The following is a 60,948-nucleotide window of genomic DNA, read 5'->3' on the forward strand; positions in this document are numbered from 1 at the left end:
GATGATTTGGGGTAGTATGGGGAATGCAGCATTAAATAGCCTTGACTCATTCAGGGAGAATGTTGGTCCTTTTCGTTGTTGTTCAATTTAGAACTCTTAATTTTATTTTTATGAGTACACTTAAAAAAATTAATAGGCTTTTTTTCTGAAGAGTTTTAGGTTTAAGAGATATTGAGCAGAAAGTACAGGGAGTTTCCATATACCCCCTCTTGATACCTTTTTTATTCTCTTTCAATACTGATCACTCAAGAAGAAAGTCTTAATTTGGTGCTATTCTATCTTTAACACCTCTCTAATAGTTGTTCATCCTGTTGGAAGAGAGAAAGAAAAGAGAGGAGGAGAGGGGAGGGGAGGGGAGAGTAAGCACTCAGCCTTTGAGTCTTTGACTGGCCACATACCAAATTTCATCATTGAATGATTTTGTTTCAATGTATTTGCTTATTAAGTTTTTTTTTTCTTCTGAGAACAATACTGGTCTTCTATTTAAGGTATGCTGACATTGACAGATGGATAAAAAATGGATAATAAAGAAGATGTGGTATGTAGTACACAATGGAATACTACTCAGCCATAAAAAGAAGGAAATATTGCCATTTGCAGCAACATGGATGGACCTAGAGATTATCATACTAAGTGAAGTAAATCAGACAGAGAAAGACAAATACCATATGATATCACTTACATGTGGAATCTAAAAAAATGATACGAACAAAGTTATTTACAAAATGGAAATAGACTCACAGACATAGAAAACAAACTTATGGTTACCAAAGGGGAAAGGGTGGGGGAGGGATAAATTAGGAGTTTGGGATTAAAATATACACACACACACACATATATATATACAGACATATAATAGATAACCAACAAGGACCTACTGTATAGCACAGGGAGCTATACTCAATATCTTGTAATAAATAACGTATAATGGAAGAGAATCTAAAAACGAATATATATGTGTGTGTGTGTGTGTATCTGAATCACTGTGCTGTATACCTGAAACTAATATAAATCAACTATTTTTCAATAATAATTTTAGAAAAAGGTGTGTTGATAAAAAGATTTGTTGCAAAATAAATGTATTCATATACAAGTAGTGAATAGGAGAAGTAAATGATAATTAAATTGGCAGGCAAGTGACAAAAGCTTGGAAAATTTAGGGCTAAGGAATCCTGGCTGAGGTTGCGTTCTTACCTGGTGACAAGTTCCCAGCCAGCCTTTTCAATATTGATGGAGGAGTTTTCTGGAGAAAAGCCCCATTGTTTTTAGGAGAATGAATAAGGCTCATCTGGGGGAGCAGTGGCTTTATAGAAATCCAGTACAGTCCGCCCTGCATATTCATGGGTTCTGCATCCACAGATAAAACCAGATACATATAGAAAATATTAAAAAAAAAATTCCAGAAAGTTCCGAACAGCAAAACTTGCATTTGCTGCATGAAAGCAACTATTTACACAGCATTTATGTTGTATTTACATCTATGTATATAATTTACATTGTTTTAGGTAATATAAGTAATCTATATAATGTATATAATTTACATTGTTTTAGGTAATGTAAGTAATCTAGACATGATCTAAAGTATCAGTAGAATGTCTGCAGGGTATATACAAAGTCCATGCCATTTTATATAAGGGACTTGAGCAGCCATGGATTTTGGTATCTGAGGGAGGTGTTGGAATTAATCCTCCATGGGTACCAAGGGGGCTGTTACTGATATCATAGGTTTGCTTGAGGATTAAATAAGATAGTGTGTGAAATTAATAAGCCTCATGACTGATCATAAGAGTTGCAAATTGTTTTTGTCATTCCTCTTTGGTTCTAATGCCTCACTGATGGTTTGTTTGTTTTTAGTGTTTCCTTGCTTTATTTAAAAACCATCATGGCAGGAACTTCCCTTGTGGTCCAGTGGTTAAGAATCTACCTTCCAATGCAAGAGACGCAGGTTTGATCCCTGGTCGGGGAACTAAGATCCCACATGCCATGGGATAACTGCATGCTTGCGCTCCACAACTAGAGAGCCCACACACCACAACTAGAGAGCCCACACACCACGACTAGAGAGAAGCCCACGCACTGCAACTAAGATCTGACGCAGCCAAATAAATAAATATTAAAAAAAAAAAAAAAACCATCACAGCAAACAAACAACAGGCTAATACCCTTTGGTTCTACAGTGACCGTGGGTTTCCACTGAAATGCAGTTTAAATTTAGCAAAGTCATTCTGGTGTCCATCAGGTTAAAATAGAATTTCAGTTATCTTACAAGCTTGCTTTAAGGCTTAATTTGCATTTATAAAAGAAGTTTTAAAGTTTCCCATGAATGTTTGTGAAGTGATAAGAATTCTAGTTAACAAGATATTGTTGCCCACTTGGCACTCCATGGTTTTGCTTAGCTTAATATTAAGAATCAATTCAAACCAAATTATTATCCAAGCAGGGACAATCCTAGGTTTTTCAGAGAGAAAAATGAGGATAAAAACATCAGCCTTCTCTGCCTCACAAGGTTATTTTTGGAAAGAAATGAAGTAATGCTGTGAACGGCTGCACAAAAACATTGCTGTGCCGTACAAAGTTTGATTATTACCCTCACTGTAGAGTTGGGCTTCACTCATGTTTGTAAAACAATCCTTTGATGGATTTTATCAGTGGTGCTCAAATGTGAGTGTGCGTCCAGTTGGTAGACTGGATTCCTCAGTCTACCAACAAGGTGGGAAGGCCTAGGCAAGATGCAGAGGAGTCAACATAAGTAACTCAGTGTCATTTCAAGGGTGCTGCTTCAAGGTGGGGATGTGCCTTCTGGGCTAAGAACAAGACTGCAGATTAGTGCTGGTCTCCATGGTCAATGAGGTTAGCTAAATGTGATGTATTTAGTATGTGTACACCTTCTTGCAACAGCTACTTAATTAAATACAAAGTAGAAAATAAAAAGAATAATCTGGGGCTTCCCTGGTGGCGCAGTGGTTGAGAGTCCGCCTGCCGATGCAGGGGACGTGGGTTCGTGCCCCGGTCTGGGAAGATCCCACATGCCGCGGAGCGGCCGGGCCCGTGAGCCGTGGCCGCTGAGCCTGCGCGTCTGGAGCCTGTGCTCCGCAACGGGAGAGGCCACAACAGTGAGAGGCCCGCGTACCGCAAAAAAAAAAAAAGAATAATCTGGGTTCCTCCCATGACCGCCCCCCAACCTCACCCACCTTTTGATTCAGGGTACCTAGAGGTGGGTGGGGGGTGTCTGAGAATGTGCATTTCTACCAAGTTCCCAGGTGATGCTCCTGGTCCCAGAACCTCACTTTGAGAACCCCTATACCTAGCCATCCCTGGCAAAGATGAAACCCTTACAGCAATGGCTTTCAGTCATGCCTCGCCAGAACCCACGGTGAGAAATATATTTTACATTGTGACCCCAGTATAAACATACATATAACTAAACGTGTTTCATGAAATAATACTCACCATTAATGCAGTAAATGTACTCCGATATGTTTTGTTTGGTTTTAAGAAAATGCCTACTACCTGTATTTTATGAACCATCATTGGGTCCTATCTCAGCTAGAAAACACTGTTAGTGCTTGATAAATAAATATGGCACTGGTAAAAATGCACAATGCGGCCATTAGGCAACGTGGCAGAAATTAAGTGATGTCCCATTCTCTATTCCTCTCAAAATAGAAAGGCCATTATCAAAGTATGGACCCTTCTTCTACATTTTTTCTTTTTTTTTTTTTTTTTTTTTTTTTGCGGTACGCGGGCCTCTCACTGTTGTGGCCTCTCCCGTTGCGGAGCACAGGCTCCTGACATGCAGGCTCAGCGGCCATGGCTCATAGGCCCAGCCGCTCCGCGGCATGTGGGATCTTCCCGGACCGGGGCACGAACCCGTGTCCCCTGCATCGGCAGGCGGACTCTCAACCACTGTGCCACCAGGGAAGCCCCTTTCTTCTACTCTTAAGCCAGAGAAATTATGTTGAGACCTTGGCTGCTGAAAGTGAGATGGAGAAGACTTTGTTTTCCAGGGAATTCTCTGGGACTCCGACACGTATCCTCTTTTACTGCTGACATGGAAGGCACGACTCAAATAACAATGAAGAAAATGAAACATCTTCTTGCTCCATCACGTACAGAGATGCTACAGAACGTAAAACGCTGGAGGCTGTCTGGGTGATTCCATCCATGGCACATCTGGGCATGGAATTCATCCTCCATCCTGCTTCTCTTCTCCAAAGACAATTTTGGGGGTGCCCTTTCCAGAGGCCAGTGACTTGCACAAGTTGACTGGTTACAGGTGGTCCTTGACTTTCGTTGCTCCAACGTGCACACATTCCACGTTCATGCACAGAACTCCATCTTTCCACTGCCACCAGCCATAGAATGATTTCCCAGCCATCTTTCCTACAGTAGCTGGTGCTCTGGGGATGGGTGGAGGCCTTAGCCAAGGTGATGGGAATGAGATAGGCTGGGACCTGGGACCTTTTACTGGAGTGCTTGCACCTGGATAAATCTCTCCTTGAGCAACAAAATACAAAGAAACTATAAATAACTGCACGCATGTGCAGTTGGGGTAATTATGAACAATAAGGTACAGAAAGGCCACAAACCAACTGCCATTTCTGAGGTGCGGAGAACAAAAGCAGGGCACTTCGCATCATGCCTGCACACAGCACCACCACGGAGGCAGGCAGACCGCCCAAGCTACCCCTCCTGCCCAACCCACCTTTCTGCCCCTACCCTCACTCCATTTAAGGAACCAGCTTCGTTTGCTACCCACTCCCAAGGGCACCTGTTTCTTATTTTTGCTCCCTCGTGCTGCAGCATGAGTCCCAGTAAAACCTTGCCTGAATTTCTCATCTGGCCTCATCAATTTCTATTGATTAAAGAGTCCAAGGACCCAGGTCGGTAACAGGAATATTCACTCTCCTGTACTAATGCCAGTGCTGGTCTAGGCCCAAGGGCCTCAGTCTGGCCCACAGCTCCCTGGCCACACTCTTTGACCTTCCAGCAGTCTGGCCCTTTAGAGCGGGCTAGCTCCAAGCTGAGATCCCTGGCATGGAAATCTCATCCGGCCCAGCCTCTGTCTAAGCCTTACTCACCTGGGCTCCATAGAATGCCATGTCTGGGGAATGCCGCAGAGTGACAGCTTCAGGCCCCACCAGGCTCTTGCTTTGGTGGAGAGAGGAACTCTTCTTCCTTTGTCCTGGTATATCTGGGCCCAAAGATTTAAAGTTTAGGAGCCATAAAACCTTCCATCCTCACCCCGGTGGTGAGGTCAGGCTAGTGGGAAACAGAAATGCCAGGCTTGATTTTGTTCAGGCAGACAAGCAGTGAGACCTGCCCGCAACCTCAAACAAGCCTTCAAGCCTTCATGAAGGCTCCCATCTGCCCCACTGAGGCGGGGTCTGGGCTGGAAAGTGGCGGCATTGTTACCAAAACAACTGGGTTAGCTGCCAAGAGACACAACCAAACGGAAGAGCAGGAGAAGGAAGGATTTCTTGCTCGCAGCAAGTCAGGAGAACACTGGGGATCTTTCCCAAAGCAGTGTCTCCCCAGCTGCAAAATTGGGAAAGTTTTAAGCTAAGGGTACATGCATATTTATGAAGGGGCTTGAGCTGAAGAGAATTCAACACAGAATTGGGGCAAAGGTTGACAGAGTCCAAGCTTTAGTTGAGTGAAGTCAGGAGGGTCAGCAGAGGTCACCATCCTCTTTCCTTAGGCCCCAACCAATCTGGGGTCTCAGCATAGTTACATCCTCCACCTGGGTAGGGGTCTTAATTCCTGCAGAACTCAAAGATCTGTATCAGATTGTGATGTATATCCCTTGAGGAGGAACTAGGACTCTATTTTATCTCTGAACTATTGTTTCTTGACTACTTTTCATTCCTTTGTTCCCTTAAGATCATTAATTACTGAGATCTAGTCAAGGGCAAGCATTATGGCCAGGCTTAGATCACAAAATGGTTTAGGCCTAAGATGGCTTCTCTTATGTCAAAAAGCTGTATCTGTATACTGTATCTCCCTACTGTATTGCACAGGGAACTAGATCCAATATCCTGGGACAAACCATAATGGAAAAGAACATGAAAAAGAATGTATATATACGTACAACGGAATCACTTTGCTTGTACAGCAGAAATTACACAACATTGTAAATGAGCTATACTTCAATAAAATAAATTTTTAAAAAGCTATATCTGGTTCTTTTCCTTTGGGGACGCCCTACTCTGCCTAAGGCATCACTAAAAATAATTAAGATTTTTTAGTAAAAAAGAAAAAAAAACTTTTTTGGAATCAAAACGATCTTCTAATCTCCAAGTCCCAGGCTTTTTAACCTTGTGACCTGTGATTTTCATAAAACACTTCCTCATTTTTAAGACATCAGGTCAACAGTCATTTCATGGGAAAGCACTCCCAGGTCACATCATGGTCAAGTAGGGATAACACGCGCTCACAAAACACTAGTGCTTCTCCCCTATAGCCACGTTACGGAGGCATCTTAAAAAATAAATTTTATATTTTGGAATAATTTTGGATTTACAGAAAAGCTGCAGAGAGAGTAAAGAGAGTTCCCATATACCTCGCACCCAGTCTCCTGATGTTAATAAATTATCATAGTATATGTCAAAACTAAGAAACCAACACTGGTATGTTACTGAGGACTAAACACCAGATTTTACTTGCACTTCACCATTTTTTCCCACTTATGCCCCTTTCTGCTCTAGGTTCCCATTCAGGGTTCCATATTGAATTTAGTTTCGTGTCTTCTGGATCTCCTCTGGTCTGTGCATTGGGCTGAATACCAGCAAATCAGAGATGAGAAAGAGAACATGCTCCCATCCTATGAGAGTGTTTCAGCTTAAACATCCTAAGGGTCAAGATAAGCAACTCAAGGTTAAAGAAAGGTCAAGAGAGCTGTACCCCTCCCTGCTCCCTACGGGAGTCCTCCTCTGCTTGTCCTTTCCTTAGTGAGGCAAACATTGATTAACTGATACTTGCATTTCAAGGGACTGAGATCAATTTATCATTCAGAAGGAGTACAACAGCCTTTTTATGACAGTTTGCTTTTAACCTTTTGCTAGTTTTTTTTTTTTTTTTTTTCCGGTACGCGGGCCTCTCACCGTTGTGGCCTCTCCCGCTGCGGAGCAGAGGCTCCGGACGCGCAGGCTCAGCGGCCATGGCTCACGGGCCCAGCCGCTCCACGGCATGTGGGCTCCTCCTGCACCCGGGCACGAACCCGTGTCCCCTGCATCGGCAGGCGGACTCTCAGCCACTGCGCCACCAGGGAAGCCCCCAACCTTTTGCTCTTGAGCTAACATTTAATTGTGAGATCAAGGAGCTTGAATACTCCAGGTGCACATTATTTCACATTTTAACATCTTTGAAATTGAGATGCCCCTGACAAGGAGTGGCATCTCACAATCACAGTGGACCAGGTGGCAGGTCTGACTTGGTTGTCACTGTCTGTGTGTGCACAGACTCAGCCGCAGCTATTCATGTGTGGTCACCTGGATCAATTTAGGAGCCTTGTTGATGCCCTATAGGTTGAGTTTAAAATGTCTTTTAAAAGAATACACTGTCAGTATTGAAATGAAAAGTTACTGTGGATGCAGAAAGGCCTGAACACACAGCAGGAGGATATACATTTGGGACCGGTAAAGGGACTAGTCATTGTTGGAGGCAAGACTGCAAATCCCTGTTTTCTCAGAATGCAGCAACCCAGTGCTTTACAGGACCCAGGAAAGGAAGTTGGATTACATTGTGTTACTGAGATATGTGTAAATGAGACATTTCACCACATGCCAGGGCAGTGCTCCTGAAGGGAGAAGAAATTCCTATCAATCCCCTAGAAGAGATGAAAGAAATTTCAAAGCACTGGATTCTTCTGGGAAAATTTGGGCAAGTCATTTTGAAACAGGATGGAAGGGGGCAGGGCACAACCTTTAAAAGAATGACATAGCCCGAGGAAAGACATAAACTGATTAGAACCAAATGGGTCCAAGATGGCAGACGAGTCGACTTCCACTAGACCTTCAGCCTCAGTATATGCACATTGTAACACATCAGCAAGCTAAATGACATACCCACAGGCGCCATGACAGTTCCAAGGCCAACCGTAAGGGTCAAAAAGTGGGCGGTGGCCCAATCCCCGGAAATCCCCGCCCCTTCCCCCAAATAGTTGGAATACTCCTCCCACTCATTAGCCTATGAAATTATCCACCCCTATAAAAACTGACAACCCCATACCCTGGTGCCACTCTCGCCTTCTGAGATGGCCCACACTCTGTCTGGGGAGTGTATTTCTCTCTAAATAAATCCACTTCTTACCTATCACTTTGTCTCTCACTGAATTATTTCTGCAATGAGACATCAAGAACCTGAAATTGATTAAGTTCTGAGGCCAGGTGTGCGATCTCAGTTAACATGGGTTTAAGTCCCAATCTGGGTTTTGGCTGGGTTTGAGTCCTGGCCCGTGGGTTCAATTCCCAATCTGAGTCGCACGGTTTCAATTTAACTAGATTGTGTCTTCTATTCTCTGTAAGAAGAGAGGGATAAAAGTAGTACCTCATTTGTAGGTACTGGTGTCCTGGATCTAAATCTTAAGCAGCTCACAAGAGCCTATTAGGCCCATCTTTTCCCAGCTCCATGTTTAGTGACATCATTTGGTAGCTTGAAATCTACCAAGTATTTACACCAACGAAATTGGCAATCACTACAAACTGGAACTTTTTTCTTCCCAGAGAGCCAATTAAACATTTATTAGTACATGGCTACTTACAGGATTGTTGCAAAGGTTAAACAGGGTGATGGATGCAAAAGGCTTGAAACTGAGCAGGATCCTGTGAGCCTCCTGGGCACAAAAGCCTTTCTGTGTTCCGTTTCTTGTTTGTAGGAAATAGCTTCATTCAGCCTCCATGACCTTCCCTGAGTTCCAAGGGGCAGGTTCAAATAGTTGCTAATCAGGGAAGGGAGGGGATGCGGAGACAAGGGAGGAGGAGTCAAGAAACAATAGTGCGAGGCTTCCCTGGTGCAGTGGTTGAGTCCGGCTGCCGATGCAGGGCATGCGGGTTCATGCCCCCGTCCGTGCAGATCCCACATGCTGCGGAGCGGTTGGGCCGGTGAGCCATGGCCGCTGAGCCTGCGCGTCTGTGCTCCGCAACGGGAGAGGCCACAACAGTGAGAGGCCCACGTACCGCAAAAAACAAAAACAAACAAACAAAAAAAAACAATAGTGTGGCCTTGGGACGAGTTCCCGGTTCCCGCTCAAGGGATATATATAACAATATCTATGAGCTGTTTTGCAGATACAATAAGTCCCTTACATACGAATGAGTTCCATTCCGAAAGTGTGTTCCTAAGTCCACTTTTGTTCATAGGTCCAACAAAGTTAGCCTTGGTACCCAACTAACACAACTGGCTTTAGAATACTGTACTGTAATAGGTTTATAATACTTTTCACACAAATAATACATAACAAACACAAAAATAAAGAAAACGTTTAATCTTACAGTACAGTACCTTGAAAATTAAAGTAGTACCAGCTACATCACCACTGCTTTTATGCTTGCTTCTGGACATCCTGGGCTTGAAATAAAGATACTGTACTACTGTACTCTATACAGTACTGTAAAGTACACAAAAACACAACCCCTTGTAGAGGAGGCACGCACGCGACAATGTCCGCCAGACACGTGAACTAACTTACGTGACTGCACACGCGAACTCACGTTTGCATCTTTGAAAGTTCACAACTTGAAGGTTCGTATGTAAGGGACTTACTGTACTGAAACCGCCACCAGGTGGAAGAGGTTTACTGTATGCTGCCCACAAGCATGCAGACCCCAGAGCAGCTGGAATCAGAAGGTTGATGCTACTGGCTCCCAGTCACCTCACCACCAACCAGTCAGAAGAATGTCCATGAGCTGATCGCGCCCTCCTCTTTGAACCATTTACTATAGAACTCCTCACTACCCCCTCCAGGTCAGGACACACAGTTTTGAGGGCATTAACCCACTGTGGCCCCCTTTGCCCAGCAAAGCAGTAAAGCAATTCTTTTCTACTTCATCCAAAACCGTCTCCAAGATTCCATTCAGTATCAGTGTACAGAGGCTGAATTTCGGCTACAGGCTTGGCATATTGCCTAGCATGTAATAAGTTTTTATATATGTAAGCATAGCTGTTTATATGTGCTTTTATCCAATGACACATTTCTAATATAAGGTGATGTACTGAAGAATTTGGTACTACAAACAATGACTCAATTGGGAAGAGGCCTCTATGTATTTGGAGTGCACCAGGCCAATAAGACAGTTATTTGTTTCTTCATTGCTGAGGTGGATCCCATCTTCCACAATCTCTGGAAAACTTTCTCACTGAGCTGGTATTCCTTAGCTGTGCAGGGCCTCTGCTGTGAAGGAGGCTGCCTAAGGAGTGTGCTCAGAGGAAGTGGAAAGGCCAAGTGAGAGAATGCAAATGCCACAATCTCTGATAGCACAAGAGTTCCAACAATTTTTGCAGTGAGATGGCAATATGGGATTCAACCTGTAAAGCATTAGGAGAGAGATCAATAGAACACTACAATGTTTGCTGGAAATAAAAACACAAACACGATCACGGTGGCCTTTTAAAACGTTGCAAGTATGTCTTGTCTTGGAGATCAGCTTACATTAGTTCTCGAATCTTTTCTTCCAGTTTTTTAGCATCAGTTCCACAAAGTTCAAAAATCTGTTCACAGATACACAAAGGTGAAATAGTTATTGGTTCAAACATGGCAAAGATGAAGCTTTGAGGAATTTTGTTCCTGGTTATAAACTTATCCTCTACTCATTTCCATCATCTGCAAGATACTTTAAACATACATTAAACACATTAAATTTCTGATGTTTTAATTATTTGGCACCTTTTCAAAATTGTTTATGCTAATATTTTGCCAGATTTATATAATTCTCCACGATGTTCCTCTAAATTAAGATCTAAAACATATCATGTTGTTGGAAATGAGGAAACCCAATCACTGACACTTCTCAGAGCGTTTATACACTGATCTTGAGAGCTTGTTAATTCATATACATGATCCCCTGAAATCAAATGGCTTGTGATTTCCCATGCCCTGACCTTAGCCCAGGTAATAGTAGTTTAATTAATTGATTCACAGAAGCACATTTTCTTTTCAAATGCTCACATCTCTGAATCAGGATGCATTTCACAGGGGATGGTATATTTTATTTGGAACACTTTTCAGTAGGAGATAAAATAAGGGTGCCTCTGTCAATGCACATCTTATGTTTGATGAAATATGGAAGTTAGAGACCCTTAACTATTCATGATCAGTTTAGTACCAGTTGTATGAGGTGGGTGGAGAGAAGGAAGAGTGTGGGTAAAATGAGGCTGAGATTGGGTGAAGACTTGAGTTTCCAGTGAGGGAGGTTTCAGCAGCCAGAAATGGTGTTAGGACATTGGGGGCAGGGGTTAGAAAAGTCTAGAACTCACTTCAGTGCTCAGTGTGCAGCAGAGAAGAAACTATGCCCACATCTAATGATTCTGCTTCCCCTTATAGCAGCATGGTGCCTGTGGGCATCATGGTTCATTCTGTTCCTTGAAAGTAAACCCCACTCTTGTGTGTCTGTCTTGATCCCGTTTCACTTACCGGCTCGCTCAGGGATCCACTTCTATAACAGCAAATTGCTCTTTTGATTCTTGAGAATAGGGTTACCTAAGTGGGTGGAGAATTTCATGATTTATCTGGGTTGTTTGGTTTGTAGCCATCTCCTCTATAAATAGTTCTCTTGGCCTTGGCCACCAGGGGAGGAAGGTGTCAGAAAGGATCTGCAAAAGGCTCTTTCTTAAGAGTCAGTGGCAGCGGGACGGTGCCTCTAGGGCATGAAGGGAGTTTCATACTCCTCTCAGGCTAGAGCAGGTACCAAGACAAGAAGTCCTGGCAATAACATAGGCAGGGCTTGGCCACCTGAATGACCAGACTTGGCTGGGGACAGGAAAAGGATGCTAAGCTTAGCCAACTGACCAAAGTACTGAACCCATTGCCAGGAAACTCCTGACCAAGGTGAGGCAAAGGAAGACTTGGCATCCTCCATGAGGCTGGAGGTTGGGAGCTTGGGCATACTTTTTTCACTTGGGGGTATTAGGACTTTCTAGACAGCTCGGTCTGGTTGGAAAGGAACTTTGTCCCTCGTCTCTAACTAATGCTGGGGTGGAATGCAGGGTGGGAGAGGCTTGGGGTTCACCCCAGTCTCAGTCTGTCTTTCTCCATGGGAGCTGGAAAGGTACTATGTTTGCAGTGGTTCCCGTTTATCCTTCCTTGTGCCCTCTGTCCAAGATTCCTCCTGAGTCTCTATCCTCTACTCCTCTGCTTCAGGAGTGGCTTGACTCCAGTGAAGGGCACACGTACTAGGTGAGCAGAAGAAAGTCACTGGCAAAGAAGGGATGAGAAGTTCCCAAGGTGTGTCTGTTCCCCACGACCACCGCCATGTAATTCTAGACAGTCCCCCACCCCACCCACCCCAGTGGTCTAGAAGATGATATTTTTGTCATTCTTATGGCAATAACTCTAGTGGATCTGATTATGCCTCCTTATCTTAGGATCTCCCCCACTGCCAAAAAGCATTGTGGAACCAAAGAGAGATTGGGGGCCCCTAAACATGGGCATCTCTCCTTGGAGGACACTGCCCTGCACAGAGGGCTGGCACAATCTATGAGTGTATTAGACATAGGAAGGCACAGGCCTGAAGGGAGATTTCCAGGGAGGGGTGATTTCCATGACCACGGGGTTGTGGCATGCCTGTGCTGGGACTTGGGCAGCCAGAAGCCACAAGTGCACTAAGAGCCTTGGCTACTGTTGAATGTGACTCCTCTTCCTTTTAGATACACTGAGCCTAGTACAGGGCACCATCACCCACCCTCGTACCTGAGCCAGGAAACTGAGGTCACTTAAAACATTCATATATCTTCAGAACACTGCACACATGTCAGCATACAGTTTGGGGAGTTATTACAAAAGAGAGCCCACTTGTGTAACCATGTCCAGATCAAGATGCAGATAGAGCTTTAGTCCCTCGCTCCCAGTCATCACCCTGTGCCCCAAGCCAAACACTGTTCTGGATTTTTCACCATAACTGAGCTTAGTCTGTTTCTGAACTTTTATAAATGGAATTCTACGGTATGTAGTGCGTATTCTTCTGTGTCTGGCTTCTTTCACTCAACGTGATGTTTCTGAGATTCACCTGTGTAATGGCCATACATTCATTTTTCAGTGTCGATTTTTAGTACTCTGTTGCACGACTATAACACAGTTTATCCATTTGGGCTGTGACCAAGAGTGCTGCTAGGAAAATCCTTTTCCACAACTTTGTGGGGACATCTCTGGGGGCAAATGAGCACCCATTCTTGTTGGGTTCTGTTGTCTACCTGAAAGGGGGATAACTGAGTTCAGCTTTAGTAGGAGATACCCAACAGTTTTTTGAAGTGATTGCATCAATGTACACTCCACCAGCAGGGGATGAGGGTTCTGGTTGTTCCACATGCTTGACAACACTTGGTATTGCCAGTCTTTTTCATGCTAGGCATTCGGGTGGCTTTAGGTGACATTAAATTTGTCTCTGAATTCCATGGATTTTTACCCCATCAACTTCCCTCTGGGTTTTAGTAACAGCTTACAAATTGGTTTCTTTCTCCAGTCTGTGCCCCTGAGGTCTCTTCTCCCCCTTGAAGCTCAAAAACACACATCCCATCATGCTTTCTATGGAAATTCTTGAGTGTTTCTCCATCATCATAAAATCCAAGCTTTTTTTTTTTTTGCAGTACGCAGGCCTCTCACCGTTGTGGCCTCTCCCGTTGCGGAGCTCCATAGGCTCCGACGCACAGGCTCAGCGGCCATGGCTCACGGGCCCAGCTGCTCCGCGGCATGTGGGATCCTCCCGGACCGGGCACGAACCCACGTCCCCTGCATCAGCAGGCAGACTCTCAACCACGGCGCCACCAGGGAAGCCCAAAATCCAAGCTTTTTACCAGAATTCCTCGACCTTGTCCTTTCTAGCTCCACTGTCACTATCTACCGTAAACTCTGGACTCTAGCAACACTTTATAGTTGGATTTATTTATTCATTTAATAAATACTTAGTGAGCCTACCATAAGCCAGACATACGGTGAACAAAACAAGACAAAAGTCCCTCACGGAGCTCACATTCTAGTGATAATTTTACAATTTTATACTACTGGTGTATATGATTATCAAATAATTCCTGACCCGTACCTGTGACATTTTTTAACTCTCTGCTTCTTCCCAGCTTTAAATCACTTGCTAATCTTAAGCATCCTTTAAGATTGAACTCATGAAGACTTCCCTGAAGTCCTTCTCTGTCATCTCATAGTATCCACTATTCTAGTGCATTCCACGATTAAAGAGTTGATTTTGTTATCTGTCTTCCCCACTAGACCAAGGATGGGGACTGTACTTTATTTTCCCACCCATAGTTGTAGTATCTAGCCCAGAACCTTACCCAGAGTAGGTGCTCTATTAATGGTGTTAGGCCTGAAATGAGTTGAACTATGCTGATTTCTGGTCACTGAGGTCCGGGTCCAAGACTCTGTGTTAAGTTTCGGGGATTAGGTGTTATCTATTTTATTCTTTCTTTGTCCAATTTGCCAAAGACAAATTTTATATTTGTGTCTCCCTGTCTAGCATGGGCCTTTGCATATAGGAGTTTAATAAAAGTAGTTAATAAATAAGGAGCAGCTTACGGATAAGAGCTTATTTTATAAGTAACTTTCTTTGGAAAGGATATATATGCAAGGCCGTTAACATACAATTTCTGCTCAAAATATTTTCTCATTTTAACCTGAATGTTTGGCTGTACCTCTCAAGCGCATGCTCCACTCTGAAGCATTAGGAAGCACTGTTTACCTTGTTCTTCTCAATGCCTTCATTTATCATGTATGGCTGCCACCCTAGCAATGACTGCTAATGAAAATTACAAGCTCCAGTTTGCAAAGACCAGTGGAATACGGAGTGGCTGTTCCAGCATTAGAGAACCAACTATAGCCAACGATCAGTTAAAAAAAAAAAAAAACCCTGAAGTTTTATCATGGACATTTTCAAACATACACAAAAACAGAATAATAAAGTGAACCCCACCCTCTGATTACCCACCACCCAGGTGCAACCAGAGGCAGTTCTGTATGCTAAAGACATTCAATCACCTACAGAGTTTATTCCTGCCGCTGGGAAAATGCAAAGGGGCTGGAGAGACAGTGACTTCTGAGAACATAAATTAAGGAGTCTGGCTAGTGATGTCCTCATAGAATAACTAGAAAATGTGTTGGCCAGTTGACGTGCAATTTAGTTGAGTCAACACTGAAGTTATGTTTGGACCAGCTGTATGAGAGCTCAACAATTTTCAGACCTCTGTAGTGAGTTAAAAACAACAACAACAGCAACAAAATTCTCCAAGCAATAGCAACCATCACAACACGAACCAAAAAGCCCAACAACCACCCCACACAAGATACTTCTTGGAGGATGGCTGTGGAAGTATATGTATGTACAAGTTTATAATGTGAAATAGTATGATGTTCTTTTTCTTTAGGAAGGGTTTATTAAGACATTAAAACTGATGAATAAGATGAAAAGGATATGTCCAACAAGAGAACGTTTAAAAGTACCTCAACCTTCTGTTGAGAGGTGGACAGTGTTAATCACCGTTTGTTCCTATCTTGGCTTCCTTCTCTGACTCCATCCACATCCGTTCCTTCCCTAGAACCATCTGCATCACATTGCAGGTATTTGTACACCTCCTCTTTGACTTTTACAACACCCAGGGCAGACTCTGCAAATGCAAGGAGGTCAGTTAAGGTTTTTGGAGTTGAGCAAAATCCAACCAAGATGACACAGTCCCTTCGAAATAGTCTGTTTCAAACAGCTTGAATTTGTATGTACTTGCATTTAAGAAAAGAGCATATAAAGCAATCTGTTCACTCACTTTTCCCTAATCTATGCTGGCCTTTTTCTCAACTTGTTCCAGTTGTGAGACTTCAGTAACATACTAATTCACTTTCATTTTCCTGTAGCAGATTTAGAAACTGCCTATGCATCTGTTTCTTGGCACACTGGTAGCATAAATAAGGACTAAAGTGCTTTTTTCTTCTATGTTAGGAGTTGACAAACTTTTTTTGTAAGGGGCCTGATAATACCCACTTTAGGTTTTGTAGGCCATATCGTTTCTGTCAAAACTACTCAAATCAACTCTCTGTACTATCTGCAACTTTTACGTAAATCTAAGTTTTTTCTATATAAATCTATAAATTATATAATAACATTAAAAATATAGTCCATTCTTTATAATGATAATGCAGCCATAAACTTCCTTTTATATAAAAAAAAAAGTCTACCCAAGTTGTTAGGGGAACCACTGACCAAAACCGTCCGTCCTGGCCAGGCACGACAGTAACCACTTGCATGAGTTATCTTACAACAGGAGGTCCTGGTAAGGAACGTGGAACTAACAAGCTACCACCAACTGGAAGAATTCGGGAAAGGTCGAAAGGAGAGAGGAGACGCCAGTCCACATGAGCTACCAACCTTCCAGAATCCTTCTCACTGGAATCCATCGTGGCTGAGCGATGTGCACATCACCAGGAAGGACCCTGAGTCAGAATGATTGGCCAGAGACAACCCGGAAACTAACCCCATTACCATAAAGCCTGAGACTGTGAGCCACGTGGCAGAGCAGTTCTCCTGGGTACCCTTACCCTGCCGCTCTCCACCCGGGCGCCCCTTCCCAATAAAGTCTCTTGCTTTGTCAGCGCGTGTGTCTCCTTGGACAATTCATTTCCGAGCATTAGACAAGAGCCCACTCTCGGGCCCTGGAAGGGGTCCCCCTTCCTGCGACAAAATCAGCTATTGTAGTGCGAAGGCAGCTGCAGGTAATTAGTTAAAACAAATGGGCATGGCTGTGTCCCAGTAAAACTGAGAGTCAGATTTGGCCCCGGGGCCATAGTTTGCCAACCCTTATTCTATGCCATCAACTGAAGCTGCCTGAGAGTTAGTCACTCAGGACGATGTGGCTTTCTGTTGAAGGGAATAAGAGGCATGAGTCTAATGTTGTGGGAATTCATCTCAAGCTACACTGAGAATAGGACAAGTGATTTTGGACTCTGGCCAGGTTAGATGTCATCCTGCCCATTACTGCAAGTGTGGGATGGAATTTTGTTCTTCGGGATAAAAATACTTTTGGAGCCATTCCTTTCAACGGCATATACTCTAGTTCTCAGGCCTCCATTAGACCATCTGCTTAACTGTCTATTATTGGGAAAATATACCTGTTTCCTATATCCCTTCACTTCTCCCCAAGTTCAAAGGCGAGCTTATCAGCTGAGCCTAGACAAAGGCATGAGCTCATGCCTATCCTCCTCTCCCTTTTTGGGAGTGTTTGCTCGAGGGACAGGTCTGTCCTTCTGCAAAGCACATTTGAAGTGAGCCTAACATCTGCCTTCTAAAGATAGCTCTGGAAAGCTATGACCCTCTGTCCTCCCTTTTTGGGGCTAAATAATTATGAAAAGCAGCAGTATCTCCTCCACCTGGGTGGGGAAGTTTGTCCTCTGCAGCCCCAGATTCTACCGTAGGCGGGGGGTCATCTCAAGATCTAGGCTACAAGTGGGAAATCTTTTGACATGGATCCAAGCCGTGTTCTTCAATTACTACAATTTAGCACTACTGCTACTTTTTTTGTGTGTGTGGTTCGCGGGCCTCTCACTGTTGTGGCCTCTCCCGTTGCGGAGCACAGGCTCCAGACGCACAGGCTCAGTGGCCATGGCTCACGGGCCCAGCCGCTCTGCGGCATGTGGGATCTTCCCGGACCAGGGCACGAACCTGCATCCCCTGCATCGGCAGGCGGACTCTCAACCACTGTGCCACCAGGGAAGCCCTACTGCTACTTTTAATAAAGGTGACATTTTGATTTTCCACATGAATCCATGTGAGAAAAAAGTTAATGTAGCAGGTGTGGTTGCTTACTCCTGGCGTGTCTCCAAGAGAACCACGATTGATCCAGCACCAACCCCTGGGTAACGTGGTCCTCCAAGTGTTCCTCGTGTTAGTGATGGATGATTTGGTTACATGTATCTCGAGCAATGGACTATGCCATTGCTGGCTTGCCAAGTTGTTTTGCATAAACGTCAATAATGATGATGTGCACCTAGTTTTATTGTTGGGGTCCTGAGTTTCCATTGTCATGGCTGGTTGTGTAGCTATGGTTGCTCAGCAAGATATATCTATGTGACCAGTCCCCACATAAAAAAACTCAGACCCAGAGAACCAAGAAGGCATCCCTAGGCAGAGACATTCCACACATGTCCCTGAAGTTCACTGCCAGGGAGAACACTCTCCTAAGTATCTCTGGACGAGGAAGGGCATCAGAATTCTGTGCTGGACCTTTCTAGACTCCAACAACACCCTTCTTTCTTCCCTGCTGCTTTAACTCTGTGTTTATTGCTGTAATAAATCTTAGCTAGGAATATAACATGCTGTTGAGTCTTGTTAATCCTTCTGTGAATCACTGAATGAAACACTCCTTTAGTTCAACAATTTAAAATTCAGAGAAGAACAGGGCTGGGACTAGGGTGGAAAATTTAAGGGATGCCAAAAACTTAGTGATTACGATAAATAATATCTTAATAAATATTTTAAAAAGTATTAACACTGAATGCAAAAAACCCATGATAAACGAAACATCAAAAATTCAAATAGGGCTTCCCTGGTGGCGCAGTGGTTGGGAGTCCGCCTGCCGATGCGGGGGACGCGGGTTCATGCCCCGGTCCGGGAGGATCCCACGTGCCGCGGACCGGCTGGACCCATGAGCCATGGCCACTGGGCCTGTGCGTCCGGAGCCTGTGCTCCGCAGCGGGAGAGGCCACAGCGGTGAGAGGTCCGCGTACAGAAAAAAAAAAAAAAATTCAAATAAAGACAGGTTTCCACCCTACACCTGCAATATCTTGCCTCACTTGCCTCACCCAAATCCCTGCCCTGGAGAAAAGAGGTACACAATTACTGCCTGTACGTTGCTAAAGCTGAGCGCTGCATCTTTAGCTATGGTGCTAAAGGTTGCTAAATGGTGATAAATAGTTGCTGTACTTCTCTGCCTTTCCCTTCATGTCACTTAGTTCTTGCCTCCTCCAGTCAATTAATCTCTGATAATGTATCAGCTGCTTATGGGGCTGATATATAACCCCTTTTGGGGATCTGCACCCCTCAGAGCCCTGAAGACTATATGAGAATTCTTTTCTTTTCCTCCTCATGCAGAAGCCCTCTGTAACTAAAACAATCCATTAAGGTTGAATACCATTGGTAGGTGACTCCTGAATGCTAAGATAACTTAGCTTAAATGCATACTATGGTTACTCAAAAGAGCTTTACAGGTCGCTGGTAACCTTCATTTCTAAACTTCTATTTACCCAGACATTTTCAGGAAGATAGGTGCACAGTTAGATCCTGGGGCTCTAATAATAGCTACATTTTATAGTATGTACAAAGACTAGTGCTGGGCACTTTATTTACATTATCACAAATTTTTATGACAATAGTTCAAAGACACATGATACTGTCTCTGTTTCACAAAGAATGAAACTGAGCCTTAAGGTGGTTAAGACACATTCCCAAGGTCCCCCACTAATAAGAAGCAGACTTGGAATTCAACCTACAATCATCTGACTCCAGACATGGCAAAAGCCAGCCGCAGACACTCTTTTGTGTGTGTGTGTGTGTGTGTGTGTGTGTGTGTGTGTGTCTGTGTGTCAAACCTTGTTTTTTATGCACTTGAACAAAGAGCATTTGGGAGGGTGATTCTCCAGGGACCACCTCCTCCTCACTTCCTACTGTGTCACCTACTGTCCCTGCCTGGCCCTTGAAGACACTGCGTACGGGACCTCTGCTTCCAAGCCTGTCCTCTTTCTAGCATTAGATGGTGTCACCTACTTTGGATTCCTTTTATCTCTGTACCAACTTCAAGGAGGGTGCTTGCTGGAAATGACTTCCATGACTTCAGCTGGAGCCCTGCGATTCATACACATAAAAGGGCAAGAGCTTCTTCTCACTCCATATGAGAGCTCAGTTCTTCTGAATTACTCATTTTTGAATAACTCATGCATTAGCATCTATGGACTCATATCCCACCACTGCCATCTTTCCTAACTGCTTTAGGAAACCATCTTACGCTCATATCAAAAAATGAAAAGAGGGAGGCAACTTTTGAGAGCTGGCCCATATTTAAGCAGTTGGCCAAGACTTGCTAAATCTCTTTTAGTCTTCCTTTCCTCTACTTAGACATACCAACTTTCGCTAGAAGCAACGTAATGCACATAGAGGATCTACTGATGGGCTTCAGAGGCTCATTGAATACCCTAGGCATTACATGCACGTTTCAGTTTATACGTATATTTTTCTGGAGAGAGAGAGAGTTTATAGTCTCCACTGGATTTTAAGAGGGTCTACAGATTTTAAGAGGGCCTATAAACCAAATTTATGAACTCCTCATAATAGCATATAGTGTATTATTCTGGTTACAAAAATCAGCCAAGGTTTTGGATGCCCCATCTGACAGACACCACAGGAATGCACATTTTGTTTTCTTTTTCTTTTGTTTTCTTTTTTTAACCACAATGAATCTTACTAGAACATGCTGTGATGTCCTAGATGAAAACACTAAGGAATACAGCAGGAAAGAACAAACCCACCTTATTTATTACCTAGAATTTGTTTTGGCTGTCCTTTGCCCTAAAACTGTGAAATAATTATAGCTGTTGTTTATAGCGCATCCCAGCCAGATGTTCATCTAACCCCTTCATGAAAACTTCCAGCATCAGGGAAGGCCCATCATCCACCATGACCCTAGGTCATGATTATGTAGCTTCATTTGTTTTAGGTTTTTAATGTTTTATTTTGTTTATAGTCTATGTATTTTGCGAATATTTGAAATGAGCTAGACTCAAGGCCAAGATAAAATAACAGAACCATTAAAGGATGATCCAGTGTGGAGACGGCAGTTAGGAAATGCCAGGAAACTGCACGTAAGGGGGCTATTGTATTTGAGTAGAGGAGGTAACCCTGAGATTTTTGGCAACGATGGAAACAGAAACCCAAGGGATTCCCTAAGTCTTCTGATCTAATGAGAGGAAGCTGATCATATTTTCAAGGGAGGCAAACATTCTCCTAACGCTACATTCTCCTAACTCTATGTCCTATAAGGAATTATATAAGGCTTTTTAGACAGTGTACATTTTAAAAGGCATTAATGGACAGTGGCTTGTTGCCAGATGCTTTACCATAAATGTAAAGACATTTTTTATAACATTACTCCATCGAAGCTAGATTCTAGGGTTTTTTTTAATACTAGATAAATAGTATTTAACTGCTTCAATAAGCCAATTTTCAGTTGTGCCATCCCAGAAGAAAGAGAGGAGCACGTTTATAGAAGTGCTCTCAAAGAAGTATATTTAGTTTTTCTCTATTCCCAGGGAAACAGTGAACGTCACTGGCAGCCTTCATAGTCAATTCTATTGAGAGAGGAGGGAAATTCACAGGGACTAGTCTTTTGGCCTGGCCACCCCAAACTTCCTCTGGTTCCAATGATTTTCCAGTGCAGACCACTAACAGGTAGAGCCTGAGGGGAATTTCAGAGGTCTCATAGTTCGCCTGCAGCTCTGGATGTAATGGTTAGAAATGGGGACCTTGCAGAAGCCCTACAGGGCTGTTCAGCTACCCAATTCTGGGGGTGGAGTCCAAAGAGGGAAAAGATTTGTAATACTGTGTCTTTATTACCTCTCCCACCTCCTTTTTTTGTGCCTTTGTCTTATGCACTGAAGATTGATATTCTTTGTCAAATGGAACAACCATTACAAATCTTTTCCACAGGTTTTCAAATGATATCTAAATTGATCCAGGTATGAATCCTTCTGGAGATATGATTACATATAACTACAAATGAAATTTAGAAGTAGACTCATTTGATATTATGACATAAATAATCTCAAGTTTTCTTTTTTTAAAAAAAAATTAACTATAACCGCCATGCTAAGTTAATGCTATTCAACGAAAAATTCCATTCTCAAGAAAATTTCTTGGGACATGGATATCCATGTTATAGTTAGAGGCTTGCTGGATGACTCTGGAATTAGACTACAGGGAGGTAGATCAGTTTAATGGACATTGTCATCAATTCAGTTGATTTTATTTTCCATTAGCTAGTTGGCATAAAATTCCAATTTGAGATCCTTAATGATCCCTAGAATACAGGCATTGTATTCCATTAATTCAAAAGGATCCATACCCTGTAGACACAAGTTCAGAAATACTTGATTATAGGAGGTCTCTCCACCTACAAGTGAGGGCTCTTACACCTCCAGAGAGAACCGAGACTAAGCCGGGCCAAGCCTTATATCAAAAGCATAGCTATGGATTTGCTCGAGAGCCTAGACACATAATCAACTGAGAACACAAAGTTTTGTTTCCTAAAACAGAGAACAACCTTTGAGCCATTAAGCAGTATCTTCTGCAGAAAGGATGAAACCAGAAAGCTATTCTGAGCTGGACAGAAATTTCCTCTGAGTCAGATTAATACGAGGACAAAATCGGAAGGGGAGGCAAAGCTGCGGGGGGATGCAGGGGAAAGACAGAAGGCTTCACTTGTTTGCTCATTCATTCATTTGTTCACTTCCTCATTAGTCAAACACAAAATAAATATTTTCTATTGACGGGGCATTCTCCTAGGCCCTGGGGTTTCAAATCAGACATGAACAACTCCAAGTGCTTAGAAGAATATGAGACAACTACATGAAGTTAAGATCTGAGTCAAACAAAAATGGGCTTGGAAAGGTAGATTGGATCAAAATTAGGGAGAAATTTTAAAGTCAGACTTGAATACAAGGGCCTAGTCTTGATTCTGAAGGCAATGGAGGGGGACAGGTATCAACTTTTAAATAAGGGAATGACATACAGGGAGCAAGGATTTATTTGGAAAAGAGAACAAAGCTTTGGCGTGAACTTGGGGGTGAGGAGGGCTATTGTTTAAGTTAAAGGTATTCACAGCTAGAACTAGAAGTGGGGGTGAAATTACTAAGGGAGAGAGGTAAAATGGAAAAAAGACAGAGCCTTGGGAAACACTTATATTTGAGAACGGCAGGAGACAAAGAAGCCAGAAGAACTTGGGGATGAATCAGCAATAGAAGCCAAAAAAGGAGGAAGTTTCCAGAATACAGAAGTTGATTAGTTAATGACACTTGTGTAATCAAGGAAGAGCAGGATTGAGAAATGGCTTTTTAAACTAGGTGCTGGAAGGTTCTTAGGGACTTTCAAGAGTGGGTGAAGGAATGAGTAGAAAATGAGAATTGGAAGCAGTAAATATATCCAATTTCACGAATTAGACCACAAAATAAAAGAGAGCAGGGCTTCCCTGGTGGCGCAGTGGTTGAGAGTCCTCCTGCCGATGCAGGGGACACGGGTTCGTGCCCCGGTCCGGGAAGATCCCACATGCCATGGAGTGGCTGGGCCCGTGAGCCATGGCCGCTGAGCCTGTGTGTCCGGAGCCAGTGCTCCGCAACGGGAGAGGCCACAACAGTGGCAGGCCCGTGTACCGAAAAAAAGTAAAATAAAATAAATAAAAGAGAGCAGTCTGAGCGAACATCAGATATATTCATTAGAAATGTTTTGGTTGCAACAAGCCTCTTAGACAGCCTCATCCACCAAGGACAGACAGCAGAAGCAAGAAGAACTACAGTCCTGCAGCCTGTGGAACAAAAACCACATTCACAGAAAAACAGACAAGATGAAAAGGCAGAGGGCTATGTACCATATGAAGGAACAAGATAAACCCCCAGAAAAACAACAAAATGAAGTGGAGATAGGCAACCTTCCAGAAAAAGAATTCAGAATAATGATAGTGAAGATGATCCAGGACCTCAGAAAAACAATGGAGGCAAAGATGGAGAAGATGCAAGAAATGTTTAACAAAGACCTAGACGAATTAAAGAACAAACAGAGATGAACAATACAATAACTGAAATGAAAACTACACTAGAAGGAATCAATAGCAGAATAACTGAGGCAGAAGAACGAATAAGTGATCTGGAAGACAGAATGGTGGAATTCACTGCTGCAGAACAGAATAAAGAAAAAAGAATGAAAAGAAATGAAGACAGCCTGAAAGACCTCTGGGACAACATTAAACGCAACAACATTCACATTATAGGGGTCCCAGAAGGAGATGAGAGAGAGAAAGGACCAGAGAAAATATTTGAAGAGATTATAGTAGAAAACTTCCTTAACACGGGAAAAGAAATAGCCACCCAAGTCGAGGAAGCACAGCGAGTCCCATACAGGATAAACCCAAGGAAAACACGCCGAGACACATAGTAATCAAATTGGCAACGATTAAAGACAAAGAAAAATTATTGAAAGCAGCAAGGGGAAAATGACAAATAACATACAAGGGAACTCCCATAAGGTTAACAGTTGATTTCTCAGCAGAAACTCTATAAGCCAGAAGGGAGTGGCATGATATACTTAAAGAGATGAAAGGGAATAACCTACAACCAAGATTACTCAACCCGGCAAGGATCTCATTCAGATTCTATGGAGAAATCAAAAGCTTTACAGACAGGCAAAAGCTAAGAGAATTCAGCACCACCATACCAGCTCTACAACAAATGCTAAAGGCACTTCTCTAAGTAGGAAACACAAGAGAAGAAAAGGACCTACAAAAAGCAACCCAAAACAATTAAGAAAATGGTCTTAGGAACATACATATCGAGAACTACCTTAAACGTGAACGGATTAAATGCTCCAACCAAAAGACACAGGCCTGCTGAATGGATACGAAAACAAGACCCATATATATGTTGTCTACAAGAGACCCATTTCAGACCTAGGGACACATACAGACTGAAAGTGAGGGGATAGAAAAAGATATTCCAGGCAAATGGAAATCAAAAGAAAGCTGGAGTAGCAATACTCATATCACATAAAATAGACTTTAAAATAAAGAATATTACAAGAGACAAGGACACTACATAATGATCAAGGGATTAAACCAAGAAGAAGATACAACAATTATAAATATATATGCACCCAATATAGGAGCACCTCAATACATAAGGCAACTGCTAACAGCTGTAAAAGAGGAAATCGACAGTAACACAATAATAGTGGGGGACTTTAACACCTCATATACACCAATGGACTGATCACCCAAAATGAAAATAAATAAGGAAACAGAAGCTTTAAATGACACAATAGACCAGATAGATTTAATTATATTTATAGGACATTTCATCCAAAAACAGCAGATTACACTTTCTTCTCAAGTGCGCATGGAACATTCTCCAGGACAGATCACATCTTGGGTCACAAATCAAGCCTCAGTAAATTTAAGAAAACTGAAATCATATCAAGCATCTTTGCTGACCACGACACTATGAGATTAGAAATGAATTACAGGGGAAAAAAAGTAAAAAACACAAACACATGGAGGCTAAACACTACGTTACTAAATAACCAACAGACCACCGAAGAAATCAAAGAGGAAATAAAAAAATACCTAGAGGCAAATGACAATGAAAACATGACGATCCAAAACCTGTGGGATGCAGCAAAAGCAGTTCTAAGAGGGAAGTTTATAGCTATACAAGCCTACATCAAGAAACAAGAAAAATCTCAAATAAATAATCTAACCTTACACCTAAAGGAACTAGAGAAAGAAGAACAAACAAAACCCAAAGTTAGCAGAAGGAAAGAAAACATAAAGATCAGAGCAGAAATAAATGAAATAGAAACAAAGAAAACAATAGCAAAGATCAATAAAACTAAAAGCTGGTTCTTTGAGAAGATAAACAAAATTCTTAGAATTTTATTCTTAGAAGATAAACAATTAGCCAGACTCATCAAGAAAAAGAGGGAGAAGACTCAAATCAATAAAATTAGAAATGAAAAAGGAGAAGTTACAACAGACACCACAGATATACAAAGCATCCTAAGAGACTACTACAAGCAACTCTATGCCAATAAAATGGCCAACCTGGAAGAAATGGACAAATTCTTAGAAAGGTATAACCTTCCAAGACTGAAACAGAAAGAAATAGAAAATATGAACAGACCAATCACAAGTAATGAAATTGAAACTATGAATAAAAATCTTCCAACAAACAGAAGTCCAGGACCAGACGGCTTCACAGGTGAATTCTATCAAATATTTAGAGAAGAGCTAACACCCATCCTTCTCAAACTCTTCCAAAAAATTGCGGAGGAAGGAACACTCCCAAACTCATTCTATGAGGCCATCATCATCCTGATACCAAAACCAGACAAAGATACTACAAAAAAATAAAATTACAGACCAATATCACTGATGAATGTAGATGTGAAAATCTTCAACAAAATACTGGCAAACAGAATCCAACAACACATTAAAAGGATCATACACCATGATCAAGTGGGATTTATCCCAGGGATGCAAGGATTCTTCAATATATGTAAATCAATCAATTTGATACACCATATTAACAAATTGAAGAAGAAAAACCATATGATCATCTCAATAGATGCAGAAAAAGCTTTTGACAAAATTCAACACCCATTTATGATAAAAAAACTCTCCAGAAAGTGGGCATAGAGGGAACCTACCTCAACATAATAAAGGCCATATACAACAAACCCACAGCAAACATCATTTTCAATGGTGAAAAACTGAAAGCATTTCCTCTAAGATCAGGAACAAGACAAGAATGTCCACTCTCACCACTATTATTCAACATAGTTTTGGAAGTCCTAGCCTCGGCAATCAGAGAAGAAAAAGAAATAAAAGGAATACAAATTGTAAAAGAAGTAAAACTGTCACTGTTTGCAGATGACATGATACTATACATAGAGAATCCTAAAGATGCCACCAGAAAACTACTAGAGCTAATCAATGAATTTGGTAAAGTTGCAGGATACAAAATTAATGCACAGAAATCTCTGGCATTTCTATACACTAATGATGAAATATCTGAAAGAGAAATTAAGGAAACACTCCCAATTACCATTGTAACAAAAAGAATAAAATACCTAGGAATAAACCTACCTAGGGAGACAAAAGACCTGTATGCAGAAAACTATAAGACACTGATGAAAGAAATTAAAGATGGTACCAACAGATGGAGAGATATACCATGTTCTTGGATTGGAAGAATCAATACTGTGAAAATGACTCTACTACCCAAAGCAATCTACAGATTGAATGCAATCCCTATCAAATTACCAATGGTATTTTTTATGGAACTAGGACAACAAATCTTAAAATTTGTATGGAGACACAGAAGACCCCAGATAGCCAAAGCAGTCTTGAGGGAAAAAAACGGAGCAGGAGGAATCAGACTCCCTGACTTCAGACTATACTACAAAGCTACAGTAATCAAGATAATATGGTACTGGCACAAAAACAGAAACATCGGTCAATGGAACAAGATAGAAAGCCCAGAGGTAAACCCATGCACCTACGGTAAACTAATCTTGACAAAGGAGGCAAGGATATACAATGGAGAAAAGACAGCCTCTTCAATAAGTGGTCCTGGGAAATCTGGACAGCTACATATAAAAGAATGAAATTAGAACACTCCCTAACACCATACACTAAAATAAACTCAAAATGGATTCGAGACGTAAATGTAAGACTGGGCACTATAAAACTCTTAGAAGAAAACATAGGAAGAACACTCTGACATAAATCACAGCAAGATGTTTTTTGATCCACCTCCTAGAGTAATGGAAATAAAAACAAAAATCAACAAATGGGACCTAATGAAACTTAAAAGCTTTTGCACAGCAAAGGAAACCATAAACAAGACGAAAAGACAACCCTCAGAATGGGCGAAAATATTTGCAAACAAATCAACGGACAAAGGATTAATCTCCAAAATTTATAAACAGCTCATGCAGCTCGATATTCAAAGAACAAACAACCCAATCCAAAAATGGGCAGAAGACCTAAATAGACATTTCTCCAAAGAAGACATACAGATGGCCAAGAAGCACATAAAAAGCTGCTCAACATCATTAATTGTTAGAGAAATGCAAATGAAAACTACAATAAGGTATCACCTCACACCGGTTAGAATGGGCTTCATCAGAAAATCTACAAACAACAAATGCTGGAGAGGGTGTGGAGAGAAAGGAACCCTCTTGCACTGTTGGTGGGAATGTAAACTGATACAACCACTATGGAGAACAGTATGGAGGTTCCTTAAAAAACTAAAAATAGAATTACCATAAGATCCAGCAATCCCACTACTGGGCATATACCCAGAGAAAACCACAATTCAAAAAGACACATGCACTCCAGTGTTCACTGCAGCTCTATTTGCAGTAGGCATGTCATGGAAGCAAACTAAATGCCCATCGACAGACGAGTGGATAAAGAAGATGTGGCTCATATTACAATTGAATATTACTCAGCCATAAAAAGGAACGAAATTGGGTCATTTGTAGAGACGTGGATGGATCTAGAGACTGTCATACAGAGTGAAGTAAGTCAGAAAGAGAAAAACAAATATCGTATATTAATGCATATATGTGGAACCTAGAAAAATGATACAAATGAACCGGATTTCAGGGTAGAAATTGAGACACAGATGTAGAGAACAAACGTGTGGACACCAAGGGGGGAAAGCTGTGGGGGGGTTGTGGTGGTGGTGTGATGAATTGGGCGATTGGGGTTGACATGTGTACACTGATGTGTATAAAATTGATGACTAATAAGAAACTGCTGTATTAAAAAAAAAAAAAAGTGCTTTGTACCAGAATGATTACTGTGTGTTGTAGGGGGAGGAGGCTACTTGATAATTTTATGTTGTTTTCCATTATTCTTTGGAATTTTCTTTCTAAAATAGATGAATTTCCTTTAGGAATTCCAGAAAGCCTTTAGAGAAATATTCTTAAAATTGTTTGCTTTACAAATGTATGTTATTTTATTGAGAAATAAGATTAAAATCATCTTTCTGATTTTAAGGAAAAAAAAAAAGAAATGTTTTGGTTGCAAAAGACAGAAAAAGCAACCCAAAGTTTACATAACTGCAGAATTTATGGGGGTAGTTCAGACTTCAGGCATGGATAGATTCAGGTCAATCAATGCCATGGGCACCAGTTGGCCTGACTCTGCTTTCCTCTATATGGGGCTTTCATTTTTACGTTCCCTATGGTGGCAAGCCAGCTATGTAATAGCTTGAGCATCATATCTTTCCAAGTTCAAGTTTAGTACAATCAAAAGATTGTACTAGCTGCTTAAGCAAAGCCCTGGAATTAGCTCTGGTTGGGCTTGGATTGGCTTGAATGGAATGAAGGGCCCATTCTTGATGGGGATGGAGTTCACTGATTTGTCTAGACCTAGAGATAGAACCCTAGGAAGTACATGGACTAAGAACTAGAAAGGGCTTGGTTCCCTGGAGGAAAATCAGAGAACTACTAATAGGGAATGGTAGCTTGGGTGGCAAAAACAACAAGGGTCGAAACACCAGGTTTGAAAAAGGATCAATGAAGAATAAAGGCCTGGCACAGAAGGGAGGGATGCAGTCAAGAGATGGATGGAATTGACTTCAAACGAGGAAGCATCTTCATTTCTCTGATGGAAGAGAAGGAGAAGATAATAAAAGATGACACACAAACCATTTGACCATGTAGGTGGAGGTAGTTAAAAATGCATATGTTGGAGACCTTCAATATGGTGGAAGAGTAAGATGTGGAGAGCACCTTCCTCCCCACAAATATATCAGAAATACATCTACATGTGGAACGACTCCTACAGAACACCTACTGAATGCTGGCAGAAGACCTCAGACTTCCCCCAATGCAAGAAACTCCCCACGGTACCTGGGTAGGGCAAAAGAAAAAACAGAGACAAAAGAATAGGGACGGGACCTGCACCTCGGGGAGGGAGCTGTGAAGGAGGAAAAGTTTCCATACACTAGGAAGCCCCTTCACTGGTGGAGACGGGGGGTGGCGGTGGGGGGAAGCTTCGGAGCCACGGAGGACGGCGCAGCAACAGGGGTGCGGAGGGCAAAGCGGAGAGATTCCCGTACAGACGATCCTTGCCGACCAGCACTCACCAGCCCGAGGGGCTTGTCTGCTCACCCACTGGGGTGGGCGGGGGCTGGGAGCTGAGGCTCGGGCTTCGGAGGTCAGACCCCAGGGAGAGGACTGGGGTTGGCCGTGTGAACACAGCCTGAAAGGGCTAGTGCACAACGGCTAGCCGGGAGGGAGTACAGGAAAAAGTCTGGAGTTGCCTAAGAGGCAAGAGACCATTGTTTCAGTGTGCCTGAGGAGAGGGGATTCAGAGCACCGCTTAAAGGAGCTCCAGAGACGGGTGTGAGCCACGGCTATCAGCACAGACCCCAGAGATGGGCATGAGACGCTAAGGCTGCTGCTGCAGCCACCAAGAAGCCTGTGTGCAACCACAGGACACTATCCACACCTCCCCTCCCAGGAGCCTGTGCAGCCCGCCACTGCCAGGGTCCCGTGATCCAGGGACAACTTCCCTGGGACAACACACGGCGCCTCAGGCTGTTGCAACGTCATGCTGGTCTCTGCCGCCACAGGCTCGCCCCACACTCCGTACCCCTCCCTCCCCCCAGCCTGAGTGAGCCAGAGCCCCTGAATCAGCTGCTCCTTTAACCCCGTCTTGTCTGAGCAAAGAACAGACGCACTCAGGGGACCTACACGCAGAGGCGGGGTCAAATCCAGTGCTGGACCCCAGGAGCTGTGCAAACAGAAGAGAAAGGGAAATCTCTCCCAGCAGCCTCAGGAGCAGCAGATTAAATCTCCACAATCAACGTGATGTACCCTGCATCTCTGGAATATCTGAATAGACAATGAATCATCCCAAATTGATGCAGTGGACTTGGGGAGCAATGATATAGATATATTTTTCCTTTTTCTCTTTTTGTGAGGGTGTATGTGTATGCATCTTTGTGTGATTTTGCCTGTATAGCTTTGCTTTTACCATTTGTCCTAGGGTTCTGTCTGTCAGTTTTTTGTTTTTCTTTAGTATAGTTTTTAGCGCTTGTTATCATTGGTGGATTTGTTTTTGGTTTGGTTGCTCTCTCTTTCCTTTTTTTTCTTTTTTTAAATTACTTTTTAACTGTTTATTTTTAATAATTATTTTTTATTTTAATAACTTTATTTTATTTTATTATTTTCTTTCTTTCTTTTTTCCCCTTTCTTCTGAACCCTGTGGCTGACAGGGTCTTGGTGCTCCAGCCGGGTGTCAGGCCTGTGCCTCTGAGGTGGGAGAGCCGAGTTCAGGACACTGATGCACCAGAGACCTCCCAGTTCCACGTAATATCAAGTGGCGAAAGCTCTCCCAGAGATCTCTATCTCAATGCTAAGACCCAGCTCCACTCAACGACCAGCAAGCTACAGTGTTGGACACCCCATGCCAAACAACTAGCAAGATAGGAACACAACCCCACCCATTAGCAGAGAGGCTGCCTAAAATCATAATAAGGTCACAGGCACCCCAAAACACACCACCAGACATGGACCTGCCAACCAGAAAGACAAGATCCAGCCTCATCCACCAGAACACAGGCACTAGTCCCCTCTACCAGGAAGCCTACACACCCACTGAAACAACCTTAGCCACTGGGGGCAGACACCAAAAACAAAGGAAATATGAATGTGCAGCCTACAAAAAGGAGACCCCAAACACAGTAAGGTAAGCAAAATGAGAAGACAGAGAAACACACAGCAGGTGAAGGAGCAAGGTAAAAACCCACCAGACCAAACAAATGAAGAGGAAATAGGCAGCCTACCTGAAAAAGAATTCAGAGGAATGACAGTAAAGATGATCCATAATCTTGGAAATAGATGGAGACAATACAAGAAACGTTTAACAAGGACCTAGAAGAACTAACGAGCAAACAAACAATGATGAACAACACAATAAATGAAATTAAAAGTTCTCTAGAAGGAATCAACAGCAGAATAACTGAGGCAGAAGAATGGAAAAGTGACCCGGAAGATAAAATAGTGGAAATAACTACTGCAGAGGAGAATAAAGAAAAAAGAATGAAAAGAATTGAGGACAGTCTCAGAGACCTCTGGGACAACATTAAATGCACCAACATGCAAATTATAGGGGTCCCAGAAGAAGAAGAGAAAAAAAAGGGACTGAGAAAATATTTGAAGAGATTTCAGTTCAAAACTTCCCTAATATGGGAAAGGAAATAGTTAATCAAGTCCAGGAAGTGCAGAGAGTCCGATACAGGATAAACCCAAGGAGAAGCACGCCAAGACACGTATTAATCAAACTATCAAAAATTAAATACAAAGAGAAAATATTAAAAGCAGCAAGGGAAAAACAACAAATAACACACAAGGGAATCCCCATAAGGTTAACAGCTGATCTTTCAGCAGAAACTCTGCAAGCCACAAGGGAGTGGCAGGACATATTTAAAGTGATGAAAGGGAAAAGCCTACAACCAAGATTACTCTACTCAGCAAGGATCTCATTCAGATTTGACAGAGAAATTAAAACCTTTACAGACAAGCAAAAGCTAAGAGAATTCAGCACCATGAAACCAGCTTTACAACAAATGCTAAAGGAACTTTACTAGGCAGGAAACACAAGAGAAGGAAAAGACCTACAATAACAAACCCCAAACAATTAAGAAAATGGTAATAGGAACATACATATTGATAACTACCTTAAATGTAAATGGCTTAAATGCTCCAACCAAGAGACATAGACTGGCTGAATGGATGCAAAAACAAGACCAGTATATATGCTGTCTACAAGAGACCCATTTCAGACCTAGGGACACATACAGACTGAAACTGAGGGGATGGAAAAAGATATTCCATGCAAATGGAAATCAAAAGAAAGCTGGAGTAGCAATTCTCATACCAGAGAAAATAGATTTTAAATAAAGACTATTACAAGAGGTAAAGAAGGACACTACATAATAATCAAGGGATCAATCCAAGAAGAAGATATAACAATGGTAAACATTTATACACCCAAAAAAGGAGCACCTCAATACATAAGGCAAATGCTAACAGCCATAAAGGGGGAAATCGACAGTGACACAATCATAGTAGGGGACTTTAACACCCCACTTTCACCAATGGACAGATCATCCATAATGAAAATAAATAAGGAAACACAAGCTTTAAATGACAATAAGATGGACTTAATTGATATTTATAGGACATTCCACCTAAAAACAACAGAATACACTTTCTTCTCAAGTGCTCATGGTACATTCTCCAGGATAGATCATATCTTGGGTCACAAATCAAGCCTTGGGAAGTTTACAAGAATTGAAATCATATCAAGTATCTTTTCTGACCACAATGCTATGAGACTAGATATAAATTACAGGAAAAAAATCTGTAAAAATTACAAGCACATGGAGGCTAAACAATATGCTACTGAATAACCAAGAGATCACTGAAGAAATCAAAAAGTTCCTAGAAACAAATGACAACGAAAACACAACGACCCAAAACCTATGGATTGCAGCAAAAGCAGTTCTAAGGCGGAAGTTTACAGCAATACAATCCTACCTTAAGAAACAAGAAACATCTCTAATAAACAACCTAACCTTACACCTAACAATTAGAGAAAGAACAAAAAAACCCCGAAGTTAGCAGAAGGAAAGAAATCATAAAGATCAGATCAGAAATAAATGAAAATGAAATGATAACAAAGATCAATAAAATTAAAATCTGGTTCTTTGAGAAGATAAACAAAATTAATAAACGATTAGCCAGACTCATCAAGAAAAAAAGGGAGAAGACTCAAATCAACAGAATTAGAAAGGAAAAAGGAGAAGTAACAACTGACACTGCAGAAATACAAAGGATCATGAGTGATTACTAGAAGCAACTACATACCAATAAAATGGACAACCTGGAAGAAATGGACAAATTCTCTGCAAAGCACAACCTTCTGAGACTGAACCAGGAAGAAACAGAAAATATAAACAGACCAATCGCATGCACTGAAATTGAGACTGTGATTAAAAATCTTCCAACAAACAAAAGCCCAGGGCCAGATGGCTTCACTGGAGATTTCTATCAAACATTCAGAGAGGAGCTAACACCTATACTTCTCAAACTCTTCCAAAATATAGCAGAAGGAGGAACACTCCCAAACTCATTCTATGAGGCCACCATCACCCTGATACCAAAACCAGACAAACATGTCACAAAGAAAGAAAACTATAGGCCAATATCCCTGATGAACATAGATGCAAAAATCCTCAACAAAATACTAGCCAACAGAATCCAACAGCACATTAAAAGGATCATACACCATGATCAAGTGGGGTTTGTCCCAGGAATGCAAGGATTCTTCAATAAATGCATATCAATCAATGTGATACACCATATTAACAAACTGAAGGAGAAAAGCCATATGATCATCTCAATAGATGCAGAAAAAGCTTTTGACAAAATTCAACACCCATTTATGATAAAACCCTCCAGAAAGTAGGCATAGAGGGAAATTACCTCAACATAATAAAGGCCATATATGACAAACCCACAGCCAACATCATTCTCAACGGTGAAAAACTGAAACCACTTCCACTAAGATCAGCAACAAGACAAGGTTGCCCACTTTCACCATTATTATTCAACATAGTTTTGGAAGTTTTAGCCACAGCAATCAGAGAAGAAAAAGAAATAAAAGGAATCCAAATCGGAAAAGAAGAAGTAAAGCTGTCACTGTTTGCATATGACATGATACTATACATAGAGAATCCTAAAGACGTTACCAGAAAACTACTAGACCTTATCAATGAATTCGGTAAAGTAGCAGGATACGAAATGAATGCACAGAAATCTCTTACATTCCTATACATTAATGATAAAAAATCTGAAAGAGAAATTAAGGAAAAACTCCCATGTACCATTGCAACAAAAAGAATAAAAGACCTAGGAATAAACGTACCTAAGGAGACAAAAGACCTGTATGCAAAAATCTATAAGACACTGATGAAAGGAACTAAAGATGATACCAACAGATGGAGAGATATACCATGTTCTTGGATTGGAAGAATCAACATTGTGAAAATGACTATACTACCCAAAGCAATCTACAGATTCAATGCAATCCCTATCAAACTACCAATGGCATTTTTCACAGAACAAGAACAAAAAATTTCACAATTTGTATGGAAACACAAAAGACACCAAATAGCCAAAGTAATCTTGAGCAAGAAAAATGGAGCTGGAGGAAACAGGCTTCTGACTTCAGACTGTACTACAAAGCTACAGTAATCAAGACAGTATGGTACTGGCACAAAAACAGAAATATAGATCAATGGAACAGGATAGATAGCACAGAGATAACCCACTCACATATCGTCACCTTATCTTTGATAAAGGAGGCAAGAATATACAATGGAAATATGACAGCCTCTTCTATAAGTGGTGCTGGGAAAACTGGACAGCTACATGTCAAAGAATGAAATTAGAACACTCCCTAACACCATACACAAAAGTAAACTCAAAATAGATTAAAGACCTAAATGTAGGGCCAGACACTATAAAACTCTTAGAGGAAGACATATGCAGAACACTCTATGACATAAATCACAGCATGATCCTTTTTGATCCACCTCCTAGATAAATGGAAATAAAAACAAATGGGACCTAATGAAACTTAAAAGCTTTTGCACAGCAAAGGAAACCATACACAAGATGAAAGGACAATGCTCAGAATGGGAGAAAATATTTGCAAATGAAGCAACTGACAAAGGATTAATCTCCAAAATTTATAAGCAGGTCATGCAGCTCGATATTCAAAAAAACAAACAACCCAATCCAAAAATGGGCAGAAGATCTAAACAGACATTTCTCCAAAGAAGATATACAGATTGCCAACAAACACATGAAAGAATGCTCAACATCACTAATCATTAGAGAAATGCAAATCAAAACAAAAATGAGGTATCACCTCACACCAGCCAGAATGGCCATCATCAAAAAATCTACAAACAATAAATGCTGGAGAGGGTATGGAGAAAAGGGAAGCCTCTTGCACTGTTGGTGGGAAAGTAAATTGATAGAGCCACTATGGAGAACAGTACGGAGGTTCCTTAAAAAACGAAAAATAGAACTACCATACGACCAAGCAATCCCACTACTGGGCATATACCCTGAGAAAACCATAATTCAAAAAGAGTCATATACCACAATGTTCACTGCAGCTCTATTTACAATAACCAGCTCATGGAAACAGCCTAAGTGTCCGTCGACAGATGAATGGATAAAGAAGATGTGGCACATATATACAATGGAATATTACTCAGCCATAAAAAGAAAAGAAATTGAGTTATTTGTAGTGAGATGGATGGATCTAGAGTCTGTCATACAGAGTGAAGTAAGTCAGAAAGAGAATAACAAATACCGTATGCTGACACATATACATGGAATCTAAAAAAAAGAAAAAAAAAGAGAATGGACTTGAGGACACGGGGACGAGAAAGGGTATGCTGGGACAAAGTGAGAGAGTGGCGTGGACTTATATATACTACCAAATGTAAAATAGATAGCTAGTGGGAAGCAGCTGCATAGCACAGGGGGATCCGCTGGGTGCTTTGTGACCACCTAGAAGGGTGGAATAGGGAGGGTGGAAGGGAGATGTAAGAGGGTGGAGATATGGGGATATACGTATATGTATAGCTGATTCACTTTGTTATAAAGCAGAAAATAACACAGCATTGTAAAGCAATTATACTGCAATAAAGTTGTTAAAAAAAAGAATGCACACATTAAACGGTTTCAATTTTCAAGTAAAACCTCAAGAGAGGAAATAGGTAGTGTCATTTTTTGGGGGAAAAATTATTTAAATCTATTGCTTTGGGACTTCCATGGTGGCACAGTGGTTAAGAATCCACCTGCCAATGCAGGGGACACGGGTTTGATTCCTGGTCCGGGAAGTTGCCACATGACACGGAGCAATTAAGCCCGTGAGCCACAACTACTGAAACTGCGTTCTAGAGCCCACGAGCCACAACTACTGAGCCCACATGCCACAACTACTGAAGTCCGCGTGCCTAGAGCCCGTGCTCCGCAACAAGAGAAACCACCACGATGAGAGGCCACGCAACGCAACAGAGTAGCCCCCGCTCATGGCAACTAGAGAAAGCCCGCGTGCAGCAACAAAGACCCAACGCAGCCAAAAAAAATCTATTGCTTCAATTATGTTACAGCAAATACACACAAATAGAAAACGAAGATAAAATTCTACAGCTAGCATATCAAATGCTCTCATTCTCTGTACTGCAGACTTACGTAATCTTTACAAAGTTTAAGTATGAATTTTTTTTACTTTACATATATTCTTCATAACTCTTTTTATTTATTTATTTAATCTTTTAGCTCAATCATTTAAAACAATTAAAAACATTTTTTACAATTTTGAAAGGTTACTTTCCATTTATAATTATTACACAATATTGGCTATATTCCCCACGTTGTACATACATCCTTGAGCCTGTCACAACCAATAGTTTGTACCTCCCACTCCCCCACCCCTATACTGCTTCCCCCACCACCAGTAGTTTGTTTTCTGTATCTGTGAATCTGCTTCTTTTCTGTCCATAACCTTTTTAATTGCATACTGTTTCATAGACTAGATGCATCATAAATCACTTAGCCACTCTACTAAAAAAAACCATTTACCTTGCTTCCACATTTTGTTAGAAATAATGCTACAATTACTATGCACTTAGCCATTTATTTTTCCATGAGATATTTCATTAGCAAAAATTCCCAAGAATGGGATAATGTGTGAAAGGGAATGAACAGTTTGTTCGTCTTAAGTGTGTTGCAAAATCACCTTTCAAAAGGTACACACACACAAGTGTCCGTGCTCCCAGCCATATATGTAATTACTAGTTTCATCACACACCAAGTATTTGAGGCATTCCATTCCATTAATATCTTTGAGGTAATTAACATAACATACTCATGTGTGTCAGGATGGGTCTAAAAAGTTTAGTCATGTTAATTCATTTCATTTTCACTAAGGAGGGGGAAACTTTTTACGATCCATGTTTTTACAGATAGGCAAACTAAGATACCAAGAGGTTATTAAGTAAACTGCTGGGAAGTGGAAGAACTGGTTTTTGAACCAAAGAAATCAGCCCAGAACCTGCCTGGTCAACCACTAGGCTATTTAACCTTGTAATAGCTTTTGATTGATGTTTGCCCAAGTGTGAAAAACGTGTATATATTTGTGAGAGAATTTCATCATGCCCCTTGTTATAAGGTTCTTTTTTGATGGTTCTGCCCCAGAGAGGGATAATAGTGGGGTATGTCATATGGATTGGGACACCTCAAATGGTCTGAATGGGGAGATTTATCACGATTCATGCTTTTTTTTTACCCCTTGCCAATATGTAAAGTTCAGAAACTAAGAATTACATTGCTAAGATTGAAAATAAATACAGTTGTTTCGTCCATCCAGGACACCCCAGGCCTTTTTTTTTTTAAGACTCTGATGGCTCTATAATCTATTTCAATCTGCCAGTTACCATAGAAACATACCTTCTGGGCTTGCTTGAACATCTGAAATGTGGGCATTGCTTTGATGTGATAAATTTGGGCCAACTCCTGGAAAATGAAAGAAGTAGCATGAAGTCACAGTTTTGGTATCCTGTCTCTGGACCAACAGTGGTACTTGGTGACGTCTCAGGAGGCATGTCTGAGAGCCCAGGGACAGCTGATACATTACAGATTCTCTTGCCAAGAACTTTTCTAATATATCCTCAAAGCTTCCAGGAATGTTACAGTAGAAAAAATGACTGTTTCCAGCATTCCTGAGCTTTCTCATTCAAGAGCTCTAGGAGATGGGTGAGAGATGGGGGCCAAAACAGAATGGACTGAAGGACAAAATGAGCTCTATTTAAAAGAGCTTGTGAAAGACGGCAGAAGGGAGCCAGTGGAATCCAATATGGAAAGAGCATATTGTAAAAAATAAGAACGGGTAAAGGTCTCTTTATAACTCACACTTGAGACATGGGGTGATATAATGTCTTGCATTTTAAGTAAAGCTTGCATATTTCTTTCTTTTAAGCCTTATGCCTCTTCACTGCCCATCTTTGTGAAAGATTTGGAGCCAAGAGACAAGAAAATATGTTAGCACTCCAATTGCTCTAATCCATTACAATCTGATTTCAAATACCACTTTCCGTTTATTTTGTTTGAGTCAAAAGAAAATTAGCCACCCACAGGATCAAAACCTCTCCCCTGCCACCCCCACTACATTATCATTTTCATGACCACAGCAATGACAACAATGAATACATTACTATTAGAAAAGAAAATTGTGCATTTTGTTTCACCTTAAGAGACAAAGAGCTGTAATCAAAAACGAAAATAACACATGTTGCTGAGGGTATGGAGAAATCAGAACCCTCATACATCGCTGGTGGGAATGTAAAATAGTGCAGCTGTTTCGAAGACAATTTGTCAGTTCCTCAATAAGTTAAATAAAGAGTTACCATATGACCCAACAATTCCATGTCTAGATATATAGCCAAAAGAAACGAAAATGTATACATAAATGTTTATGCCAGTATTAGACATAATAGCGAAAAGTTGCAAACAACCCGAATGTCCATCGTAGGATGAATGGATAAAAAAAGGTAATATATTATTCAGCAATAAAAGGGAATAGAGTACTGATACATGCCCCATCATGGATGAACCCTGCAAGCTTATGGTAAGTGAAAGAAGCCCATCACAAAAGAACACATATTCTATAATTCCATGTATATGAAATGGCTAGAATAAGCAAATCTAGAGACAATGTAGACTTATGGTTGCTTAGGGTTGAGGTGGTGGATGGAGGGATCGGGGCAGGGAGGTGACTGCTAAAGGGAACAGTGTTTCTTTCCGGAGTTGTGAACACTTTCTAAAATTGACTGTAGTGACAGGTGCACAACTCTGTGAATATGAAAAAGACAAAGAGATAATAACCCTAGCTGTGTATTCTGAATGCATAGTATATGATTCATCTTAAAGGACAATCACACACTGTCATACTTTAATGAAAGTTGAAGGAAATGGAAACATGGAACTTTTTTTATGTTCTGGGTAGTATGTCATATATGTTGTGCCTTTTATCTTACCATACTCCGTTAATTATTACCTTGTTTTACATACAGAGAAAGTGAAGTTTATAGAGGTTAACTGATAAGAGGTCACAAAACTATTAAAGGGCAGGATGGGTGAATAGTAGATTTTTTAAATTCTAAAGCTCAAATTCAATCCAATGTATGCATAGGCCACTTGTTATCGGTACTTTTCCTCATTATAAGTGAACAAATGTTAGGAAGAAAAATTTTGTAGACACATTGTGTGTATCAGTAAGCACATTTTGATTGAGGACACGGGCTGATTATATTTGCGGAGGGGTGAGGAAGAAAGGCTCTAGGGAGGTAAGGGAAGGATTTCCTGGAATTCCTTGTGGTGTTTAAAAAACCCCACAAAAAGCATAAGCTATAGCAAGGGGAAAGCAAGTTATGTTAAAATGTCTGTAATGCATTGAGTTAGGTTTTAGAAATTGAATAATAATCTATTATAGGGGTGAAAATCAGTTTTCACCCTGAGCTCAACTTCAACCAACTGGTATTGTCTGTCTAGAGCAACTCTACTGAGCAGGATTGTGGGGCAGAGTCCAGAGCAAGTGGTGAAGAATATTAGGCTTGATTAGTGAATTCTGCCACAGTCTGGGAAGGCAGGGGCAGCAGGAGAGCCACATATCTATTGTCTTTTTAAAAAAAATACAAAATATACAAGAACGTTATGAGGGAGTTTACTACAGTTCATCACACTTATATATATATATTTTTGTTTGTTTGTTTTTGCGGTACGCGGGCCTCTCACTGTTGTGGCCTCTCCCGTTGCGGAGCACAGGCTCCGGACGCGCAGGCTCAGCGGCCATGGCTCACGGGCCCAGCCGCTCCGCGGCATGTGGGATCCTCCCGGACCGGGACACGAACCCGTGTCCCCTGCACCGGCAGGCAGACTCTCAACCACTGCACCACCAGGGAAGCCCGTTCACCACACTTTAAATTGCTTATATAATCACTGAGACAGCACTCTCAATGACATTGCGTTGGATTTTACATATCTACAAGGAAGGATTTAAGATTCTTACCCGAGCATCGTCCACATCCACACTAGCAAACAGGACGTTTCGGTATTGCACAGACATTTCCTTCAAAGTAAAAGAGTAAAAAATTCCTCATTAGCTTAATGTTAATATTAAATCACACACTAGCAATGTCTTTTAGCAAAAACAAAACCGAACAAAAAGGTTGATCAAGAGAGCTAAGCATCATTCTGGCATTGCACTACTGCCTAGAACCTCAAGCACAGAAGTCAAAGTTGGATGCTGCCAAGGTCAAGCAAAGATCAACGGCAGAACCAGAGTCTAAAGTCTGTGTCCTGCTATGTATCAAAACTAGATTTTCCAGAATCCTCTGCCAGCTGTCTTCCTGTTAGGTTCTGCCAGTGGGAAGCATTTGCAGGAAAATGGAAAATGGGAGGAGGGAAAAACAACTCTCCTGCTTCTGTTCCAGATGTTCTGGAAGCATCTTTGACAGCGGTGGTGACAGTGGTGTTGGTAATGGGTATGGGGTAGTGGATGCAGAAGCAGCCTGTAAATGTCAGCTCCTGGGATTTTCTTTTTTCCCAACAGCTAGGTTCATTCTTTAAGGGCACTTAATAGCATACTGATTTGTTTGCATTAACATCATATCTCAAGCATTTCCATTGACCTGTTTCAAATGAAACCTCTCTTCAATGGTGGTATGAAGTGTCCAGAGTTTGGCCAAGTGGAGACAGCAACGGATGGAGCTGTCACTGGTGGCTGCTCCCGTGGGCAAGCAGGAAGCAGCATGACATGGACTGATTAGGTGGACATTAGGTGCAGAGTTCTGTTGTAGGGATTCTCTCCGGTTGTTTGTCCATGAAATGTGCCCTAAGTGGGAGTTCTTTCTTCAGTGGCTCATCAAGATGATGAAATTGGGGGAAAACTCTTGGATAATAAACACGAAGGTCTTTGGTATCTTAGAGTACTTTGCAGATAAAAAAAAGATGCTGATTTTGACTGGCAGCATCTCCACGCCTGGCAGGAAGATGGTGTTGCCCAAGAATTCTGGAGAAATTGACTTGCACTTTTCAAGTTTCAAGATACATGGGTGTTCTCCAGTAGCAGTCAGGCGGGGCAATGGGTTTGACTTATGTGGACATCTGATTTCAGGGTCAGGTTCTATTTAGGAAGTTTTCAGAGTCTCCCAAGTCTGACAGGAAGTGGACAGGGTTATAGTAGTTTTGTATTGAGTAGTAGTCAGAAGACATGGTACAGATGGTACAGGTTCGTTGCTAGACTGGGGTTCCCTTGTGAACACTGCCTTCCCTCACTATCCCACTCCATCTACCTAGGACCCTCCTCTGCCCTCAACAAAAATTCTTCCTCCTGCTCTGTTCTTCCTCCCATACAATCTGTTACCATCTGGTCACCTGTTCTGTTTGCTCTTAACTCTAAACTGTCTCCTGAATTTGACCTTTCCTTTTTTCTCCCCAAATCACTGCCCTAGTTTTGGTAAACTCATCATTGATATTGTTGTTCACCTTGGGTTACCTGCCTCAGTCTTTCCAACCCATTCTTATACAACACTGCCAAAAGTATTTTCCAAAAACCCACATTTGATCATGGCAAAACCTTTTTAAATATTCTTCTATTTTGACTCTACAGCAACTCATTAAGTTATAACACAAGGGCCTTCTCCATCTGGGCTCAGCTTCCTTTTCAAGGCTCGTGTGTTGCTACTTCCACTGTATACACCGTAAGTTAGCCTCACAGAGTACTTGCCTTCCCACGATCATACCATGCAATTTCTCAACAAATTTATAACCTCCTCTTTTCCAGAAATGTCCTTTTTGGGGTTCTATGCCAGGTAATCCTCTTAGCCCAGAGTCATCAAACTTTGCCCTATAGACCAAATCCAGATCTCCACATGGTCTCATAAATAAAGTTTTATTGGAACATGTTTGCCCATTCGTGTATTGCCATTGCCTGCTTTTGTGCTACAAGATCAAAGCTGAGTATATATGACATAGACCATATAACCTGCAAACCTGAAAATACTGACTGTCTTTAACCTTTACAGAAAAGGTTCCTGACCCCTGCTCTTAATCATCAAGGCCCAGATCAAATGGGACTGTGGAATTTACTCAAGACTTAAAGTTTTAAATCACTTCTTAAAATCCACATTTGCTTATGATTTACTTTTTTTCTTCTTGCCATATATCCTTTAGCAGAGACTCTGGGTTGTCAACTTTTAGTTTTTGTGTGTCTGAAAAGGTCTTTTTAAAAAAAATTAATTAATTAAATTTTATTTATTTATGGCTGTGTTGGGTCTTCGTTGCGGTGCGCTGGCTTCTCATTGTGGTGGCTTCTCTTGTTGCAGAGCACAGGCTCTAGGCACACAGGCTTCAGTAGTTGTGGCACAGGCTCAGTAGCTGTGGCTCACGGGCTCTAGAGCACAGGCTCAGTAGTTGTGGTGCACTGGCTTAGTTGCTCTGCAGCATGTGGGATCTTCCCAGACCAGGGCTCGAACCCCTGTCCCCTGCATTGGCAGGCAGATTCTTAACCACTGTGCCACCAGGGAAGCCCCTGAAAATGTCTTGAACTCTTCCCCACCTAGAGTAATGGTATAGCCGGCTCACTTCCATTCCACCTTCCTGCAGAACCTGGAAAAGGGAAAAGGTAAAGTTTCCTTGGATTCCCTTGCAGCTAGAGTTCTGGATGCAAATTGGTTTCACCAGTGAGATGCATGAAGGCAAGACTTGGAAGGCAGAAGTGAGACAGGGCTACTTTCTTTTCATCTTTGGATGTCCTGCTGGAAAGCACGACTGGGGTGTGGGAGGGTAATCGTGCTGGAGGCAGCAGCTATGCTGAGGGATCCAGTGCCCCGACATCAGCTTCCGGATTCTGATTCTAACTCCCCGACTGCTGTTTTTCTGTTTGTTTGTTTTCTCCCAGTAGTGGCTTCCCATCTCTTCTCACATCTGATATTGGTAAAGTTAGGATCCCCTCAAGTGGGTCTGTTGTGCTTTTGAGTCATTCATGGGGTTCCCGTCTGGAGCCCATTCATCCAGTCTTGTAATGATTTTATGAGCATTTAACTCCTCGTATTAAAATCCTTTTCAGTCTAATTTGGTTTCTGTTTCTACTTTGATCTCCAACAAAGTGCCCTAGAGTAAGAAAAGCGTTTCCTCCAACTCCATTATGTACAATGAGTTTTTAATAAATGACACATGATGAATACCTTCTCTTGAAAAAGTTCAAACATTACAAGAAAAATAAAGCAAAGCATGGACTTTTCCCATTCTCAATCCTCCCCCAATTTTCACTCCCTCTCACAGAAAAAAAAAAAAAACTTGTTTGATCTGCATCTTCTGCTCCCCTTTGTCGACATATAATATATATGTATATATGTTGATATATACATACACACATATGTATATGTATCTCTGTTTTACATAAATGGGACCGTACTGTATACATTTTCCTATATGGTTCTCTTTTTACTTAATTCTATTGTTGTCTTGGAGGTAATTCCTTCATTATGTGTGGGTCTACTGGATTCTTTTTATCATCTGAATAGTATTTCACAGTGTGGATACACCCAAATTTAAAAACTGTGTGTGCGTTAGTCTGGATCCCAACAGAAAACAGATGGCACATTCAAATTAGGATAACTTAGGGACATTCATCACCAAAGGGCTAACTATAAATAACTGTAAAGTTAGGGATGGGTGTTGAGGAGCTGTGAGAGTCTGCACACAACAGTAGCAGGGCCCTTACCACCCTCAGGGCCCGAAGGTATGAAGGGAGAAAGGGGTTACCAAGCCCGAGATTAAAATGCCTCATGGGCCATTGAAATTTGATCAGTTTTGACTTTGTGGCAGGTGAGGTAGTTATACTCCTGAAGCTAAACTTTGGAGACTCTAAGTTTAAGTGTCTGAATAGAGGGGCCTGCCAGATATGAAAATGTTCCCTGTGGATATTCTAAGAATTTTAGGCAGAGAATAGATGTTGAGATGTCATGTAGCCAATTTCTCTTTTGAATATGTTTCTTTTAAAATTAAATATCAAAGGTTGTGACTGTCGTTAGAATGAATTCAGGTAGATTGAAGAGTTTAAGTCAAAAAAGTTGAAATGTTAGAAATCTTGCTGAAAATAAACCAGAGTATTTTCAGTTGTGTAGAGAAATCCAAATTTTATATTTGAAGGAACAGATTTCATAAAATGGTCCATAAATGTGAAACATCTGTGCAATAAGGAGAAATGAAAAGAAAATGCCCTGAGTTTCTTTCTGCCGCACGTTATACACCTCCCTCCCCATCCCTCAACGGTTAAAACTCTTAAATGGGGTAATAGGAAAATTAACTAGATGAAACATTGTATAGACATGAAAATGATAATCTGGAAACTTGATAAAAACATGAACAAATGTGTATATGGAAAAAGATCTGAATATAAGTATATGATTACAACTAAGTGGAATATTTTACTAAGATATTTTATAAAGGAGTTCAGATATGAAAGGAATATGTGAGACATAGGATTTGTTCTGATAATAGGGTGGAAGGATTGGGAGCAGTTTATTCTTTTATATTATAGTTAAAAACAAGTATCATGTTCATCTGTAATCTATTCCAATATTTGGAAGTTCTGAATTCTGGAACTTAGGTAAAATGTCATTATTATGAATAATCCATTGCTTTGTACGATTGTACTCTTTCACACCTTTTGATGATCCTTGCAGAATTATCCATAGACAAGTAACATTAATTTTCTGGTGTGTATACTAATGATCTAATTAGATCTCACTATATTATATTCAGGTTAACCAGGATGCTTCAAAAAACTATGATTCTGTGCAAAATATTTTAAGTTTAATTAGGTCCCATTTGTTTATTTTTGTTTTTATTTCCATTACTTTAGGAGATGGATCTAAAAAGATACTGCTGTGATTTATGTCAAAGAGTGTTCTGCCTATGTTTTCCTCTAGAAGTTTTATAATATCCGGTCTTACATTTAGGTCTTTAATCCATTCTGAGTTTATTTTTGTATATGGTGCTAGTGAATGTTCTAATTTCATTCTTTTAAATGTGGCTGTCCAGTTTTCCCAGCACCATTTACTAAAAGGACCGTCTTTTCTCCGTTGTATATTCTTGCCTCCTTTGTCATAGATTAATTGACCATAGGGGCGTGGGTTTATTTCTGGGCTTTCTATCTTGTTCGATTGATCTACATATGTCTGTTTTTGTGCCAGTACCATACTGCTTTGATTACTGTGGCTTTGTTAGTGAGGTCTGAAATCAGGGAGCCTGATTCCTCCAACTCTGTTTTTCTTTCTCAAGATTGCTATTGGTTAGTTGTGTTTCCTTACAAATGAAAAAAAATTTTTTTTCTGGTTCTGTGAAAAAAGCCATTAGTAATTTGATGAGGATTGCACTGAATCTATAGATTGCCTTGGATAGTACAGTCATTTTAAAACAAACTTATGGTTACTAAAGGGGAAAGGGGGGTAGGGGTAAATTAGGAGGTTGTTATTAACACATACACACTGCTATACATAAAACAGTTAACCAACAAGGACCTACTGTGTAGCATAGGGAACTATACTCAATATTTTGTAACTTGTAAGGGAAAAGAATCTGAAAAAGAATATCTCTATCCCTATCAATCTATCTATCTATCCGTCCAAATCATTGTGCTGTATGCCTGAAACTAACACAACATTGTAAATCAACTATACTTAAATAAAATTGAAAAATTTAAAAAATAATAATAAAAAAAGAAGTAGGCACCAAGTGGCGGGGGGAAGCTGTGATTCCATAATGGCTCATAAAGGCAAAACTTTTAAGATTTATTGGGAAAACTATTTAAGAACTTTAAATTCCTTCTAAAATTGTGAAGTAGACACTGATGATACTTACATGAAAAAGAGGATAAATTCTTTTGCAAGGACCACACCATTTTGCTGAAAATTCAATTACTACAAGTTTGTTTTCGGCAGATTTCAAAAGTGCTTTTAATTCATCCTGAGACCAGAGCATAAATGAGGAAATGTGCACAATCACTGAATCTCATAATGTCTTGCAGGGAATAAAATGACAGCTTAGTTATGGTGCCCCACCCCATTGTTCTCCAGGGGATCCAACCTTTCCTAAATGTCCCTGAGGGCATATATATATATTTATCTTTCTAAGTATACATAAGTGATGATATACCCACACAAAAAGGTTAGGATTCTATTTACCAGATGGGTTGGTAATGGTGGTTGGTAATGGTTGGATACCTCTGGGGAGAGGCTGAGATTAGACAGTGAGAGATGAGGGGTGGAAGGTGGGGATGAATGGGTGTTCAAGGTGGACATCTATATTTGATTTTTTAAACAAGGACCTAAACATGCATTAACAGAGAAATCTAAAGGAGAGCTAACCTAATACCTTGAATCATTTCTTGATTTTGTTTTGTTTGGTTTTGGGGGGGGGTGGGCTGATCATTATTAAAGATATAGTTAAAACCATATATTTAAGGATTAGACATGCTTCTTGCTGAATGTCTTAAGTGAATTTTTTCTACCAACTGTCTGTATCATCTAAGTAAAGTAAGATTTTCCCTCCTGGGACCTCAGATCATGGTATCTATGCTTGATTGCTTTGTGAACAATGTCCTACACTAGTTATTTCATGCACGGCTTGTCTTTCCAACAAGTCCCTGCAGAACTCAATCCTGACTCACTTCTGTGCCTCCATGGCCCCTAACTGGCACCTGGTAAGTGCTCATGGAGCATTTAGTTGATGAATGAATGATCTGCTAATACACAGTGCTCTGTTCAAGATTTACTTTTCCTTTTCTCACTGGAATTCTACCAAGAGTATCTAATTTACTCTGCGCTTGGTATTCTCTTCCTTAATCTCTACAACCACCCTATGCAGTGGATATTATTATTATTATCCCAATTTCACAGATGAAAAAACTAACATTTATTAACTTTCTCATAGTCAACCAGCTGGTGAGTGGTGTAGTTGGGATTGCTAACCTAGTAAGCTTGACCCCAGAGTCCATTTCCTTAACCACTAGACAAAATCGTCTCCTGAGTTCTTTACAGTAACGGGGCTCACTCTTCCTCTCTCTGGCCCAAATGCCATCATGCGCTTATACCTGGACCACTAATTAATACGGAGGGATGGGATCACTAATTGAGTTAAATCAATCAGGGCCTATCACTGGAAATAGGGATGGGGTTAATTCCATACAGATGGCATATACTTCATAATAGGGGAGTCTTGACAATTAACATTGCCATTTGATTTACTTTCAAGAAGTGAAACGGATGACTCAAAGAAGACATGCTCTTCCTTTACCAATATTCCTCCAAGAGAGGGGTGACTAACTTTTCAAAAAGCCACGCCAAGCCTCCACTTCTCAGTTGCTTCTGAAGTTATAAGGTAGATGCCATCCTCAAAAGCATACATGTCTTCTCTTCTCAGTAGTTGTTAGGGTGTAAAATGGACTACCTGGTCCAATGAATTTGACTTGGCTAAGTTCTCTGAAGGTAATACTCCCATGGTATGCATAGTGATCCCACATGTACCTACTGAGGCTGACTCTATGCCAGCTACTGGACACGCTGCTAGGATATAGCATAGACAAAAAACAAAACATTCCACCCACTGCCTTCATGGAGCTTACATTTGGTGGGGAAGCCAATGGTAAGATTAATAAGTAAAATATATAGTAAATTTGTGATCATTGCTAATAAAGAAAAAAGGAGAAGAATAAAACAGGAGGGAAGGATGGGCACTGGATGACAATCACAGTTGGGGTGGCCAAGGTCCACCTCGATGTGACATTTGAATAAAGACATAAAGGAGACAGTAGGCCCTCAGAATAGGTCTCTGAGGAGGAGATGGAGAGGGCTTCTCAGAGGATGAGTGAGACTCCAAGCTACTCTATGAGAGTCCCAGAAAACCAAAAAAAGAAGAATTACCAAAATCATTAGCAAGTGTGTGCTATTTCTAAAACATTTTTTTATGTCAAAGGTACATGGCAATGCCTTCTTTCAATCTGGTCACTCTCATATTTGTGATCTTACATGCAGGCACATTTGGGGAAAGTGTCAAAAGTCTAATTCTGAGGGTGCTAGTGGAGGGAAGACCCAGTCCCTATGTGTCCCTCTTCCCTCCAGCTCCTGGTCCTCCTGTAATGTGGTCACATCAGAATGTCTGGATGCTAAATGCCTGCTCTACCTCTAAATGATGTAGGCCCTTAACCACTCTTTTAGAGGCAATTTTCTTTACATAAAGAATTATCCCTGGCCCATATATGTATTGAGATTTGTTGTGGCAGTACCATTGGACAATGGATAGAAAGTGATTTTATGAAATACCACCTAAACACTTGTTAATGCCCCTGGTCCATTCTATAGGCATGTCTAGGGGTTCTGTTCTCTTTCCTGGGATAAAAGAAATATGTGGACTATTTTACTTCCATAAAATTTCCCAGGTACAACTAAGGTAAAATTGGTGGGATCAGGTACAGGATGGGCTATGTTAGGAGCTGGCCTGGATCCAGCTAGAGTCAGAGCAAGAAATGAGATGGAGGAAGGGATAAAACTCTTTTTGATCAATTTTTCTCTTGGCTACTCTCTAGAGAGTGCCATCCCTCAAGAAACAACATGAAGAACAAGCATTAAAAAAGAAAAATCTCCTCTTGCTACAGAGCAATGAAGGAGTACTGGATGGAGGAAATATTCCTTAAAGTTGATCAAATCTGCTCTCAAGGTGTCTCTTTTGAAACACTCCTTGAAGCCACATAAATACTTGCCATGTCTCTAATATTCTGCACCATGACTTACACCTGGGAATTGCGGACAAAACTCTCCTGTTGGTTCAGTTGGCTGACTGTAGCTGTCTCCTATCAACTATAGGATCCTAGCTGGAATACAAGGGTACCTTCTCTATGACATCATTGAACATGACATCTTAGAATCTGGAACTTTGGCAGACATGGAGCTAATTTCATTTTGATGCTATGACTAGTTAGTCAGTGTGTGGTCAGCCAAAAATCAGCCAACTGCTGGCCTTGTGGGCAGAGTCAAAAACGTGTCTGTCTCTTGTTAACCTTCTACTACCTATTTCCATGCACCCCCTCCCTTCCCCAGCCCTGGCAACCACCAAATGAGAAACAAGCAAAGTAATATTAAATAGATGAAAGTTATTTTCATTTAGGATTTTGAAGGGATTAGTTTGCAGTTGAGAAAGATACTAAAGCCTAATCCTATAATAATGTTTCTTGTACATTTGGTTTTATGAGTCACAGAGTCCCTAAACTTTGTTATTTTTGCTCTACTTATTTAGGAAGTAATGAAACTTCACTTTCACGGACTGGACCAGGGTTTGGCCAGGGTTTGGCCAAGAACCAGATAATATTGGGGGCTTTATGGACCACATGCAGTCTTTGGTTCATATTCTTTGTTTTTAAATCTTTTAAAAAAGTAAACATTTTTAGCTGCTGGGCCTTACAAAGATAGCAGCAGCTTGCCAAACTCTGCACAGGATGATTTGTTATTTTTCAGAATTTAAGGTCAGAAGAAAACCCAAACATGGCCAGGACCAATGTTCCTCAGACCTTCCTCAGAGCAACACCACCAGCCATCACCACAAAGTAAGAAACTGCAGAATTCTACAATAAAACAAAACCAGCAAAATCATTCTTTCGGTTTTTTCCACTCCTCCATTCAGGTCTCTCAGGAACGAATTATCTGCCTTTCTTTTTAGTGTGTGTTAGATGAAGAGCTATGAATATTTCTTGTACAGCCTCGGCCAAGTTGTTTTTTGTTGCTTCCCAGCACCCATTTCTTCCACTTTCTACCAAAAATACACGGATTTTTCTGTGGGTGAATTTATCCCTCCTCCATTTTACAGCAGCTATGCGGTTTGTATGGGATTCATCTAAGTCCAGGGCTCCACCCTGATGATCTTAATCCAACCAACAATCCTATCTTTAGGCCAAGGGTTAAGCACGAGAGAACGAGAAAGCAAGAGAAAGCAATTCCTAGCCCTTGTGACAGTTACTGAAATTTCCTCTTTCTTCATCTGAATGTAAACAAGATGCTGGCTGGCAGCTGTTATAAAACACACAGGAACCCAGTCTTTAAGACCAATGTTTCAGAAAGCAGTGAGGCGACAGAGAGGAAACCTGGGTTTTTGGTTTGGTCCACTGGATGAAATGTTGCTGGAAGTGCTATATCTAAGTCTGACATTTGTTTCCACAGACAGCAAATTCCTTTACAGCTGAAACTGAATTAAGCTGGAATTTCTAATACTTACCTGGTAAACACTCAGATACAGTATTACAGAAATTTCTCCACTTGGGTCAAACCGCAAGAACTATGACTCAACATGGTCACTGGTGTTTAAAAATCTCTCAAACAAGGCACACAATAGTAGAGCAAAATCTAACTTCAGGATTGAGGAATCTAATTTCTGGCCTGCAATGTGTCCAGACTCAAAATACTCATTAATGCTCTGAAATAACTATTTACCAACTGGCATGCCAGTCATCTAAGTTCCTTTCTGAGCCTCCCTAACTGCTTCATATTTATCAAGGGAGAAGGTGGAAGGAAAATGAGCTTTAGACTCAGACAAATGTTATTATGCCACTTTACGGTATATGAGAGGCACTAAACTTGGATAAAACAACTTGGTGTCAAACCTGAGCGCTGCTACTGTGAGCTCTTGAGCAAATGACTGCTTATCTAATCTTCTATTTCCTCATCTGTGAAATGGAGATAGCGCTCACCTCTTAGGGATATGATGATAATTAACAGATATAAAGAAGTCTAGTGAAGTGTGTACAGCTCCTAGCTGAAGCCAGTAAAGGCATGCACCATTCTGGCTTTCCAAGTTTCTACTTCTGAAAGGGGTTTCTTACCTCTTAGCGAACAGAAAGCAAACCGCAACCCAATGTGCTCCCTTCTGAGCTGACAGAGCTCTAAAAAGGAGAAGCGACATAGGTTGTAAGCTAATGTCCACAAGCCTCTGATGGCCCACTATGTTGATCGTACCATAGGGTTGGCCAACATTGGTAAAATGGAATATTTTAGGAATCAACAGAGCCTCTTACTTATCTTGCAAAGAGTCCTAAGATCCGGCAATGCTGGGCCTTTCATTTTGTGTCACATGATGACTGTCAGGTGGAGAGCAGTGGCTGCCCCTCTGGAGGGGGCATTGCCCTTTCCAGCTGAGTCCCGTCCCCATCATCTTCCATTGCTTCAAGAACGCAAGGTGGAGTGGCAAGAAGCCATTTTTCTTGTGGGTGTGCAGCTATTTGTCTTCTACCACGATAATAGATATTTGAAGCATTTCTATTGTCTTGCCACTGTCTGTTGTATTCTTTTTTCTTTGTCCCTGGGGTGCTTTGCTTATTAATATTACTTGCCCGGCTTCTACTGGCATTTGAGTTTGAGACTGCTGATTTTGATGCTTCTACCATCACAGCCAGGAATTTTATTCATGGTTATCCACTGAAGATCCCATCATTGCCTCTCCTTCTTCTTTTCTGTCTTTTTCATTCAAGAAGGAAAGGCAGATGTTGATGCATGTTGAACATCTTCCAAGCCCTAGGTTGAGAACCAGTTTTGAAGTGTGGGCTCCATTCTTGGCATCAATGTCATTTATGTTATTTTGCAAATACCCTGTTAGTTAAGGTGATTGTGTTCACTCTACAGATGAGATAATCGAGGTGCAGCCCTTAGATAACTTATCCTAGCCGGAATCAATTTAGAATTCAAGTCTGGGTCACCTGTCAGATAGGGAGGAACACAGGGTCAGCTGGAATCTGCAGGTCCCTTAGAAAGCTACTTAATACTGGATGAACTGAATGCAGTGAATTCCTTTTTTTCCTCTGCATCAGAAGCTATCCATCATCTTTACTATTCTTTTCCTTATGGAATATAGATCTTCTTGAACTTCTCTCCACTGCATTTGGAAAGGAGATGGTACAGAATTAACTCTCAGGCACAGCTACTTAACCAACAAACTCCTGCCATGTCCCTGGGTTCCCAGAAGTGGAGCAAGCCTGGGCCAGGATTTCTGCCTTCCAGCACTAGGGCTTGTAGACTTTTCCACAGAATTAGCTGCTAAGCAGCTTGCCCAGCCCACGGGCAGGGAGGGTACAAGCCGATGGATCACAGAAGTCTGTTTATATCCAACTGGAATCAAGCGCTATTAAAGTCCAGGAAAAGCGTTATTAAAGTCCAGGAAATGACCAAGTTCATAAAAACAGACATCTTTTTTATGTTTTGCAGAGAAAGTGCTTAGTTGGTAAGCAGGGCAATTTCTAGTCCTGGATAAAAGCTCCTAGTCAAGTATTTTCTAGAAAAGCGCACTCGAGCCTTTCCTTTTACACTTGACTGCTTTCTTTGTTTCCCCGACACGCACTCACACGTAATTTTCCTAGACTCATTTCTGATCTCATTGTTGGAATCATGAAGCTCCAAAACAGTCTGGGTGGAGTCTCTTTTTGAGAAGTCAGGGTTGCATTAAAAAAAAAAAAAATTATTCAGGGGTGGAATCCGGAGAGTGGGTTGGGAATTTGAAATCTTGAAGACACTGGCAAGAAAAAAACAGAGAGTGGGAAGAAAAGTAAAGAGAGAAAGGGAGAAAACAAAGCGGGAGAGAGGACGAACAAAAGAGGCCAAGTGAAAACAATTTTTAAAAGAATAACTAAAAAATAAGAATAAAGAGATAAATCATTCACACACATGACTTGTAATCCACCTCAGAACTTACAGAGACACGCCAAAATGTGAAGGACCATGGAAGCAGCTAGAGAACGATTTAGTACAAAACGCAGATCATTATTAGTCTTATCCTAAAGAAAAAAAGCCAGTTTATTCTCTCTTACCAAAGACTCCGGTGGGTGATATCTTCCTCTTCCTGTCAGTTTAGGCTTTAGTTGAGCGGTGAGAGGGGGAAGTTCGAGGATTCGCATGAGAGGAAGAAGGGGCTGTTCTGAAGTGCTTTGCCACAGAGGTCTAGAATTACAGCCACTACGAGGTGTTACTACTTAGTAAGCTCACAGACTAACGGTATCAGCATCACCTGCGAATTCGTTAAAAGAAAAAAATGAAAGAAGCTACAGGAACTACAACAGCAGCAAAGAATAAGAAATGAAAGAAGGAGGTCGAGAAGGGAACTGTATACAGAGAGAATAAAGGATTTATAAGGAAGACTTTCATTATGTGGATGAGAAGCATGAATTCCCTTTAGAAGACCTTGTTATTCAAGGTCATAGGTAGTGGAATCACCTGGGGGCTTGAGAGAAAAGCAGAATTTCAGGCTTTATCCCAGAATTTCAGGCTCTATCCCAGATGCACTGAATAAGAATCTGTATTACAAGGTTCCCCAGGTGATTCTTATGCATACGGGTGTTTGAGAAGTGCTGCTCTAGAGATCGTTTCTATCAGGGAGCTGCCTGTGGAACAGAGGACTGGGAGCTTCAGTTTCAGCCTCGCCTGGGAATTGTGAGAAACGCAAATTCTCAGGCCCCATCCTGGACCTCCTGAATCAGAATCTCTGAGGGCGGGGCCCAGAGGTGCGCGTTTAAACTAGCCCTCCAGGTGATTCTGCTGGGCGTTCACATTAGAGAACCGCAAGGCAAGAAGTTTTTTGCTAACAACGGGATTGATTGATGTCGGATTGATTTATGTCAGTCTGGTGTATCACGCCTTCAACACCATAATGATGCAGGAGGATCAATTAAAATATCTCCCACACTGGGAATTCCCTGGCGGTCCAGTAGTGAGGACTCTGCGCTTTCACTGCTGAGGGCCCTGGTTCAATCCCTGGTCGGGGAACTAACATCCCACAAGCCGTGTGGTGTGGCCAAAACCAAAAAACCAAAAAACCCAAAACCAACTCACACCCTGAGTGACTTGGGCACTGATCAGTCCAAATGGACAGCAGCTGTGCATCAGCTCAGCGGGGTGCCTGGCCCGGTATTCACCCTTTCAGTTGCTAGATTGGGGGAGATCCAGGGTGTCCAAGGGGAAGGACTGGGACAGCCTCAGTGAGGTGGGACATGAGGACAGAGGCTACGTATCAGCCATTATACATTCCCATAATTTAACAGCGGGTTCAACTGGCCATACCTGCACGTATCGGCTGAAGATCAACCTTGTGATATTGATGAAAAATGCAAAAACTGCTCTTCCCAGACATCAAGGGCAACTGCAACATTCAGAAGTGAGTCATTTACCAGGAAAAATGCTTATTCAAAATAAACAAGCACATCTGCTTGGCATTTCAGCATTGAGATGGGAATATAACCTTCAGTGATCCCTTTACTAGTAGGAAGCAAAACTCTGCTAGGTCCCTGGGTCGACGGCTAGTCTATGGGACAGAGCAGGAAGGAGCTCTACTATTTGAAAGGCACTTGGCACTGGCTCAAGGTTATGGGGGAGGAGTCACAACGGCGTGTAGTATGAATAGTACACGGCTCAGATAGTGGGGAGAAAAAGAAAGGCAAGAGGCCAAGGACTCACAGAAAGACCAAAAGAGAAAAGGGCCATCCTCAAGCATCACCCAATCCCTACAACGCGCCTTCAGGGAAGTGAATGAAACTGTATGTATCAAAAACTGTGCCAAGGGCAAAGTGTTTACAAAAGGTAAATTATCTAGTATTACGGCAATTATAACCATCATGGGGCAATTTCTGCCAGCCTGGGGCAAACTCATGCCTCTGGCTTTTGTGGGCTGTGGCTGCAGTGAGATACGTATGCACTGTGGTAATAGTAAGGAAAAGTATGTACATCGTTACCCCAAACTTCTTAGATCCGGATCCTAAAAGTCCTTGGATTTTCCTTCAGGCATGGAAAGAGCTGGAACACAGACTGAGGTCAGGGAAATGCCTGTCACTTGGAGTGAGAGAGATGTTACATGTGAGTCAGTTTAGAAAACGATCTGCTTGAATCTGTAAACACAGAAAAAGGACCTCAGCGCGCCCTCTGATAAACTGAGGCTCAGGGAAGCACCAAGGAGAATTGACTAAATTCCTACTGAAAGGTCCCTTTGTTTTGTTTACATTAGAAAACACTTGAGTCTTCATTTACTTCTCTCATGGCCACAGGTGGCTTACAGTCCCCCCAAAGCCTCCAAGGCTTCTTGTAAAAAACCTATAGTTAATTGTGTCTTCCTGATTGCTTTTATTATAAAAACATTTCAAAATACTGAGAACAGGAACGTAGAAAAATAATTAACTGAGATACTATTTCCAAGACTGTATTATCACCACTGTTTATATGTTGATGTTATACACACACAGATGTAATTTAGTTTAAGCAAATCACCATTTTATTACTACATGATTTTGCATTTTGCTCCCTCCCTTAATGTTATGCCAGGGGCATTTTCCCATTATCTAATGAACTCAGACGCACTTGATTTGTAATTGTTGCATACCATTCTATCATTTGGGTGCATTGTGTTTTAACTGGCTTTTTTCTCATGCTCTTTACAAACATAGTCACAAAACAACATCACAGAAAACTGTGATGCGTGTCTCTCCAATAAGTAATTGTGGAAACTCTTATTTTCTGAGAGTAACTTCCTAGGAATTTACTATTTTTAGTGATCTTGATGCAAACTTCCTTCTTGAGTGCTTGTGCCAATTTACAGACACCAGCACATCCTTGAACTTGCTCACCTTGCCATACCATCACCAGCGTTAGCACTGATTTTTATGACTTTAATTATTCTTTGTTTAAATTGATAGGAAAGCTGTTATATTATTATAGTTTTAATTTGTATTTCCTTGATTACTAATATGGTTGAACATATTTCTATTTTTTATAAAATTACTTAGTATTTAATTTTTTATTAGGAGGTCTGATTTTTTTTTTTTTTGCGATACGCGGGCCTCTCACTGCTGTGGCCTCTCCCGTCGCGGAGCACAGGCTCCAGACGCGCAGGCCCAGCAGCCATGGCCCACGGGCCCAGCCGCTCCGCGGCATGTGGGATCTTCCCGGACCAGGGCACGAACCCGTGTCCCCTGCATCAGCAGGCGGACTCTCAACCACTGCGCCACCAGGGAAGCCCAGGAGGTCTGATTTTCAATTTGTGAGAGTCTCTTTATATTTTAAGTTTTTTGGTAATTAATAGTTTTTTAGGCACAGAAATTAATTTTTTAGTCAAATCTGTTGATCATGTCTTTTGTCATTTTTCCATTGATTGCATACTTGAAAAGATCCTCTCCTTTTATGGTTATTAGTGTATAGTCATATTTTTCCTAATAACAAAAAGTAACTTTACTTTTTAAACCTTTTCTGTAATGATCAAAACACATTATAAAAACCTAGGACAATCAAAATACAGAAAGGATAAAAGATGTACCCCCCCAACAAATAAAATATTATATATATTCCTCCCCCATTGTATCCATGAACATTTTACTCTTTAATATTTTCACTATTTATTTTGTTGTTGAGGGAAGAGATGAGGATATACGTACATTTTCCTCGATTCAGTTTATGGGACATCAATCTATCTCTGTTGCTTTGTGATGTTTCCTATACAACCTGTTGAGATAATATCTGACATGGCAATGTTTAAGCATTTCTGTTTTTCACCCAGTGATTTGTGTTTTTATTCTTGCACCAGACCCACTTTTGTTTATTACACATTTAATTAAAATATAAAAGCTAATATTACTTGTCCACTGGAAACTTTTCTTAGGTATGAAAAAAAGGGGGGCAGGGATAGATTAGGAATTTGGGATTAACAGATACATACTACTATATATGAAATAGATAAAGGACTTACTGTATAGAACAGGGAACTATATTCAATATCTTATAATAACCTATAATGGAAAAGAATCTGAAAAAGAATATATATATACATACATATATACACATATATATCAATGAATCACTTTGCTGTTCACTTGAAACTAACACAGCATTGTAAATCAACTATACTTCAATAAGAAAAAGAAAAAAAAAGTCTGGAAAAAAATCATTGCTGTTAAGTTATATAAAAAACAGCTCCTTAAAAAACTAAAAATAGAGCTACCATATGACCCAGCAATCCCACTCCTGGGCATATATCCAGAGAAAACCATAATTTGAAAGGATACATCCATCCTAATATTCACTGCAGCACTATTTACCACAGCCAAGACATGGAAGCAACCTAAATGTCCATCAACAGATGAATGGATAAAGAAGATGTGGTACATATATATACGACGGAATATTACTCAGCCATAAAAAGAATGAAATAATGCCATTGTGGCAACATGGATGGATCTAGAGATTATCATACTCATTTTTTTAAGACTTAAAAAATAAATTTATAAATTTATTTTTGGCTGCATTGGGTCTTCGTTGCTGCGTGCGGGCTTTCTCTAGTTGCAGTGAGTGGGTGCTACTCTTTGTTATGGTGTGCAGGCTTCTCATTCGGTGGCTTCTCTTGCTGCAGAGCATGGGCTCTAGGCACGTGGTCTTCAGTAGTTGTGGCACGCGGGCTCAGTACTTGTGGCTCATGGGCTCTAGAGCGCAGGCTCAGTAGTTGTGGTGCACAGGCTTTGTTGCTCCGTGGCATGTGGGATCTTTCCAGACCAGGGGTTGAACCGGTGTCCCCTGCACTGGCAGGCGGATTCTTAACCACTGTGCCCCCAGAGAAGTCCAAGATTATCATACTTAGTGAAGTTACCCAGACAGAGAAAGAGAAATATCATACTGTTATGGAGTACTAGCTCACTCAGCTTGCTGCACGACAGGCCAATAAATTGGAGACGAGGTGTCGAGCAAGGAATATGACTGTGTTTGGAAAGCCAGCAGACTGAGAAGAAGGCACACTAAAGTCTCAAAATAACCATCTTATCGGGGTTTGGATGCCAGTTTCTTTTATAGCACAGAGATGGGGAGGAGATGAGGAAGTGAAGTAAAAAGGCCATAAGTTTGGCAAATATCACCTGGAATGGCCAGCCTCGGGGAGGGGACGGGTTAATTTCTTCTTTCTTGTAGCCATCCACAGGTGGACAGGTGTTCAGATGTTTCCCTGAACAAAGGCACTCTGGTTTAACATTCAGGCAGAGGGGCAGGGTTCCCCAAGGTAGGCCATTATGTATAGACAGTATCCTCTGAGTGAACAAAAGCAGTGGAAAGCAAACGTTAAAGTAAAAGAAACAGGTCCAACATGTAGTCAGATTTGGCTCTTCCCTGTTACAATATGATATCACTTATATGTGAACTATAAACCAAAAATGATACAAATGAACTCATATACAAAAGAGAAATAGACCCACAAACATAACAAATTTTGGTTACCAAAGGGGAAAGGGGTGGGGGAGAGATAAATTAGGAGTTCGGGATTAACATAAACACACTACTATATATAAAATAGGTAACAGAGAACCTCAGACCCCAGGGAATATTAATCAGAGTGAGGCTTCCTGGAGGTCCTAATCTCAGCATCAAGACCCGGCTCTATCCAACTGCTTGCAAACTCCAGTGCTGGATGTCAAAGGGCAACAACCAGTAAGACAGGAATACAGCCCAACCCATCAAAAAAAAAAAAAAAAATGAAACGACAAAAAAAATGTTATAGATGAAGAAGCAAGGTACAAACCTAACAGACCAAAATAAATGGAGACGAAATAGGCAACTTACCTGAAAAAGAATTCAGAGTAATGAGAGTAAAGATGACCCAAAATCTCGAAAAAAGAATGGAGAAAACCCAAGAAACATTTAACAAGGATCTAGAAGAACTAAAGAGCAAACAAACAGTGATGAACAACACAATAACTGAAATTAAAAATACTATAGAAGGAATCAATAACAGAATAACTGAGGCAGAAGAATGAAGTGAGCTGGAAGATAAAATGGTGGAAATAACTGCTAGGGAGCAGAATAAAGAAAAAAGAATGAAAAGAATTGAGGACAGTCTCAGAGACCTCTGGGACAACATTAAATGCACCAACATTCGAATTATAGGGGTCCCAGAAGCAGAAGAGAAAAAGAAAGGGATTGAGAAAATATTTGAAGAGACTATAGTTGAAAACTTCCCTAATATGGGAAAGGAAATAGTTAATCAAGTCCAGGAAGCACAGAGTCACATACAGGATAAATCCAAGGAGAAGCACACCAAGACACATATTAATCAAGCTATCAAAAATTAACTACAAAGAAAAAATATCAAAAGCAGCAAGGGAAAAACAACAAATAACATACAAGGGAATCCCCATAAGGTTAACAGCTGATCTTTCAGCAGAAACTCTGCAAGCCAGAAGGGAGTGGCAGGACATATTTAAAGTGATGAAGGAGAAAAACCTACAACCAAGATTACTCTACACAGCAAGGATCTCATTCAGATTTGGCGGAGAAATTAATACCTTTACAGACAAGCAAAAGCTAAGAGAATTCAGTACCACCAAATCAGCTTTACAACAAATGCTAAAGGAACTTCTCTAGGCAGGAAACAGAAGAGAAGGAAAAGACCTACAATAAGGACATAAATCACAGCAGGATCCTTTTAGACCCACCTCCTAGAGAAATGGAAATAAAAACAAAAATAAACAAATGGGACCTAATGAAACTTCAAAGCTTTTGCACAGCAAAGGAAACCATAAACAAGACCAAAAGACAACCCTCAGAATGGGAGAAAATATTTGCAAATGAAGCAACTGACAAAGGATTAATCTCCAAAATTTATAAGCAGCTCATGCAGCTCAATAACAAAAAAACAAACAACCCAATCCAAAAATGGGCGGAAGACCTAAATAGACATTTCTCCAAAGTAGATATACAGATTGTCAACAAACACATGA

General features: G+C 41.1%; 1 protein-coding gene across 2 annotated transcripts; it reads right to left on the reverse strand.

The window, feature by feature from the left end:
• Window positions 1-7,280: 7,280 nt before the first annotated feature.
• On the reverse strand, window positions 7,281-60,513 carry LOC101321079 (thioredoxin domain-containing protein 8). 2 transcript variants are annotated; one of them, XM_073806388.1, is made up of 10 exons: window positions 57,628-60,513; window positions 55,931-56,035; window positions 55,271-55,349; window positions 54,025-54,221; window positions 41,188-41,247; window positions 38,571-38,636; window positions 11,630-11,695; window positions 10,649-10,707; window positions 8,762-8,938; window positions 7,281-8,518 (listed from the first exon to the last, which is right to left on the reverse strand). In XM_073806388.1, the coding sequence occupies exons 4-10, from the start codon at window positions 54,109-54,111 to the stop codon at window positions 8,512-8,514; spliced, it is 522 nt and encodes a 173-aa protein (XP_073662489.1). In that variant the 5' UTR covers window positions 54,112-54,221; window positions 55,271-55,349; window positions 55,931-56,035; window positions 57,628-60,513; the 3' UTR covers window positions 7,281-8,511. The 2 variants fall into 2 exon arrangements, with proteins under 2 accessions (XP_073662489.1, XP_073662490.1); XM_073806389.1 differs by lacking the exon at window positions 7,281-8,518 and having other exon boundaries at window positions 8,799-10,524; window positions 57,628-60,505.
• Between the last annotated feature and the right edge of the window lie 435 nt (window positions 60,514-60,948).

This window comes from Tursiops truncatus, chromosome 6 (assembly GCF_011762595.2).
Source record: "Tursiops truncatus isolate mTurTru1 chromosome 6, mTurTru1.mat.Y, whole genome shotgun sequence".
In the NCBI taxonomy this organism is placed as follows: domain Eukaryota; kingdom Metazoa; phylum Chordata; class Mammalia; order Artiodactyla; family Delphinidae; genus Tursiops; species Tursiops truncatus.

Bases quoted from the DNA above. Each gene is read 5' to 3' on its own strand.
- LOC101321079 (XM_073806388.1), bottom strand. From the start codon at position 54,111: ATGCGAATCCTCGAACTTCCCCCTCTCACCGCTCAACTAAAGCCTAAA. The intron at 38,637-41,187 runs GTAAGAATCTTA...TTCATTTTCCAG, and splicing joins TGGATGTGGACGATGCTCGG to GAGTTGGCCCAAATTTATCA. The intron at 8,939-10,648 runs GTAAGCTGATCT...TTCCCTGATTAG, and splicing joins GAAAAGATTCGAGAACTAAT to CAACTATTTGAACCTGCCCC.